Source organism: Dermacentor silvarum, chromosome 2 (genome assembly GCF_013339745.2).
Source record: "Dermacentor silvarum isolate Dsil-2018 chromosome 2, BIME_Dsil_1.4, whole genome shotgun sequence".
Taxonomy (NCBI): Eukaryota; Metazoa; Arthropoda; class Arachnida; order Ixodida; family Ixodidae; genus Dermacentor; species Dermacentor silvarum.
In genome coordinates this window covers 119,709,758-119,781,846 of record NC_051155.1, presented here as the reverse complement: position 1 = coordinate 119,781,846, position 72,089 = coordinate 119,709,758, and the positions used below count along the sequence as shown (strand labels likewise).

The 72,089-nt window shown below is 45.0% G+C and overlaps 1 protein-coding gene across 3 annotated transcripts; it reads right to left on the bottom strand.

Moving 5' to 3' along the window:
- Window positions 1-33,543: 33,543 nt before the first annotated feature.
- On the bottom strand, window positions 33,544-70,699 carry LOC119441704 (AP-1 complex subunit sigma-2). Of its 3 annotated transcripts, none has more exons than XM_037706298.2 (5): window positions 70,572-70,699; window positions 69,704-69,882; window positions 61,206-61,314; window positions 58,060-58,197; window positions 33,544-38,411 (listed from the first exon to the last, which is right to left on the bottom strand). In XM_037706298.2, the coding sequence occupies exons 1-5, from the start codon at window positions 70,572-70,574 to the stop codon at window positions 38,367-38,369; spliced, it is 474 nt and encodes a 157-aa protein (XP_037562226.1). In that variant the 5' UTR covers window positions 70,575-70,699; the 3' UTR covers window positions 33,544-38,366. The 3 variants fall into 3 exon arrangements, with proteins under 3 accessions (XP_037562226.1, XP_037562228.1, XP_037562227.1); XM_037706300.2 differs by lacking the exon at window positions 33,544-38,411 and adding an exon at window positions 40,893-45,420; XM_037706299.2 differs by lacking the exon at window positions 33,544-38,411 and adding an exon at window positions 48,615-52,578.
- Between the last annotated feature and the right edge of the window lie 1,390 nt (window positions 70,700-72,089).

Sequence of the window (72,089 nt, the reverse complement as noted above, 5' to 3'; positions counted from 1 at the left end):
TATTCTTCCCATATGGCGCTATCGCGACCGCCGCATGGCCCGACTACATATCACGATTTCTGCGATCATAGTTTTGTTCTTGCCTAGATCATCTGTTTTTCTGTGCGCAAAGTTTACTGTCTGTGACTGCGCAACATGTTTATCTGTCTTGTTTGACGCATTATATACAGTGACGTTTGCTTAGATACGTAGATTTATTGGAGACTTAGACGTATATTTAAATATCTTGTTGCGAGGTTTTGTGTATACAAGCAATGAACTTTGTTTCCAGCGACTCTTTTTTGCCCTTTAGCGAGCTCTATCTGGCATTTGTATATTCCATTCTATCTTCGCATTTCTAATGTATATTTTGCAGAACTCCTGCTTTTATATGTACTCACTAGAACTTCGGTTCAATTACTCACAATACACGACCGGTAACTGCTGCTCCTGCGGAATTAATTGCAACGAAGGACAGCGTTATTGAGATTTTTCCCTGGCCTTTGCATATGTGCAGAATGTAAACAAGGTTCTTGAATGACAAAGATTCATCAAAATATTTGTCCTCAACTTATTCATTTTATGGCCTTTACGCTTTTCATATCAGCTGCATGCACTGCCTTGCTGGTTTCGAACTGATATAGTTCTAAAGTTCGTGTCATATTTTCTTTACTTCAAATAGACAAAAAGAACGCGGCACCATTAGTATCAGTTATTTCTGCCACAATGTTTGGGACACACGAATATATTCTTTTATGAGAAAATACATAGTTTACTTGACAGTGCGTAGCGTTCAATAATTCGTTTGCAGCATCTAATATACAATGGCATTGGCAATGCAGTTATTATTCATGCATTTGATCCCTCGACAAATTTCTATAAGGAGGAGACCACGCTGCAACCTGAGCCCCCCTCCCCCCCCCCCCTCCCCCTCCCGAACAAAATTTCTGGCTACGCCACTGCCGGCAACGTGGCCTTGTAAATGAAACTTCAAGCTTTCTTGTGGAGCATCGTGTTGTGCTAAGGGAAGCCAAAGTGCTGAAAAATTAACGTTGTTTAAGACGTAGGATGTGACGAGTTCCTCATGAACAGCACATATTATTAATCTTGCAGCAATCTTACGCCGATGGTCGTAGAATACTCATGACCAGACCTCTAAGCTATCCGCCGCAAGTGCGCGCCGGCTGAATCATTTAATGCTAAACCGGTGTGGCCTCGTAACCATACCAAAAAGAGGACGCGCAAGTGTTTGGGAATTCTTCTCGGAGAATTTTAGATGAATTTGGCAATGACAGAGCGGAACAAACGGCCAGGTCAGTCATCATAACGGCTACAGAAATAGAAGTAGGGGGTTTTCGTAGCGCTAGGATCATCGCCAGTAACTCTGCCTGTAATATTGGTGTGAAGTCCGGCATTCTACACGAAAAAAGGCCAATTTAAGGGTGTTAAAAAAATTGTTGCAGTGGCTTAGCTCGGCTATGCCAGGATATACGTAGCGTTAGCAAAGGTTCAGCTGAAGGTCCGAGTCGCATTGGCGCTTTCGCTGAGTTTCACAGTATATTCAGTCGATCGGCGAGCCTTGACGTCATCGACGGCGTTTTGTTGTTGCTGCAGGGGTGGTCGGGCACGTCGCTCAGCCTCCTGGCGACGCCGCTTTGCTAGACGTTCGTCCCTTTGCTCCAGTGTCTCCGCAGCACGTTTAGCCTTCTTCTGTTCATTCCTCCTACGCTCAACCGCTAATTGCCAGGCAACTACTTCGGGATCCGATGAGTCAAGCTTCTCCGTTCTTCTGCGCTGTTGAGCAGCATTTGTGCTCTCCTTCTCCATGGCTATACCACACTGGCAAACGCCAGTCAGAAGCGCAGCGGCTCCAGCGCAGTGTGAGACGGCGACTGCACAGCGAGCGCGCGCCGGCGCCAGTGCGTCTACCACGGCTACGACGTCACTCCTCTGGAATGCGCAGACCGGCGGCGGTGAGTCGCGCGCGGCGGCGGCGGAGTGCGCGAGAGGTGCCGGCTCCGGTGGCTCCGGTGCGCAAGCCGTGTGACATCACTGATCCTTGCGCATGCGCAGCACGGCTCTTGATGTGCCGCGCGAAACGGGCTTGGCTAGGCCAGTGTAGCTAACGCTACAAAAAATAACCACGCCTACCTTTTCTTCACTGACTGAAGCATCTATGGCAACCGCTGTATTTATTTTTATGCTTTCAAGGTGGTGTTCCAACAGACCCTTTAATTATCTAATAGGCATGCAGGAATTTATAATCCTTAGGAAAGATATTAGATTCAACACTTACAGTGCTGCTGCGACCACATATATTAGTTTCAACACCTACACTGCTGCTGTGACCACGTAATCGATACGTTTACTGCGCCCTTCTAGAGTCGTACACTCTTCTTGAGTGCCAAATATACGCCGTAGAAAGAAGATTAACGAATAAAACTAAGAAGATTTGACAAGCGCGCCTTTACAATACTCAATTTATACCCCTGACACACGGGCAGAAGTAAAGTCCTTTGCAGGAAACCCCTTTTGTTATTCCGAAGGACCCTTTGCAGAAAGGAGTTGCACCGATGACACACGGCATCGCACTAACTTCTTTAGGGGGTTCCTCAGATGAACGCCACAAAAAAAAAGCGCGGTTTGTTAAAGCAGCAAGAGAGAAAACATTTACAAAAAAGTTGCGTATGTAGATTACATTTAGTGACTGTACGACCTAAAAATATTTTTAGGACTTTTGATGGCTTATAAATGTGTATATTCGGAATTGAACATGGCGGCGCTATAGCGACGTGGTGCGAGTAGGTGCGAGCGTTTGAGAGTATATATAGCTAGAGTAAATCTTCACTGTTCGACAAATCACATTACCGCTAAAAATAAAAACACTTTCCAAGGTTACAAAAAATACCTACAGGGCCCCGTAGTTTTGTAACAGGTTTTCTTCTATTGATGTATGTGCACTCTGCTTGCGAGAGTACACCTTTCCGCTCGAAAAGTAGTTGCATGATCTTTCCCGCACAGGAACCTTGCGGGAGGGCGATACTCCTTTGTCGTGTGTCACTCTGCTTGAACGCCTTTCCGGTAGATTTACCCTTACCTAAAGGACATTAGAGTGCCCGTGTGTCAGGGGTATTACATGGCTTTGGTCAGCAGTCGCCTTCAGCAAAAAAAAAAGAACATATTCTTAGAGGACTTCTTAGTTATAGGTGGCTAGATCAGTGTTTGTGATAAATGCTGATGTATGTGTGTTGTTGTACAGTTATGTGTAAAGCGAACGCATGCGTGCACTTAACTGTGGACTGAATTTGAAGACAGCTGTGTGTTCGGGCCTACCATCCATGTTCGTATGTGGAGGACTCTTGCACCAATGGATAAGGGCTACGAAGCGTGCAGAACATTGGGATACAGCGGCGCAGACAAATGTTAGATGTCGAGTGAAATCCCCGCTGCGTTACGTTACCTATGCTATGATTTATTCATTGTAATTTTTTTCATTTATTTATTTTACGACGAAGTTGATTATGGAACTAGAAGCACTTGACAACGTTATATGCGTGTTTTCACGGTGCCCTGAAATAACTATCGTTCACCGAGCTTATATTTGAAGAAAGTGGGTAGGGGACTGGGGGCATGCTAGGGCAGATGTGCATGTAAATGTTATTACTATGATACGCTAACAAAGTTACCCCGCTGCCCTGGTAGAACCTGAAGCGACTTGGATTCTTGGAGCGTTCGAGGTAGCCCTCACTAGGAAGCGGCAGCCGCTGGAGACGTTGGCATGAAACTTACTTTACAACACAAGCTGAAATGCACGCATAACAAAACGACAGTACTCAACTAACGTTCGCTCTTTCTTCAAAGCTCACCAACTGCAGGCCGATCAACCTTGACGCGGGCACGCGTGACGCTTGCTTGCTTGCTGCAATGGCCTGAAATGCTCATCCTTGGCGATGGTGGCTTATGAAGCATAGGGCTTGCTTCATGATGAGCCGAAAGTCGTGTAATACTTGTGTCACTGTCATAACTGCACCGTCGTCGCGTGGCGGTGGCTGCTGCTCCATCACTCCGATTAACAATCCTCGAAATCTCGGGCATCCCATCCGAATTCCAGTCGCTTTTCCCGCAAACATGCACGGCGGTTAAGCGCAAGCCCCAACCAGATTGTTTGCAGGATAGCCATTGTAAGCGGCCGAGGTTACTCACGAAACGCTATCGGCGGCTTAAACAGTGCGCTTCTAAGCTTGCAATTACACAAAGTTAATGAAACTCGTCGCGCAATAATTAAATTATGGCGTTTTACGTGCCAAAACCACGATCTGATTATGAGGCACGCCATAGTGGGGAGACTCCAGAATAATTTGGACCACCTGGCGTTCTTTAACGTGTACTTAAATCTTAAATACACGGGTGTTTTTGTATATCGCCCAGATCGAAATACGGCCGCCGTGGCCGGGATTTGATCTCACGACCTCGTGCTTAGTAGTGGTATGTGGTTATTGGGGGGAAATGAAGATATAAGTGCAGTGCCGTAACTGTCTCTCTCTAGGAGGACACCTCAACAGCATTGCACGGGGGAAGGGGAGGAGGGGTATGAAAGAGATGATAGAGAGAAGGGGGTGAGGTAGGAAGACGACGGCCGGCAGCAGGAGAGAGAGAGAAAAAAAAAGGCATGTGATGAAGAGGCGGATGCGAGGCTTAGAGCCGCGCTCTGAGATTTGTGGCACTGCAAAAGTCTAACAGTGCCGAAAGGACCCGTTCGACCAGGGAGCTGTGGGCATCCGGGAAAAGTAGATCCTTGAGTGAGTTGGCCGGGAGACCGTATCGGCGATAGGAGTCCGTGAGCACCGCTCTCTCAACACCGAAAACAGGGCAGTGTAGAAGGAGATGCTCCAGCGTTTCCATGTCGGCACAGTTGGCACACACCCCACTGCCGATTCCCCTGAGTCTATGAGTTCGCGCAGCAGCTCGGTGGCACCCGATGCGCAAACGAAGGAGAAAGGAGCGGTCTGCGCGAGACAGGCCGGTGCGAGGGAGAAGACGGGGGGTCGTACCTGAAGCCACGCGCGCGTCGGGGTGTTGCGCGGAGAGGCTGCTCAGTATCGTCGTCCTGGCCGAGTCGAAGCTCGTGACCAGAGGGGAGAGGGGGAAGCGCTCAGCGTGTGCCTCCTTGGCGAGAGCGTCGGTGTGCTCGTTGCCCTCTAGTCCGATGTGAGCCGGAACCCACTGCAGGATCAGGTCGCAGCCTCGGTGGTCGAGGTGGTGAAGTTTAGGGCTGACTCCTTGAACCAGCGGCCCGCCGACGAAGTCCCTCGCCAGCAAGGAAAGAGCCGCACGAAAGTCGCTGAGTATAGCCGCCGCCACAACGTCAGGCTGCTGCAGGAGCAGGTCGGCTGCGAGGTCGATCACAGCGAGCTCGGCCACCGTTGACGACACGGCAAAGCGAAGGCGACACTGCCGCGTTTCGCCGATGTCCGGTGCCGTGCAGGCTGCAGCGCCGGATCCGTTCCTTGCCACCGAGCCATCGGTGAATACGAGCAGGCGGCCTCCCACCTGTTCGTGCATTAGCACGGCTGTCTCCTGCCGCATGGCGCAAACAGCTGTCTGGCGCTTGGATGAGACACCAGGCACTTTGATGTTGACTTTGAGAAGGCTGGAGGCGTGCGGCAGTTGCGGCAGAGCGACGAGCTGCGGAGACGAGTCGATGAGCAGGGTATACTCGGAGGCCCGCCTGCCCATGCCCGAATTAGGCAACGAGTGGAGGCGGCACACAAGGCGCTGACCCTGCAGCGAGCGCTGCAAGCGTTCAATGTGATGCAGCGCTTGCTTTTTCGCCCGCAGTGACGGCGGCCAGTTGCCAGCTTCAGCGAGAGTCGCTCCCACCTTCGAGGAGCGAGGCAGACCATACAGCATGCGAATGACATTGCGATGCTCCGTGTCTATGGCACTCCAGTTGGCAGCTCTGGCGTTCGTCAGGGGCAGGGCGTAGAGTGCACGTGATGTCGCCACCGAGTTGTACACTCGAAGCGCAAGATGCGGCGTACAACCCCGTCCTCGCGCGAGAAGAGAGCGCGCCGCGCTTGCCACTTTGCGGGACTCCCTGCAGAGATGAGAGACTGCCACGTTGAAGTTGAGGCGGCAGTCGATCTGCAGCCCCAGGTAGCGGACGCTCTTGCGCCACGGGAGAGGGCGGCCCCTCAGGGTTAGCGGCGGGACTTCGAAGCGCGCGCGCGCGGCTCGGGGGTGCACCATCAGCGCCTCTGTTTTCGCAGTAGACAGCTGTAGCCCGATGCTGGCGAGGTACTCGTCCACTGCGTCAACTGCCGTCTGGATCGATGCCCGCACAAGGTAGCCGACTTCCGTGGGACCGCACGCAAAGATAGCGATGTCGTCCGCGTAGATGGCCGAACGGACCTCGTGCGACGTTGTCCTCGGGATGAAGTCGGGGAGCCGCGAAAGGGCCAAATTGAATAAAAAGGGGCTCAACACACTGCCCTGCGGGACACCCGAAAACACGCCGCGAGGATCACTCAACGCCCCGCCGACCCTCACCCGGAGCGTGCGGTCAGTCAGGAAAGACGGATGTACTGCAGGAGCCGGCCGGTGACACCCAGCTCGTGGAGGCACCCGATGATGGTGGCATGAGGGAGACCGTCGAAGGCGCACTGCACGTCGAGCAGGATTAGATAGCCAGCCTCGTGGCGGCTCAACGACTCCTCGAGCGTGGCCACGACCTCAGAGAGCGAGTCAGCTGTTGATCGCAGCCGTCGGAAGCCACTCTGCTCGGGAGCGAAGGTGTCGAGGACCGTGGCAATCCATTCAAGGCGGCGCAGTGCCATGGCTTCCAACGTTTTGCCGGCGACCGACGTCAGCGAGACGGGGCGGTACGAGCCAATGCACCCGGCAGGCTTCCCGCTTTTGAGCAGAAGGACGACGACGGCCTCTCTCCACGAAGCAGGCACGCAGCCCAGGGGCGGATCCAGGTTTTTTCTGAGGGGGGGGTCAGCCTCTGTCAATGATGATGATGATGATGATGATGATAGTAGCCTTTATCATTTACCGAAATTCACCGTTTCTGCTCACGATAAACCCGCGTTTTATACGGCTAGAGCAACACCTGTAGCCCGCCGTTGTGGCTAAGTCAGTTCAGGCGTTGCTCTGCTGAGCACGAGATCGCATCCCGGACGCGGCGGCCGCATTTCGATGTAGGCGAAATGCAAAAATGCCCGTGTGCTTGCGTTGTAGTGCACGTTAAAGAACCCCAGGTGGTCAAAGTTAATCCGAAGTCTTCCACTACGGCGTGCCTCATAATCAGAACTGGTTTTGGCACATAAAACCCCAGAAAGAGGAAGAAGCCCTATAGCGAAGCCAGGTATCGGTTTTTCCGAGCTTATAGGAAAAGGACGTTACCCAATACAGCCATGTGCTTGGCGGCTGTGCCTGATAATACAGGTTGTTCAAAACAAAGCTTTATGGTTTTCTTAAAATTAGGCACTGGGAGGCACGCGAAGACCACCTGTGCAAATAAGTTATATGGCCAGGGGGGCACAAAGTGAGACGATAATTATCGCTGTGAGCAGCCCAATTAACTAAAATTGAACAATTATTTTTTGTCGACTGCAGTAAGTGGGTATGTTTGTATTGAAAACTTAGAGGCAGTCGTGTTTCTACACAGTATTAGTCGGAAGAATTACTCTAGCGTGTTCGTGCTCCGAGATATCCGACTCCAAATTTCTATTGTACTGCGCAGAGTTATCGACTCGACGCGAGAGCGGTTTATGCTTTGCGTTGCTGTGGAAGGGAGAAATGTTGAACATTTTTAGGGCATTGACATCTTGATGGGTGAAGTGTTGTCATGAGATTTGTGCATGACAACACCAAAGTTAAAGCGGCAGTATGAAATATTCGTTAGCATAGCTAAAAAAGGTTTCTGCTGTTATTGGTGCAGCTGTTGCGTTTGATTTCAATAAAACTTACAATACTTGGAAATCAGCAGTCACTTTATTTGCGTAGCCCAAACAAGGACCATGCCCGGTCGTCTAGTCACCATTACGCGCGCGCACTGCCCTCCGGCTTCTCCGCTCGCGCCATTATCTCGGCATGGCAGCTGCCGCCATCTTTACAGGCTGCGCGGTCGCGTGTTACGACAGCGGTTATGGGTTCTTCGATTTTTTTTTTATTTCGCCAGCCGTGAGGGGAAGGGGGGCAGTTATTATTTTTGCCAATGCCTCCGCCGCGTTGTCAGACTAAACGCTGCACCCAACAGCCGCGTAACATCAGGGAGGAGCTTTGCGCCGATCCTCACTTTCTTGCATGCGTAATCATGCGAACGACAAATAAAATTTGGAGTTGGATATCTCGGAGCATAGACATGCTAGAAGAATTCTTCCAAGTGAAACTGTGCAGAAACACGACTGCCTCTAACTTTTGAATACAAACATACACACTTACTGCAGTCAATAAAAAGTTAATTATTCATTTTTAGTTAATTCGGTTGCTGACAGCGATAATTATCTCACTTTGTGTCTTCCTGGCCACAAAACTTATTTGCGCAGGTGGTCTTCACGTGCCTCCCAGTGCCTAATTTTAAGAAAACCATAAAGCTTAATTTTGAACACCCGGTATATCAGCCTGTATTGTTTCTTAAAATAAAATTTGGGATGGTCTGTCGCAGGTTCGTTATCCATGCGTAACCACGGGTCCGTCTTTGAAGTTCTGTTGGGACACCTTGATTTCCTGAAGAAGATTCGTTGTGTTCGGCTGAGACACCTTCGTTTCAACGCGGCAACCACTACGCTGGTTGTTTACGATATGCGAATCACCGCGTATGAAGACTCACGACGCCACCTACAAGAAGAACGATGTGGCGTAGTAGCCGTGAGCGCGAGCCAGCGTCTTCATGTTTTGTTTCCCACGCGACGTCATCCTTTTACACAAGGCGCGCATCTGCTCCCGTTTCTCTAACCACGCAACGCCATCCTAGGCCCGCGCGCTGGCGTTGGCCGCTGAAGTCACGCTCCACCACTTCGCAGCCGCTGCTCCGCGAGAATGCCCACTCAGATAAACGGATTCGGTGGCTTTGAGCCGCCTATGCTTAATGTACGACAATAAAACTGCGAAGTTACAATGAAAAACTTGTAGCGTACGAACGGTACTGTGCTCGTACTGGATATTGTCAACGTGTAACTGTGATCACAATGAGTGCTACAGTTAAAAAAAAGTTGCCTATATGCGTAGTTCTTAGTTTAGCTGTTAGTTGTTATTATTTATATATGAACACTTCAGCGAGAGATCTCTTTCATTAAGCAGGTTGGTCGCGGAACCGATGACAGCAAATGAGGCAACCGATGACACCCCAATGCGGAACTAAGTTGATCAGGCGCGAAGGCGCTCGCGCGGACATCGGCGTGCTTGGCAAAAGTCCGTCCCCTCGTTCATTCGACGCCACCGACGGGACGAGTAAGGCACGGCCGGCGCCAGGAGGTCCAAGGTGTTCATGAGAAAAATTAACTACGGCAACTTCGCGACACCACACCCCTACGGAGTACAACTAAGCTTGTGAGCGAGCTACCTTTACTGTTAGTTTAGCTGTTAGTTATTATTTATATATGAACACTTCATGGCTGATACCACTGGTACTCACGAAAAATAATTTTGAAGAATGATGGTGGCCATATTTATTTTGACAGGGCCATCCCCCTATCAGCGAGGGGGTGATACAGAAATCTGAGGGGGGGTCAGGACATCCGGACATCCCCCCTGGATCCGCGCCTGCAGCCGGTGCGCCAGACGTGGTTGAACTCCTGCAGGAGTGAAGGTAGCTGTGCCGCATCGATGTTCCGAAGGGTCTGGAACGTCAGCCCGTCGGCACCCGGTGCAGAACGCCGCCTCCGAGTGTCCAGCACCATCCGGAGTTCACTCAGCGTGAAGTCTGCCGTGCACAAAGCCTCAATTTCTTCCACGATGGCGCGCGTGGGGAAATAGCGGAAGGGCGCCAAGAGTTCTGCTTTGTTGTGCCGCGGCAGCTCGATAGCGGCGGCGGCGGGGCGCTCTGTGGGGGGCGGTGGTGCGAAAGCAGTGGCGAACTCGTTGGCCAGTTGCTCAGCGCTCCAGCCCCGTGTCACCGCGATGGAGAGTGCGGGGCAGCGGGGGAGCTTCGGCCGGAGCATGGAGCCGAGAATGCGCCACGGGCGGGACTTGTTGCGCGTGTCATCCAGCGACACACATAGACTGCTCCAGCTCTGGTCGCGGCGCTGGTTGGCGTGACGACGGCAAGCCGCATCCAGGCGGTTGTAGAGCGTCCAGTGCTCCGCCCTGTCGCTTTTGATAGCGCGGCGCTCGGCCCGACGACGCACCACACGCAGGTTGAGCAGCTTCAAGTCGGGGGCCGGCGTTCCCGCAGGTACCTCGCAGGACTTCGTGGCTGCAGAGGCGCACCCGATAACGTGGTTCAGGAAATCCGTGTCCGCGGTAGGGGGCGTGGCACAGAGTCTCCTGAAGAGCGACCAGTCGGTGACGCGGTAAGTGCGTGTCACCTTGCGGTCCGCTACGTGGGGGTCAAGCGATATTGGGTAATGGTCCGATCCCTGCGTGTCGGGGTTGCGTCTCCACTCGAAGTGACAGTTCTCGCTCACCAGGGACAGATCGATAGCGCTCTTCTGGACGCCTCGGCGCACGAAAGTGGGGCTCCCGGTGTTAAGGAGCAGAAGGCCAGCAGTAGAGATGGACTCCAGTAGGTACCTGCCACGCGGATCGGTGTGGGCGCTGCCCCACGCCGCGTGGTGGGAATTAAAATCCCCGCACACCACACAGTCACCACCAACACGCGCCGCGAGGCTCACAACGAAGGAGGTATCCCACTGGCGCACTGGCTGCACATACACACTGGCGACACAGGTGTCGGTCCCGCCAACGCGCACAGTAACTGCCACGCACTCGACGGAGCTGGTCAGTATGTCGGTGACGTGGACGGCAGCCTGAGGAAGGCACGCGCGAACATAAACAGACGCCCAACACCATAGCCACTGGTGCGTTGGTGTTGTGTATATTTTTGTCACCTTTGTAACTTGTGCTTGTTTAAAGTGCATGAAATACAAACGCTATGTGTGTTACGGCACCGGTAATGTGTACCTTAGTTGAGACAAACGTGCTCCATTATTTTTGGTGCTTCACAGTCACGAGTGCTCGTGCGGTCGAGTGACATGCATTTTAACAGACGAAGCTCGCGACGGCTTGTGATTACACACCGACAGTATATTCGACAACCATGTTTTGTTTGTTTGCAGCCCTTAAGTTTTCTCTTAAGAATGAAGCGATCAAGTTTGCAAAAGATTAATAAATTGTTCACTCCTCCTCCCAAGATAGCCCTACAACTTGCAGTCGGAGGCACCGAACAAACCACCTCATCAGCAATCTTCCCACCGCTGCCACTGGATGAGAAAAACACGAACATCTGCGTTCGTCCCGGGTCGGCGCCTCACCTAGCATACCCTTACCTCTTCAAGGCGAATGTTTGCACCCGGCATGTAACCGCATGTAACCAAAATAGTGAATATAAGATCGAAGGATTGGACGTCATATTCTCGAGCTCGTGCCCGAGGACGTCCGTCACATTGTTAGCGCCAGCTCAATGCGACATCGGAAATATTTTTCGCGGACAAATCAATGACTGCACTAAGCGGTATTTGTTGGAAACCCACTGGCGCCCTCCGGATAACTACAGTTTTCCATACTCAGCTCACAGGAAAACAGCAAATATGAGAAACGATGCGTAACTCAGTCGCACTTAAACAAGCTAAAGTGGCTTGTCCTCTCCGATTCTCAAATTGGCCTGCAAGTATTGCGTTTTATCTCATAACCGGTACAATGGGAGGCTACCAGAAAAAGTTTCCCCAGAAAGAATTTTTTTACGATCCCACAGTCCATAAACTTTTGCGGTTTTCTGTACCTCCACGCAACATAAAGGGAATCATGATAGCATAGGGACATTGTGCCTACCAGTGACCTGACCGTTTGTAACCCATCATGCATGGCATGGCATGGCAAGAACATTATTTTGGTCCAGAGAAACCAGGGCCCGAGGGCACCGAACAGCCACCGACTTAGCCCCCAGGCTAAGTCGGTGGCTCCGCCCACGTAGGCACCGGTAGGCCAAAGGCTTTCCCGATGTCGTGAGCTCTCCGGACGGCCAGGAGTTGATCTTGGAGGACTTCGCTGGATACGCGTCGACTCCAGTCCTCCTCACTGTTGAGGTCCTAAGCCCTTTGGTTGGGGCACAGCCAAAACATATTTATTTATTTATTTATTTATTTATTTATTTATTTATTTATTTATTTATTTATTTATTTATTTATTTATTTATTTATTTATTTATTTATTTCAGTACCCTCAGGGCCCGAGGGCATCACAGAGGGGAGTGGGTTACATTCGAAGAAGTGGGAAACAAGAAACAGCAGTAAACTTATATAAAACTTAGCATAATTGAGGTTCACGGGGGAAAAAGAAAAAGAAAAAATGTGGTTGATCCCTCTTATATAGGAATCGGTATAGAACACGAAAGTGAAACGTGTCTTCACAGAAGTAGTGTAATGTTTATTGCACATTGATATATAATGTCTATTGGTGTTTTGTGGCTAAAGCGCCCTTAGGCGTTGATGCACCCACGCTGACGCCTGGTGGCACGTCTCCTCCATCACGACTACCAACGTCGATGACCATGAGCAACCGTCGTGCATATGGAAGCTGCACTACGCTGCACACGCTAGCACAACGCGAAAGACGAAGCACGTAACTGACACACTAATACAACGCGCAAGACAAAGCACGTAACTGAATCGTCACCGAGTCAAATCAGCGCGTACAGCGCGTCGTAATTGCAGCCTCCGCGATCAACTTCAGAAACATTTTCAGAGCTAATTGCGGAGGCCACGCTGCGCTGTGCTGAGTACGGTGAACGCCACTACCAACGCCACCTAGGTGGCGTTGGTAGTGCTTCTTGATGCCAGCGTCCCTTCGAATGCTGGCATCGAGGCGTCGTAGTGGTGAGACCACCGAAGCGTTCACTGTCGGTGCGCGTTAGTGTCATAATGCAGTACTTCTCTTTTCTGCTCGTAGGCGGCGGCACCGCCCCGAACAAGAGCGCGGGTACACGGAGGAGTGTTAGATATATAAGGCGCGTCTGTGTAGCTCTCTGCAAAGGCGTTTGTGGCGCAATGGGTTAAACGCTCGGCGATCTATCGTCGCGGACCGAGAGGTCGTGGGTTCGATTCCCAAATTTTGCATGTTTGTGGAAATTTTTCTTCTGGTTTCTTTCTTTGTATTATGTTCTATGACGTATTTCCGTGACGGAAATACGTCAGTGAAGTCTTGGTGGACCCCGGCATAAAACACTTTCGTGTTAAAAAATAAAGTTACATCAATACAATACAGGAGATTAACAATAAATAGCGCACAGCACAAGGAGAGAAAACCAGCTGAACAAACAAAGCATAAATAAATATTTTGCAACAAAGAAATAAAACGAAATACATGACGCTCGAAGCAGTAATATGTGCCTACAAAACAAAGAACGCCCGTTTTAAAAAGATTGGTGTGGTAAAAAAATTGCGAAGAAAAAATTAAAAAGCTGACAATGCTACAATTATGTTTATGATAACAGCAGGTTTGTTAAAGCAGCTTTGAACTGGCGTTATCAGATATTTCGACGACGGATCGGGGAAGGTGATTCCAACTTGCTGACGTACTGGGGATGAATGAATTGAAAAAAATGGTTGGTGTGGCATGACAGAATGCCAACCTTATGACGATGGTCGATGCACGCTGGAACGTAACAGGAGGGGGTTATCAATTTATTCTTAAGAATGGGGTTGTCGTGATATATCATATGGAATAGGCAAAGACGGAATATTTTCCTACGTTGTGATAGCAAAGGTAACGATAAGCTTGTTTTCATAGTAGTGACGTTGGAGTTACGGTGATAATTGGAAAGAATAAAGCGAGCCGCCCAGTTCTGGACAGATTCAAGTTGATAGATGAGCGTCTCTTGACTGGGGTCCCAGACAAATGCAGCATATTCCAGTTTAGTACGAACTAACGATTTGTAAAGAAGTAATTTTACTGAACTAGAAGAAAGATAAAAATTGCGGCGTATGTAGCCCAGCATGCGATTAGCGTTGTTGGTTATATGGTCAACATGCAACTGCCAAGAAAGATTAGAAGAAATAAATACGCCTAGATATTTGTAGCAAGACACAGATTCAAGGTTACTAGTATTGAGAAGATATGAAGGCAGTGTGGTATTACGGCGAGAAACACGCATGTACTTGCATTTGTTAGTGTTTAGTTCCATGTTCCACATGTTAGCCCAGTCGAGAGCGTGGTTGATATCGGACTGAAGAAGACCTACATCCGAGTCACTGTTAATTTCGCGGTATATGACGCAGTCGTCTGCAAAAAGTCGTTGATATAGATGAGAAAAAGCAATGGTCCCAGCACAGAGCCTTGTGGAACGCCCGATTCAACTGCAGAAGTGAAGGATGAAGTGTTATTAGCTGTGACAAATTGTGAACGATCGGTGAGGAAAGAGCGCAGCCATTGAAGAACGTTAGGATCAAGGTTAAGTTTACTTAGTTTCAAAAAGAGCAATTGATAAGAAACCTTGTCAAACGCTTTTGAAAAATCTAGGAATATACAGTCAACAATGGAACCCCTGTCAAAGATAGAATTTAGGTCATGTGTAAACGAGATAAGTTGAGTTTCACAGGAAAATGACTTGCGAAACCCATGCTGGTGATCTGTAAACAAGGCGTTTGACTGTAGGAATGATGCAAGGTGAGAGTAAATGACATGTTCCATAATTTTACATAGAATGCACGCAAGTGAAATGGGTCGATAATTAAGTGGCGAATGGCTATCCCCAGACTTGTGCAAAGGAATCACCCTCGCGACCTTCCAGTCTTCCGGAATGCAGGCTGTCTCAAGAGATTGCTGGAATAGATCAGAAAGTATTATAGCACAGTATACTTTTGAGGTGATTAAAAACTTGGAATTTATATTATCAATGCCACATGATGAAGAAACTTTTAGTTTATCTATTATTTTTTCTATACCAGCAATATCAAAGACAATAGGGTCCATTGGTAAAAAATCATTACTGGGATAGGTAGGGGTTACGGAACACACAGTTTTGGAAAAAGCAGAAACAAATACAGAGTTCAGAACACTTGCGCACTGATCAAGTGGGATTCGTTGATCGCTTGAGTCTTTAAGGGTGATAGCTGAATTATCTATTTTGTTAACTACGCTCCAAAATTGCCTAGGGTTACTAATTAAAAGAGATGGTAATGTAGTATTGAAAAATGAATCCTTGGCGTGCTTAAGAGCGTTTTTGTATTCGGTAGCCACAGCCTCATACGTCGTCCAACTTTCTTGAGTACCGGTTAGTTTTGCAGATCGAAAAATTCGTTTTTTTTTTTCTTATCACAGAGCCTCTTTAACGACTGACTGAACCATGGCGATTGCGAGTTTGTCGAGATGACTCTACGTGGAACGTATTTCTCGATGAGCTATGCAACTTTTTCTTTGAATAAATTCCAGTTAGTATTCACGGAGCGATCATGAAAGTTGGGCAAGTAAACATCTAAAAATGAAGAAAGCTCATGGTTAATAGCATCATAATCAGCGTGTTTATAGTCACGGATATATTTTTTTTTTGTGGTTACTCTGGTGAGGCACGGTGCAGCTCAAAGAAAAATGAAGCAGTAAGTGATCGCTCAGTCCCGGTAAGTACGATATAGGATGGAAAAGATCAGGCGTAGTGGTGAGCACTAAATCCAGGATGTTAGAAGTAGTATACGTAATTCGAGTGGCCTGCATTACAAGCTGCGACAAGTTGAAATCATTGCACAAATTCAGAAATCTGTCGCCTTCACTGGAAAAAGGATGACAATAGGAACGCACATTGGACCATACTATATTATGGAAATTAAAGTCACCTAGTAAAAGAAAAGGGCTATTGGGATACCGCAAAGTAATCATATGAATGACATCATGAAGGTCGTCAGCAAAGGTGGGTGAACAGGACGGCGGACGATAACAAACGCCCAATATCAATTTCTTAGAGCACGTTTGAATTTCAACCAAAACAAGTTCTAAAGCGTTAGTAATATGGATAGCAAAAGACAAAACAGTATCAGCGACTGCTATAAGCATGCCTCCGCCACACCGAGCACCCCTGTCACACCGGTAAATGTTGAAGTGTTTTTTTTTTACAATCGAACAATTCGCAGCTATCAATCTTTGCAGATAACCAGGTTTATGTCGGCGTCAGAAGCATCGATAGCCGAGCAAAGATCGTCACGTTTTGGAAGAATGCTTCGGATATTTGTGAATAACAGTGAAAGTTCGTTAATGACTGGTAACTTTGGTCCACTGCCCTTCGCGCAGTGCTATTCAGTGGCGGCTGGCGCGGAGGCATTGTGCACGGAATCAGAAGAATCAGCCGATGGCACTAAGGTGCTAGAAATTTCACGTACGCAATCATCAGCGGGATTGTAGGTGTAGCACTTCTTATTTATGTACAGCTTGTTGAAACGAAGCTTGAAGGTTAAGCGTTGGCTTTTGCCGAATTCGACCAGTTTCTTCCTAGCCAGACGAGTAGCGGGTGAATAGTCATCACTAACGGAAATATTTTCTTCCTTCAGCTTAGAGTTATTGAGGAGTATTTGCTGTTTCAGTTTGAAAGAAGAGAATTTGACAATAATTGGCCTGCACTTGTTCGAATTATACCCGCCGAGTATGTGTGCTCTCTCGATCAGTATTTCAGAGGGCGACATTTTCAAGCAGGATGAAAGCACATTGGTCAGCTTTTCCTCTGACTGAGCCCAGGACTCTGGCTGGGTGTCGGATAGGCCGTAGAAAAGAAGGTTGTCTCGCCGTTGCATGTCTTCAAGCTCAGCTTGCTTAGAGCGCAGTTGAACGTTTTCACCATTAATTTAATTAATCGTCTGGCGAATGCGCTGTGCCTGCTCTTCGAATTCCTGAAGAGCGACCGTTTTACATTCAACCTCCTTTATTCTTTTGTCATCTCTGTCAGATGTTCCTGAAAATGCGCCTGTGTTTTTTTTTAAGGTCATCAACAGACTTGATTAAATCCATCTGATCCTTTTTCATTTTTTTTTTTTTGTTCGCGTGTTTACAGTTTGTAACATCGCGAACATATAATCAAATTGCTTAGACTGGGAATCAAGCAAAGAGCCCTGCAGTTGGGTTTCGGTTCTCGTGCTAGGCCCATGGTTGAGCTCAACATCCCCGGACAGCATAAGCAGTTGGATTGCAATGTCAAAGCACTCATGGAACACGCAAAACAAAACTCCCGGGCGTGATCCGTGTCTATATGATCAAATAGACACGGAGTGTGTCCACAACTTTTACATTCCGCGGGAAAATCCTGGTCGATTTTGTTAAACACAAAAGGTGTGGGATAAGATTTAGTTTGAATCATTCTTAATGTGACTGCCTGAGCTCGGTCGAGCTTCTGATGGGGGGTGGGGGAAGAAAAAAACTTCCTGCCGTCCCTAAAGTGTGAGGTGATCTCGTGAAAAGTACTAAGTGGGTCTTTGTAGGAGCCGCAGTCATCCCGGAGCAGTTCCTGATCTGATGCGCGGCTTGCGAGATCTCGCACAGCCGAGTGAGCTTGCTCGTTAGGATTGCAGCCATTGGGGCTGACTGAGTGACTAGACTAGGTGTGAGCTATCTAGTTGCTCGTAATTATGAGTATTGATACTGTCTATAAGTAACTTGTGTGCTTCCATTGAGGCGAAGCCGGCTGAGTAGTTCCTTATAGCTGTACGGGAATCGGAGAAAATCGTGGAGCTTCTCCTCATTGTAAGTGCAAGTGCTACGCTTGCTTCTTCGGCGGTATGAATTGAGCTCATTCTTAGTGACGCTGCGCTTATTAATTTACCGTTCTCATCGACCACGGCAATAGCGTAGCGGTTGCCCGATCCATAACTAGTTGCATCGGCAAAAAGAGCGGAACTTTGTTGTTGGTGCAGTTTACCCAGAATGCATTTGGCCCTGGCGTCCCTTCTGCCCTTGTTGTGGACAGGATGAATATTTCTAGGTAAGGGGTCCACAAGTAATTGTGTCTCCACCTCCTTGAGTAGTTTCAACTTAGAGACGTCTCCTCCTCGATGCAGAATTCCGACTTCATCTAGAATTTTGCGTCCTGACTTAGTGTTGGATAGTCCTGCAATTCGTGACATAAAATGCCCCTCAATGAGCTCATCTATAGTGTTATGAAGTCCTACCTTGTCGAGGAGTTCAGTACTCGTTCCATGCGGGAGTCCGAGAGCCCTTTTGAGTCCGGAGCGTATAAGTGTATTTAGCTTAGCCTTCTCTCCTTTCCCCCAGTTCAGAACGTACGTGACATGACTGCATGATGAAGAATGCCTGATATGCTCTGATGAGATTGTCCTTCTTGAGACCTGCATTTCGATTTGAGACCCTGCCCAGGAGCCTTAAAGTACTGTTGGCCTGCCCTGTGAGACGGTTTAGAGCCGTAGCATTACAGCTCCTTGCATCAATGAGAAGACCCAGAATTTCAATTGTGTCTACTTTGGGTATGACCCGTCCTGTGTTGTCTGTGATTTTAATTGGCAGAGTTTCTAAAGGCGCAAGGTTCCTAACACCCTGTCTCCCCTGTCTAAAGAGCAGCAGCTTAGATTTACTAGGTGATAGCCTGAGTCCGGTGCCCTTAAGGAAGGATTCTGTGGTGTCTACGGCTGCCTGTATATTGTCTGCTCTAGTGCAGCGAGTGACCCCCTGGGAACCCACACTGTGATATCGTCAGCGTATATGACGTGCCCCCAGCTCGGGATTTTAGCCAATTCCTCCGAGAGCCTGTGCATGGCAATTGTTAAAGAGGAGTGGAGACAGTACCGAACCTTGTGGTGTGCCGCTGTTGCCTAAGTTGTATGGACCGCCTGTGAACTTGCCGGATACCATTGATTAGTATCCACACAGGTGTGGTTTGGCTCCTTCCTCTCAATGTTATTATTGCAGTGAGCCTGTACCATGGAACATTTCTTCTTAAAATGTTGTAGCTCTAGAATTCCAAAAAAGATTTCTGGAAGCTCACAAAATCGCTTCAATAATACGACACTCAAATAGCGCTGACCTCACAAGCCGGCTTAAATCTGTGCAGAACAAGCCATGGCCAGGTTCATGTTATGACATACTTTATCGAAGCATATCAATGTTGAAGCAAAGACTTAATCTTTCTCATCTTGACACACGACGCAAGATAACTCGTTTGTCGTTCTTTTCACTTGAAGCATTGCAGCAATACAGTTTTAAGCGAAGCTTACAAGTTTCGGCGGCGGTGGTGGTGGTGATGTCACGCTGAAAAGTGGGCCGATCCTGGCGACAGTGCAGAAAGGGTCCAAGCTCAATGGCACATGCCAGGGACAAAAAAGAAAGAGAGAGAGAAAGAGAGAAAGAAAATGAGAGAGAGATGGAAGAAAAAAGAGAGAAAGAAAGAGGGAGGGAGAGAGAGAGAAAGAGAGAGATGGAAAGAGAGATATATAGTGAGAGAAAAAAAAAGAAAATCACCAGCCCTACCCCTGTAGAGAAAATGGGGGTAAGCAAAGGTTGTCGTGTCCTACTCCTTTGCCTTCCCTTTCCTACTACTTTTAGTTCCCTTTCCTTCTACTTTTGTTTCACTTTCGTGCAACTTTTCCTTCCGTTGCATTGTACGTTTCCTTCCCTCGATGTATACACTTAATATTTATTATTAAGTTTGTTTTAGTACCATGACATACCCCCATTTTCTCGACAGGAAAAGGGCTGGTAATTTTTTTTTTTTTTTTTTTTTGCAAATGGGACTATTCTTCCGGCGCATCACAGTTTTGTCATTACGTGGGTGGAATGATTCACCGGAGCGAACAGTTACGCTTACTGAATTTTTTTCTCCTTTAAGATAGAATTGCCGATATATCTCGATCAAGTTGACATTCAGCGACCTTGGTCCCATTTTTTTGCGTGAAATTGGTATTTTTGATAGTAATATATCCTTTGACTATGAGATGGTAATCCTAGTACTCTGCTATATTGATTTGTAAATGCTTCATTTTTATTGTAAATGTTTACTGACACTGACTTACTTGCTACTTTGTAACTTTTATAAATTTTTTGTATCCTCCGATTGTATATTAACCCCCCCCCCCCTTCCTATAAAATGCCCTCTGGGCCTTTAGAGCATTGAGATAAATTTTGCTTAATCCTCTTAGCATGGGCTGGACCTCACATTCCCCTTGCTGATCTCCCTAGGGGCGTCAGCACTATAAGTTTCTGCAACAGGAACGTATGCGATGCCATATTTAAATTTATACGTGAAACAAATATATCTCGTCATAAATGACTAACACTGTTAATAGCATTTCTTCGTAATGTACAATTCCTGTAAGTGTAAAACAAAGTTCAGAAAAGTACACTCCTTACTAATGATTATTAATATACACTATTACCTTCCTTTTAATATCTCCTCTTTTTTAACAAAATATATGTTTCGTTCGTTTTTCCACTACCACCCGATTCATGGCCTATACCTCATTGTCGGTTGAGCCACACCACCAACTCGAAATTGGAGCCGCATAACCTGTGCAGAATACAACTTGTAAATGTCACTTCCAGTCAAAGCCTGTGAGTTATTGTCTCCATGAGTCGAGGAAGTTCTGCTGCTATGTTGAATTGCCCGTGTGGATCAACTTCATGTAACGGTGAATGTTTCGCCGTATCTCCGTCGATAGGACAGCGGGAAGTCGCTTGTCTTATCATATTGTGGATACCAACCTAAAAACCCGCCACGGTGGCTCAGTCAGCTAAGGCGTTGCGCTGCTGAGCACGTGATCGCGGGATCGAATCCCGGCCGCGGCGGCCGCATTTCGATGGAGGCGAAATGCAAAAACCTCAGGTGGTCAAAATTAATCCGGAGACCTCCACTACGGCGTGCCTCATAATCAGCACTGCTTTTGGCACGTAAAACCCCAGAAAGAAAAACCGACCTTAGCGGAATCGCACAATGACTTCTTTCGCTCAGGACCTTTTTGGCGTGTCCACCGGCTTGTGTTCCCATTGACGTGTAATCCGACGTGGCTGGGCGCGCATTGAAATACTATATTGTGGACCTGCGCTGGCACATTTTCCACTGCTGCAATACCGCGAGCTATTTCTCCGTTTCCGTAGGCTGCCCATGCATTCATGATGTTTCCAAGCACCGATTGGCTGTCCACAAGAATGATCCTATATGTCAAGCTTCTGTTGTTTCAGGTAAAGTTTACCGCTTCAAAATGACGTGGAATTCCGATGTCGCCGAAGATCGATGCAACAGTTCGTGCGTTCGCCGTTGACGAAGTTCCGGGACGAACTATGCAGAGGCTGAATATCCCTCCGCACAGGAGCTGTCCGTATATATTTGTAATCTCCCACTGTTTATGGTCTTGTAAACAAATGCCGAAGTACAAGATGCGCCAAGTCAGCTTTCTTGTGCATGCCGCCTATATCAAGAGTAAAATTCAGTGACTGAGATGTCCAAGGTGGCTTTATGACCACAGTTTTAAAACTGGTACCGTTGCTCTGAATGTAATGACAAACGTGATGTATCCTGAAAGCGAGTGCGAGTCCGTCGTAGTAGCTCGCCAGATTGCTGCATACTTACCATCGACTATATAATTAGTACAAAGCAGTTTTAGTATAAATTTGTCGACAGGATGCGACATACGCTTTATATATATATATATATATATATATTATAGCCGTGGCTGCTTCTGAGTTTTTCGTTCTCCTCCTCTTCTATCTCCTCTTTGCCACGTTACAATCCCCCTTTCGCAGACGAAGCCCTCTGGGAGAGTCACTGTTCGTCGGCGGGGTAGTAGCGCTTAAGGCGGGCAACATGAGCCAGCTGGGTTTTCTTGGAACGCCTATCTGTAGACAAAACCCGTGCAACCACGTAAGTAAGGTCGCTCGGGCGATCTAAAACAACGAACGGGCCCACATAATGTGACAAGAGCGTGCTGCACAAGCCACGCTTGCGTTGTGGGGTCCATAGCAGCACTAGGTCACCTTTTTTCAAAATAAATGGCTTGATGGGATCTATCGTACCGATCCTTCGAGCGGTTTTGCGATGCCAATGTAGGGAAGCGGGCTATTCGGCGGACTTCCTCGGCGAGACAAAGTGTCTTGGCGACGGAATCCTCAGCGTCCAGAGAAAACGGCAGAATTGTGTCGAGGAAGATCCGCGGCAATCGAGCGTTAAAGCAGATAGAAAGGGCTGTAATTCGTTGTCCCATGCTTCGCAGTGTTGTAGGCGTATGTTATGAATGGCAACACATCATCCCAGTTCTTGTGGTTAGAGGACACATACATGGATAGCATGTTAGTCAAAGTTCGATTCGTGCGTTCAACAAAACCGTTGGTTTGCGGACGGTACGGCGTTGAGTGACGAAATTCTGTTCCACATAGCCGAAGCAGCTCTTCAACAGCGTCGGCCACGAATTGACGACCGCGATCACTGATGATCACGCGAGGTGGGCCATGGCGTAGGACGACATAATGCAACAAGAAAGCTGCGACGCAAACAGCGGTAGATGACGGCACTGCTGCGGTCTCTGTGTATAGCGTGTAAGGTGGTCTACACAAACGATGATCCATCGATTGTTATCCGATGACCATGGGAATGGGCCCAGGAGGTACACGCCAACTTGCTCAAAAGGTGCGTGAGGGGGAATCAACGGCTGCAGAAGACCTGGTGGGGCGGTTGAAGGTCGTTTCCGCCGTTGGCAATATTGGTCACAACTAGCCACATATTGCTTTGTTGTTTGACGCATGTGAGGCCAGTAAAATCGCTCTTGTTCTTCCCTCCTTCCCAGCCCCTCCACCAAAAACTGTTACGGATGACCGATGTTTATTCACAGGTGAAGACCAGAATGAATGAGAGGTCGCCACGATGTCGCCACAGAAATGTAGCCGTGGCTGCTGCTGAGTTCTTAGTTCTCCTCCTCTTCTAGCTCCTCTTTGCCACGTTACTATATATATATATATATATATATATATATATATATATATATATATATATATGCAACTTGCACAAGCAATTGGGCACCGCGTTTAGCAGCACTGAAGGTTAAGGCACGCCGAAAACCTGGAAGACCCACACACGCATAAATGCACCCACCACAGGTCAATAGTAATCGATGTAGATGCGTGGGCTTCGTTAAGAGCCATGCAGGCGACAGAACAACTCCCATGTGATATTTTTGTAAGTTTTACCGAAGTTTTAAGCCATATTGCAAGGACAACACTGTAAAGGTCAGGAGGAAATGTCGAGCCACCTTTTCTTCCTGCAATTCCTGTTCAATTTTTCTTTACGGGCCTGTTCAGCCTGCTCACGTGCAAAGCTTGCCGCGAGTGTTGCGTAAATGGGAGCACCAGATGTATGTACATTTGATTCAAACTAAACCGCTACATCATCTCTGCTCAAATTTTGCACAGATGTATCATTTTGCATAACGTTTAGCATAAATACTACGTCTAGGGGCCATTACTTACCGGTTCCATAGACATTAAATCCAAAGTGGACGACGCCACATAAACAACTTTTCTATTCAATTGCAACCAACAGAATGGTGGCACCATCTGTCACGGTTAAGGTATTAATGGGTTAGCATAAGGAGGGCCAAAGTGGAAAGAAGTGCATGTGTGGGAAGCCGGTGACGTCACGGTGGTCTGCTCCGAACCACCGTCATGTTGCGCTCCTCGAAGAGGCAGGACATGCGTCGAATGAGCCCCTGAACAACACTTCAAAACCTGGTTAACACGGTTTAAATCATGGATCCGGGACCTCGAACAAGTGCGGCGTAATGCTCACGCATTTCTCTAACGTTTACCGCTTAATAGCCACTGAATTTTTAGGTACCATACATATAGACAAGTCTCTTACAACATTACCTAGAGGGAAAACTGCCGCTGTGTCGCTGTTGAATGCACGGCACACTCTAATGCATGGGAGTACCGGGATGTGGTGGCTTCGAATCGGCATCGCTCACGGAAAGTCAAGACGCATAAATGGCGCGCCTGGATAGCGACGTCACGCAATCGAGATGAGACTGGCGGCGCTCATCACGGCAGCGTAAGGCACTTATGCACGGCGTTGTGAGACGCCTGGTGGCTGCCAGGGTGATGTTCCTTAATTCTGCACAGCAGCAGTTGCCTTACGTGCTGCGTCGCGCCAACATGTCGCATCCACGTACAGTTAGACCACCCTCCGAGAGGTTTAAGCGCAGTGCTAAACCTTATTTGCTATTGCTGTCAACGTTTCGTTCGGGCGAAATAACCAATTGTTTTATCAACATTTTACAGGTGGTGCCCAAGTCGACACCGCAGCGACGGCTCCCTCTCCGTAAAAGAAACTCATCTCGAAGGCTATGCTTTAGCTGACTGCACGCGCCAGAAGTGACTGCGGAGTCGCGAACACGTCGTGGTCGCCATCTTTTAAACATACTTTTAGATAGCTTTATCTGTGCAGCCATGACCACGTTTTAGGCCCAGCCATGTTCTATACAAAGCCTCACACACCTACATCGCGGTGTTCCCAAGATGGTACACCACCGGTATACGTTAGAAACCTCGCATAGACGGTGGCGCCGGATTTCCCTCTAGGTAATATTGTATATAAGAAACTTTTGTCTATACAGTAAAAACGTCGATTCACAGTGGTGAAAAAGAACAAAGAAACTAACCGGTAAATGTTAACGGCAGAGACATTGATAAGGAAAATAGCACAAAACGTAAAGTTCCAGAGGCGAGAACAGCATACTGGATTATAGACGCAATGGAGAAAGCGGCGATGTAAATATAGTATACAGAGTGTCCCAACTATCATGCGCAAAGATTTAAAGAGTGCAAATACCGCATATAGCTGGACAGAACCAACGTAATGTTGTCTGCCGTCGTTTGGAGATACTCGGATTACTTTTTGCATTCCACCTAATTAAATGAACTTCTCAATTATTATAGTTAGATGAAAAGTGTCAATAACAAAATTGTAGAGCGACATGAAAAACTCCCGATACAGCTTTCTGTTGCTCAATACGTGCTACCTAAAAAGTGTTTTTCCGAGCGTGAAAGAAGCCCGCGAATACACGCAAAATTGGCGCGCGACTGGCCGCTCGAGGCACTTTGCGCGTATGCACGAGCTTCTTTCACGTTCGGAAAAACACTTTTTAGGTAGCACGTATTGAGCAACAGAAAGCTGTATCGGGAGTTTTCCATGTTGCTCTACAATTTTCTCATTGACACATTTCATCTAATTATAATATTTAGAGGTAAAAGTGACGAGCGTTACCCCTTTTCAAAGGGCACGCTCATATCCCACTACGGCGGAAACACGTTGGTCGCAGTATCTGGTCGCAGTATCTTGCTGCCTCAATAAAGTTCATTGTCTGTCTGTCTGTATTTTGCTGCCTGTCAGGCCCCGCCATTCACGCCCAATGACATTTCTCATTGACACATTTCATCTAATTATAATGTTTACAGGTAAAAGTGACGAACGTTACCCCTTTTCAAAGGGCACGCTCATATCTATCCCACTACGGCGGAAACACGTTGGTCGCAGTATCTGGTCGCAGTATCTTGCTGCCTCAATAAAGTTCTTTGTCTGTCTGTCTGTATCTTGCTGCCTGTCAGGCCCCGCCATTCACGCCCAATGACATTTCTCATTGACACATTTCATCTAATTATAATGTTTACAGGTAAAAGTGACGAACGTTACCCCTTTTCAAAGGGCACGCTCATATCTATCCCACTACGGCGGAAACACGCTGGTCGCAGTATCTGGTCGCAGTATCTTGCTGCCTCAATAAAGTTCTTTGTCTGTCTGTCTGTATCTTGCTGCCTGTCAGGCCCCGCCATTCACGCCCAATGACATTTCTCATTGACACATTTCATCTAATTATAATGTTTACAGGTAAAAGTGACGAACGTTACCCCTTTTCAAAGGGCACGCTCATATCTATCCCACTACGGCGGAAACACGTTGGTCGCAGTATCTGGTCGCAGTATCTTGCTGCCTCAATAAAGTTCTTTGTCTGTCTGTCTGTATCTTGCTGCCTGTCAGGCCCCGCCATTCACGCCCAATGACATTTCTCATTGACACATTTCATCTAATTATAATGTTTACAGGTAAAAGTGACGAACGTTACCCCTTTTCAAAGGGCACGCTCATATCTATCCCACTACGGCGGAAACACGTTGGTCGCAGTATCTGGTCGCAGTATCTTGCTGCCTCAATAAAGTTCTTTGTCTGTCTGTCTGTATCTTGCTGCCTGTCAGGCCCCGCCATTCACGCCCAATGACATTTCTCATTGACACATTTCATCTAATTATAATGTTTACAGGTAAAGTGACGAACGTTACCCCTTTTCAAAGGGCACGCTCATATCTATCCCACTACGGCGGAAACACGTTGGTCGCAGTATCTGGTCGCAGTATCTTGCTGCCTCAATAAAGTTCTTTGTCTGTCTGTCTGTATCTTGCTGCCTGTCAGGCCCCGCCATTCACGCCCAATGACATTTCTCATTGACACATTTCATTTAATTATAATGTTTACAGGTAAAAGTGACGAACGTTACCCCTTTTCAAAGGGCACGCTCATATCTATCCCACTACTATCTGGTCGCAGTATCTAGTACTGCGACCAGATAATAAAGTTCTTTATCTGTCTGTCTGTATATCTTGCTGCCTGTCATGCCCGGCCATTCACGCCCAATGACACTTACAGGCCCGACCCCTTTCTTTGATGCACCCTTTCTTTTGATGCGTGCAGCAAATTAGAACCACTGGCGGACCGAGAGGCCCAGACATTCCGGATGACAGCAGCGAGCGCGCAGTCCAACACTTGCCCACTGCACGCTCTTGTTTACTTCCCCTTTTTCACCGTATACATACTCGGGTGTTGTTGTTGCCGACATCATCTTCACTTCCCTGCAGTCTTTACTGCTTACCTCTTGTCCTGCTTGTCAATTCGTGCACACAGCCTATGCTGCACCCGTGCACCCAGTGACCCGAGCTGTCTATTCGGACACATCTTCAGTGTGCACGTGCTCAGTGGACCTTATCTATTCGGGCACATCATCAGCAAATTTTTATGTCCGCTGCAGGACGAAGGCCTCGCCCGGCAATCTCCAATTACGCCTGTCTTGCGCTAGCCGATTCCAACTTGCACCTGCAAATTTCTCAATTTCATCACCCCACGTAATTTTCTGCCGTCCTCGAACTGCGCTTCCCTGCCCTTCGCCCAGTGTCATACAACCACTGCCACAAACCCAATAGCACATACACTGTGGCCCAATTAAATTGCCTACTCGGCAAGAAAACACCCAAAAGTGTGTGTGTGTGTGTGTGTGTGTGTGTGTGTGTGTGTGTGTGTGTGTGTGTGTGTGTGTGTGTGTGTGTGTGTGTGTGTGTGTGTGTGTGTGTGTGTGTGTGTGTGTGTGTGTGTGTGTGTGTGTGTGTGTGTGTGTGTGTGTGTGTGTGTGTGTGTGTGTGTTGTGTGTGTGTGTGTGTGTGTGTGTGTGTGTGTGTGTGTGTGTGTGTGGTGTGTGTGTGTGTGTGTGTGTGTGTGTGTGTGTGTGTGTGTGTGTGTGTGTGTGTGTGTGTGTGTGTGTGTGGAGGGGGGGGGGAGCAAATAATTTTTACTTCAAACAATACATTCGCGTTTTTGTGGTTTCTTTTGGCAGTAGTATGTTTTTATTATGCACAATAACGACGCCTCAATGACAAAGGCGTGCATGATACTCACAAATGTTCCAAGTGCACGTAACCTTAGGTGAAAATTGTTCGAAGCAGGGCAGTGCGTGCCGCTGATAGTGGTCTTGCAAAACGCGCATCTTGCTTGCCTCGTTCCCATCATACGAAGAAACAATAGGTGATATTCCAGCGAAGACAGCATGCCGATTATGATTAGCCGCGCTTGGAGCTTCGGGAAAAAAATTCGAGAAAATTGGCTCGAAAAAATTCCGGATCTCGCTGATCGCCCGTATTCGGCAACCACACTAGCGTTACTGCAGCACTCCTTTCTTTTTTTTTGATGAGAGGGCATCGAGTCTCACAACGCGGAGAAAATTTGCCTATGGCGATTGCTCATCCATAGCGTGTGAAAATAGCGCAGAAACTACTATTCCTGTTTTGTCAGCATGTCGAAGTATTCATTTATCCTGAGGTAAATGAGTCCGTTAGTTACCATGTCCAAGACCATAGGTTAAAAATAATCAACCTGTAGTGCAGACTCTGCAGAGTATAGTAAAAGTCGACTGGCGTCACAGAACAACGTAATGCGCGAGAGCGCGCTCCGCGTTACCCTTTAGAGCCTCTCACGCTGCTGGTTAATCGCGGCGGCAGCCATATTGTTCTCACACACGGTATCCAGAGATCACTTCAGATTGTGACGTGCTCACCATATCCGTTGCAGATGCCGCGGAATAGTCTGCCAACAAGCATATTACAGCGAAGCAGTTGAGGGCTCACTCTTCGATGGTCGCGTCCGGCAATAGAAAAAAACAAACTCATTAGCCGTATGCTGTATGTGCGAGCGAAAGCGCGCGAGGGCGAGGGACGCGCGCTTTCACGGAGAGCGAACGCACGGCGGAGAGCAAACGCGACTTATGTGCGAGTAAAAGCGCGCGAGGGCGAGGGACGCGCGCTTTCACGGAGAGCGAACGCACGGCGGAGAGCAAACGAGACTTATGTGCGAGTAAAAGCGCGCGACGGCAAGGGACGTGCGCTTTCACGGGGAGCGAACGCACGGCGGAGAGAAAACGCGACTTCCCAGTGGAAGGGGCGCGGTGGACGAGGAGGACATCGAGGCACCCTAGACCACGGTGTTAGAAATATACTTCTAAACCGTGCCCTAGACCATAGAGTTTCTCACTATAGTGTGAAAATCTATGCCCTAGACCATGCGTGTCCGTGCCCGCTCCCCCACTGCGGCGCATGCGCGCAGCCCTGCCGGCCTCTGCCGCCTAAAGCCCCTCCATCCACGTGCCACCGCCGCTTTTGGTCGGCGTAGAGTGTACTAGACAATGGTATTCTAGTACACTCTAGTCGGTGTAATGTGTATGGAGGGGCTTGTGCCGCCGACTCTCTCTGGGCTCTCGCCCGCCTCTCCACTAACAATGTCGACAACGGCGTTGAGCCGTTCCGTCAGTTAGCCAGCGTTTTGACAGCGGTTGCGTGCGGTCACACGAACGCGCACAAGTGTTGTCGACGGCGGCGGCGTATTGCCCGCGTTCGCACCGAAAGCGCGCAGCGTTGGTGACGTGTTTATGAAGAACGTGCCAACCTTTGCCGTACACCCTATGGCGGTGTACCGTAGCGACCATAAGGCCATGGTCCCTGTGGTCACTAAATAAATGAAAACCGCCGGATCATATATATTTCTCATTCTTTAATAGTTCAAATAACCAATTACACTATCACATCTTAGCAGTCATAATTGGAAATACATAATTCCCACCATATATACAGCTTCGCTGGTCTTCCATCTCCACCCCAGTGGAAGGGCTGACAGCCTTTTTTTTTTTTTTTAATCGCGTTACTACGAATACCAAGGCGGCGCGCTGCGACACTTGCAAAGGCTGTGCTAGAATATGGTACACACTATATCTGCCACAGCTGCATGCGCCTTATCGCGGCCAGTGAAGAAATGCGATGAAATGCTTCTCGGGTTTAGCGCCTGCTTTTGAGGCCTCGAATTCCATTAGGGGCTGGCTCCTGGGCCGGGACTTAGCAGTGCCTGGAGATGTGTTCGCAAAGCCTGCAGTACTCGAACCCGTAGCGACATGCATTAATTGCTGCTGCAGCACTGTGGTGATCATAATTTCAGTTCTTACTTCACAAAAGTGGGGCTACGTAGTATCTAGTACAAGGTCGTGCTGCATTCTGCAAATAAATGTCCCCTAAAGTAAATATTTTTTTTTTTAATTGGAGGACGCTTAAGCTTCGCCTTAAAGAGTGGAACGCGATAGCGTTATCGGTCCCCGTTCGCATCGCATCTTTCTTTATAAGTAGGCTTCACTGCAACACACGTGGGAAAGCCAGCTTACGAAGACACCGATCCCCTTAAGGTCTGCTTCACTTCTAAACACAAATACATTGCTGGGAAGACATTTTTACAGGGGCAATATAAGCCGTCTTGTATCAAAATGCGAAGGCCTATTACGAACGGCCAGCGGGGGCAGCGACCTTCAACCTCCCCTGCTTTCCTGCGACGAATCGCCTCGTGGAGTTGAAAATACGTCTCACAGGAAAGACCAGCGGCGACACCATGCAGTTGCTGGATGCCACTTCGTCGCCGACCTTGACGCTGGGCCCGAGAAACTCTTGGGAAAGTGCGTTCTACGCCGTTTAGTTATGGTCGCTGCTAGCCGCCATAGCTGTTCGACAGACGAAGCAGCTAATTGCTGGGCCATCATAGGAGCCAAGACGCGCCAGACAGGGTCAAGCGTGACACCTCCAGTCTACGAGCGTCCCCCTCCGTTGTGTGCGTTCGAGGCTACTTTTCCAAGTGTGTTCGGGCAATAAAGGCATCGGAGAGATTATGTGTTACCCTCGCCCTCAGGGAGGAACCTTCGGCGATATTTCGATGCTCCGTTTGGAGGAAGGCGTGCCCGCAGGTTTTCCTGGCCTCGCGGACAACATTCTGTGGCAATGAAGGGAAAGCTACATAGGCAAAGCGCGCACGAGCGAGAGCGCTTCTGAAAAGAATCCCGCGTTTTAATCCACGTTGGTTTAGGCTGGGCAAGAGAAAACATAAACAGCTTATTAGCAACAGCTAAATAAGACAGAACACACCACTGAGCGTAAAAGTTTACTTATTTTGCAGCTTTTCCCTTCCGCGTCTGGGCAAACGCGAAACAGTCGCACGTGAAAGCTGCGTCGATTCAGCGTCCGTTGCGAGCAACCAAAAGCACTGTCAAACGCTGCCGGACTACTCGGCGCGGTAACACATGTGCAGCATCCACGCGCCCGTAGCTTTCCCTTCATTGCCACAGAAAGTTGTCCGCGAGTGCTCTCGCTTCTGCTCTGAGCCGACTACATCGATGGTGCTCTCCCAGAACGATGTAGTCAGTTGAGATGCAGTAGCGCTGACATGCTACAACGTACTGCGCTCCGTGCTCCGGCCAGTACGATGATCCCTTGTTCTGTAAATAAGTTTGCCTCTCCCATGTAAATAAACCCCCTGTTTTGTTTACCCTACCTCTCGATCTCGGGCTCTTCACGAACGAAGCAACCCTCGTCAACTCTGCTCGGACGACGGCGTGGGCCCGCTTAGCCTCCTTGTGACGCCCCGGTAACATAGGCCAGCTACCCCTTAGAGACGCACCGGCGGCGTAGGCTAGAGAGCGACTCGAACGCCAGACTCCGAGACGACGACTCCCGAATCCTACAGGCCCTAGGACCTTTTTTATTTGATTAATTGCTTGCTGTTGCCCCGAGGCGCACGCGTCCAAAACGCATTAGACAGACTAAGTCCCAGTTTGACCTGCCGAGGAGGCGAGCGCCTTCTGTACGTATGCTGTTTTTGCAAGTAATCTACCCGGGCGCGCCGCTGTTGTATGGTAGAAATGCTGGAAAAAGGGGTTTGTGTTTCAGTTCCATCTAACAGAATTATGAACATTTCCTGTACATTCAAATTACAATCCGACGCCATCATGTCTGTAGGTTGTGGTTAAGTCACACTTTACGATTTTTCTGGCGGATTTTACTTTGAGAAATTCAATTAGTTCACTAACAACTCTGCGCCAAGCGAAGGGCCTGCGTGGTCGGGGTGGCTCGGGATTATTTTCTCAGCCGCAGACGTCGACACCGGATTTTCTGCGATACGGGGCCCTTAACGCTATAGCATTAAATGTCAACGAGTAATATGTTATTCGTTAGTAAAGTGTATTAGGCAGTTTTAGGTTCTGCGCACCCAAAGTTTGGGAACGCAAAGGAGTTCAAGAACGTAAGCAGGGGTTCGAGTGCGCTATTTCTAAAACTTCCCAATATATTGGCAATTATTACACAAATTGTGATGCCCGCCACTGCTACAAAGCTTGGTGAGCAAAAAATTAGAATTTTATATTTATTCTTACTTGTAATAATACGAGATCAGTCAAAGCTCGCGATGGACAAAGTACAACTTGCCATACATCGTTTTTAAAGTTGATTGATCATGCACATGACATATTGCTTTTAGTTTTAGTACCCCCTATTGGTCGTTTTTAAACGTACTAGCACAGCACATCACTGTTTTATGAATACAGGCGGCCGGGAGCTCCAGTCATTAAAGTCGTAGTGGGGTTTTGGCACGGCATGCGTTGAGAATTGTTTCTATTTCTCTTGATGTGTGGAATAACCACACATAAAATTGCCATCACTTACAATAATTTTTAATTACCGTTATTTGCTAGCCTTTAATGACTCTGGGCGCCTTCCAGTGTTTAGCGACATGTGCATCTTGTATCTTGAGATGCACGATGACTCAACTGATGTATCAAAATTACAGATACTGATACCCGTCTTGACGAGTGTATCAAGGTACAAATACAAGATACACAAAGAGTCTCGTAAGATAGTACCTAATATACATGTATCTTCAATACTGCTCAGCCCTACCTGTGTGATCAATTCAGTCTTTGCTGTTCGTGCTGCCACAAGTAATGGTTCTAAACACCACTATTCAAACTCCATAGAAGTTTGTCCCGAGAACGGGTAGGGCTGCCCAGCACGATACAGTAGATGTCATCGCAATTTGAGTGAAAGAGGAACACAAGGAATAGCATGGCAGACTGGGAATTCTGTAACGGTACGGCGTGCACAATATGCACTACAAAACCGCTGCGCACAGCGACATTAAACATCTTACCACATGCACAGCGGCGCTGAATCTGCGCCGTTTGCCGTACCGGGACGGAGGCCTCCCAGTCTGCTATACCTCTCCATTTGCCACAGGCCTATCATGAGCTGGCATGAAAGCCAGTGCCAGTCCACAGCCTGTGCGCATCGCAGAAATTGCAGAGCGCCACATAGCGTCCTGCGAAAAAAAATGCTGGTGACGTCACATGAAACTTTAGTGATACTAATACAATTGCGGCTTCTTCGGCGACAGGGAGCACAAGGGCACAGCAAAAAAGAAAACAAGGGGGAAAATGAGCAACAAATTGTGATAGGGAAAGGGTATAGTGTTTGGGATGAGGGTGGTAGAAGGCAAACTAAGGCCAGCTAGTTCACAGCCTACGGACTCGGCAGGGACTCTACAGTGAAATAAGCACTAAGAAGCAATCAACCATGTACGTGTCACCCAATCCAAGCAATGTGTGTTCCCTTGTGAACTTGCAGACTAGATTAATTACGCAAGCATGCATGCCTGCAGAACACTCCAGCACCTTGAGGAAAACTAGTGATGATGATAGTCACGCACGTGTTCCGTGCACATGGGACCAGGGTTGCTAACGGCTCTTGAGAGGAAGGTGGCACATTTGTAGGTACACTTTATTCTGCTTCGTTTACAGCACAGCCGTCCTGATAAACATGTAGCAGATGCCAATTTTGATCAATGTCACACAGCGATTCGTTGAAATACATTTAAGAAAAATAACAGGGGCGCACAAGCAACAGATCACCTCTGCTTTCACCACTGAGCAGCAAGTACACTGGCACTCAAACAAAAAGATCATAAGCAGCAGGTATCAACAAAGCACACAAGCAAACCACTCAAGACTTATCGAGGTTGACCTCAATGGACAGACAGCTGAAGTCCTGAAGGAAAGCATGGACGAAGTCCAGTCATGGGATGAAAGGCATGCGACACTGCTGAGCAAACAGTTATGCGATGGGCAAAGAAAAAAAAGCACAGAAACAGGTAGTCAGTCTGCTCACGATTCTTCCCACAGGCAGTGTGTCAACGTGACCTGCACAACTTGCCTTTCAACAGATTATTTACGCCTGCTTTCGGCACTGCACGGAAGTAGTCACTGATCTCCCAGACAATGCACACCAGTATGCTCACTTATCTGGCGGCAGAAAGCTCTATAGCAACAACAAATCAGCTCCCTTTGTTTCTGGAGCAGTGTGCCCATAACTAGCATACAAGTGGCCAGATGGTCAGCATCATGCCTAATTCCAGCAACAAGGAAAAGAAATGAACCCACTTGGTCAGTTACATTTTCCTTTCATCACTAGGGCAGGCCATGCAGTTCACTATATCTCAGTTACAAGCTGGTTTCGACAGAAACGCTCACAGAAGAGCAATTGAAATATTTACTTTGACATCTATGCTTTTTCTCATCCTATACCCAATGCCTTTCAAAGCTAAGCAGGTTAACAAACCTCACATGGTGTAAAACACCGAACATGTTGGCAAGAAAGGACTCGCCATGAGAAGATGCTTGGCATATGCCCTTTGGACAAGCAACACTGCAATGAAAAGGCTTTAACTGGGAAAAACGCCATGCAAGCTTCCACAAAAATGTTAATCAGCACATTATGTGCCTTAAAAATTTAATGATAATCAGTTCCTGGGTTCACAGTAGAACTGACACACCTCGCTATTCAAAGCACACCATTTTCTTTTGTCCAGCATGAATTGCTTTGAATGCCAAACCAGCCATGATACCTGTTTAGGAACATATTACATTTCAGCTGCCCCAGAACATGGCAAACAAAAGTTTGCACATTCCTTCAAATAAACAGTACTCTCCAGTGCCATTATTGCACACTGATAAAAAGTATTAAGTAGTCAAAACAACCTGCAATAGTCGGTTACAACAACGACAGATAATTAACATCAATTGAGGACTGTTCACACACTCACACTAGACATAACTGCAGCTCATTTCTGGTACACTAAACAAAAGCATATGCAAAGGACCACTACACATGCTGTAAAGTGCAAATAAAAAATGCAGCTTTAAGGCAAGTTTACACTATGGCCATAACTATCACATTTTATCTAACCAGTGACATCAGACTCTGTGAGGGTGACTCAAAACTCGTACACATTTCTTGCAACACTGGCAAATGTGCCTTGTTATGACTCTAGTGTGTACACAGCCTAGAACTTGCTCAACAAACAAAAAAAAAGATAAAGCAAAAGCTTGGGGTGTCTCAATTTTCTGATAAGCAACAAAAGGAAATCACTTCTCAAACAATTCATTTGGGCACATTTCGTTATCTGTGAGGACTTGTTCAGCTTTCAACACGGAGAAGAATTTGCTGCCCTTCTACTCTAAAGCAGATGCAACAGAGTCATAATATCTTCAGCCCTGGGGGTCTCAATAATCAATAAAGAAATTCAAAGTTTATTGTGAAGCACACAGAGCCAGTTGCATCTAATAAAGAGTGGCATGTATAAGTAAATTAAACTGCACCCACAGTAAAAGGCGGTTCAGCTCAATAAAAGCTGCTTGTGCAAGCACAAAAAAAAGGAACATGATATAGCGGTGCTATAACAGTGCACTCGCAAATGTACAGAAAGGTGAATGTGCAGTCACCTGTCAAGCATCTGACTTCTTTGCGTGTCATCTGACTTCATTTCAAGACAAGCACAAAACTCAATAAGGAGTCACCCCTATAGCTCTTCGTGCCGAGCTTCATGCCAAGAAACCAGCAACACATCTGATGGCAACGCTACCAAAGAAAGAAGTACTTTTGTTTTGCTCTTAAAATGATGAGATCACAGTTATATGAACCCCATAAAGTAGTACCTAGGGCTTGAAGATATCACAAATGGCAACGCTTCCTCGCCTTTCCCTCAATCAGAAAAAAAAAAAAAAAGCATACCCAACATTTCGGGCTGATTCATGACAAGCAGGAATCTTGTAAAGCTCCTCTCAAACTGACAAAACTCACTATGCAGCACTTTTAAAAAATTCAGCAACCAGTCAAAGGTAACAAGTAAAATGTGCAGGACATCACTGAAGATCAAAAAGAAAAAAGTCAAAGAACACAGCAATTCACAACGTGCACACTTGCACAGACACAACGTAAAAGCCAGAAAATGCACTTCCCTCTCAAATTAACCTACTATTTCATAAAAGTGCTACCCCAGCGTTCAAGAAAAACAAGGAATGCCTCAGTCTGAGCTAATTCAACCTGAAAGATTGCCAAACATGTTTATCTCATGTACACAGATGTCCGGGTAAGCAATAAGGACATGTGAACAATCAACTGTGCTTGCAATCAGTGCTGCATCGTATGGATGTAATACTGTTATCTCAAGTACCAGCGTTAACCCGAGCACCAGACCTGATTGTAGTGCATGCATGCTTCCCCTACTCCGAATTCCAGCAGCTTGTTCAGTGCACTGAACTCCAAAAAAGAGGCAGCCCAGACTATAGCTTCATCAAAACTATTGGTAATACCTAGAAATGAAGAATGCCTTGCTGCAAAGCTAGCATTGGTTCCTTTTATCACCTTTAAGATGCATTGGTCATGGCTTGTTACTTTCGCTGCATGCATTTCTCGCTTGCAGCCGTTCCTGCAGGCCCTGATCTCGTATCACTGTGTTATGTGCCACTAAGATTACAGGCTACTGGCAAGCCCAAATTGGCTGCCTCAGTTCCAAAATAATAACCATGTTCACGAAACAAAAAGCCTTAGAGCTTTAGACATTTGAAAACAACCTTGGAGAGGAGTTGCTCTGACTTGTCATGAATGAAAGAGCAAAAGAGAAGCGAAACCTTTCATGTAAAACATGACTCTCGAACACCGACCTTTGGAGTGTTTGAAAATGACAAGCTACCGTTGAGGTACAACTTGTGGCCTACGACACCTTCACACTAATGCTTTGTAGACACACTTGGATGACTTGGAAGTCGCGTAAGGAAATCCTAAGTGCATGAATGGAACTAGAAATTCATCACAAAATCCCCTGTAACACCCCCAAACCCAGAAAACCACTCTTAAAGCCAGCACTTGAAAGCAACTCAACGCCTTTCTGATTCACAACAATCTCTAATAATCATTTAGGAAGAAACTATGCTTCATTACAAATGGATGGAAATTTGCCTTGGTCATAAGCTTTCTTACACAGAAACTAAGCCTCATAAACCGTCCTAAGAAAACTTTAACACAATGACTCACAAACTAGGTGCGACACTGACACTATCTTCAGGTTCGTTAACAAGTTCCAACAGGGCAAGTACAGCTGCACAACTACGTCCCAACTTGCAGGGAAATTGCCATTCAAAATTTTACATGAACAAAAAAAATTAATGCCACATAAAAAAAGAAAAAAGAAAAAAATCACTTCTAATCTATACAACACCTGACAAACAGTCTGCTCAAACATGTGGCTGCCATTCAAAGTCCATGCAAAGCATGCGATCGTACTTCATCCATGTCTGCACAGAAAGCTATGCTCCAGACAGCAGGCCTCAACTGTCATGCTGTGTGGACCACCCTCAGTCAGTGTACTTATGATGCCATTATGTGGCATCATTAGCGCTAATCAGCTTACACACTGATCTCCAAGTCAATGTTCCATATGTTTTGAGCAGATAATGCCTGGCCTCACAGAATACTCACAACCACACTAAACAAGAACATCTTTGCACCGTCATTAGGGGAACTGTGTATTATGAGCAGCCCCAATCATACGACGTTTTAAAAAAGCTGCCAGAAAAACATTTAGCAATAAACTCGGCCCTAACCAATCAAAGTTACTTCTTTTGAAAACACTCTGATAACATAAAACACAACCTGTAACACACTTACACTGCGCTGTTGGCACAACAAAACAGCTACCTACTACCAAATTAGATAGGTCTCAACATGGCAAAACACTCACATCACTGTGCAATGCCATTTTCCTGCTGTTGTTCACACGGCCGTACATCCACAGCTGTCATTATGCCACAAAATATGGTGACACCTGTGAGAATGGCCGAGCCAGTAAGCACTGCCGACACTGAACATCAAGAGGTTCTTCAGGGCCACAACAGAATACCAAATCTTGAGCAGCAGCAATCGGTATCATAGTATCAACAGCAGATAAGTGATAACCAGACCCACAATCAAACTCAAAAATCCATTAAAAAGAAGGCAGGGGGGAGCAAAAAGTATGTAAAAAAAAATGGATCAAGCCACTGGTGTGCACACCATTGCCGTTCTCCCACCTCACCTCAAAATAAAAAATAAAAGAAATTACTCGCGCAAGACAGCAAGAGAACACAGACTGCTTGGAGTGGAATGCACAACGGTTTCTTTAGGGGGTGGACAGATTAGAGCGTTCTTTGTTAGAAGTTGCCCGTAAGCCCCGGCCGATCGGCGGAAGGCCGGAGCCCCACGGTTGTGCCCTAACCGAGTCCGTGATCCTCAAAAAACCCTTGCGGAGTTTCTTCCTACAGAAGGTCGGGGAGAAAGACAGAAAAAAAAAAAGAGGAGGCCACCGTTAGTTTCCCGGCAACACTCCACATGCCCACAAGGGCACATTCAGGACGACACGAGAAAGAGAGAAAGGAGCAACGATGCAAGGAGGAGGGTAAGGAGGTCGGCCGGAGAAGCACACCCTTAGCAGGGAAAGTGAAAACGACGGACGGTAACACACACAAAGCAAATGTTGTACAACAAACACACATCGCTATACCATGTGGTACAAAAAGATATCCAAAATAGCTGTTCATCAAGCATCAATCGAGGCATTGAGAAGCACCAGAGGCTTGTCAATGCATGGCCAGAATGAACAGGGTCGTCCACTCTTAGTACGAACACGGCGCAGCGTGGCCACGCTCCGCGGAGCGCCAGCGCACAAGGCACGGCCGCGCATCGAAGCTAAGCGACGCAGGCACACGCGGGCTCGGAGGCGGGGCTTCGTGTCGTCTGGTAAAGCGCCGTCTGTTGTCTCCTAAAGCACAGCGCACTCATGCACTTTAGCAGACGACACGAAGCCCCACCTCCAAGCCCCTGTGCGCTTGCGCCACTTAGCTTCGATGCGTGGGTGCGCCGTGTGCGCTGGCGCTCCGCAGTGCGCTACCACGCTGCGCCGTGTTCGTACTTAGAGTGGATGACCCTGAACATGAGAATATGTTGCCGAGGAGAGCTAGATGAGCACGACTTCCTGAAACCAGCACATGCTGCTCATAAGCAAGCTCCACATATGTAAACAAAAATTCATAGTGCAGACAAAAAGAGCAGAAATCAACATTGGCAGCTCTGTTCTTCTTTGTTGGTAACCGCTATGAAAAATAATTTTTGCCAAGTAACCTGTGAAAACCTGGACAAGTATATCTTTCTGAAAAAAAATTGTCAGTGGATCGTGTACAAATTATTTTTGCCTGCACGGCATGGGATTGCTGCACCGCTGCACCTTCATGACGTCATTCGCTGCAACATGTCTACACAATGAATGACCATGTGTCGAAGGAGGCGCGTGTCAAAGGAGGCAGAGGCTTAGCCCAGCTAGACACCTCCCATGCTTCCTGCATCCCTTTTAGTAACTTTCATGCATGCAAAAAATGGCAAGCCACTTTACTAGAGGTGTCTAGGAACTAGAAAGCAATGACAGCTGGGCACTTTTATTTACTAAATGAAATGCAATTTTGATCAGATAACAACTTCAAGGCCTCTCTGGTAAGAACAGGCCACAAGACACAAACGCAACATACCAAGAAGCCCAAAGTAAGCCAAGCTTTTTCACAACTTGGCATTAAACACGAGAAGCTTCAGGTAAATATGACTATCTGTGCCAGCTAAGAGTTTGCAAAACCAAGTACTACCCCTACCCATTTAGCCATATGACAACAAAGAAAGAATGTCCCCACGTAAGTACTAAAATGATTTATGTCAATGTTCGTCCAAGTTTTGGTAGGTACCGCATATCTATCCTGAACAACCTTCAGAAATACAGCTGCAGTTGCTACTTTCTTGCCTTCGAGAGCACAATGAGCAACTACCTCGATATCCACATACAGCTGCTAGTGAAACAGCGAGATAGTGAAGGTGTAGGTGATACAAACATGTCCTGACAACATGGACCTTAATTTCCACAACTGCTTCAGTTCAGCACTGCACACCAGGCGTGTTCCATGCATGTGGAAATAGATCTCACTAAGAAATTACAGTAAAACACCGCCGATACGCTTCAAGTTGTGCTTTCCTATTACCTCAAGTTTGTGAATTTTACCTCCTGAATTTTATCCATCTATCCTAGAACTCCATGTAGTGCAGTGAAAGATGAGTCGCAACAGCTAGTCAGGAATGACAACGAGCTGCATGTCTAAGAGTGAGCAGATCTTTTTCAGTGTGCACAGTTAATCCCTAATCCTTTCACGCAGTTAGCACCACATCAGCAGGAATTAGCAGCATAAAATTAATGAGACTTTACTGTTCTTGTTAGAGATTGGCTAATGCAATCAGCTACTTTTGTGGCACTGCATGGAGTTGGTGAGAGAAAATACAGCATCCCTCCTATCATAACAACCTACAAGTGCTTGCTGCAACTGTAGTTAATAAATGCTGCTGAAAACAGAGTTTGCATTGCTGGATGTAACAAGATACAATAATGAATGCACTGGACTGATTTTCTTTCTCATGTCAATTTATTACAAGGTCATCTCTGAACCTCTGAACTTGACATCCTATGCAGTCAACACAAGAAACAAGTAGTCTGCACTCCGCCACAAAGTACCATCCCCCCCATCACCCTTTCTTTCTTTTCTTCTGTTTTCATGTGTATGTGTGTATTGTAAGCACACACATAATATTTAGTCATGAAAATAAAAACGGAGGCAGTGTGCTTGGCCAGCAAGCAACCAAACGGAATGAACAATGGAGATATGAGCAACGAGATATGAGTGCTACAAGAAACTGGCAGCAGACATGAGTTTTTTCACTACTTCGAGTTTATTAAGCAGAATTCAAAACACTGACAGAACACAATAACTCGGTGCACACAATGTGCACTATTTAGGCATTTAAACTGATCCACTATAACAATGAGCTTTAGAGGGTGCAACAGAAGGATCACTAAGTGCGGTACGCTAAATACCTAAAGTGTATTACAGACACAACATATGCACACCGTACATTACACCTGTATACTATGTTTGCAGACAACAATAACAAACGTCACTGCAGAATACCTTCAAGCCTTAGCAAATATGCCTTGAGCAGCATTCAATGGACACGCCAAAAATCTCAACAAAAATAACTCGCATTGTACTTTGCACTTACATCATAGTTTTTAGACTTTAGCTCCACAGATTGAGAATAATAAACTAGCATTATAAAGAAAATATAACCTGGTCATGCACAGGGCAGAGGTGCATTTCATAGATTAAATAGTACTCATTTTCAATAAATGAAGATATTCAGCGCCAGATCACATTAGCAAAGGCTATAAATGCCAACTCACCAGTAAAGTGCACAATGCACAAATGCTAGAACTACAAAGTGAAGCACTATGTATTAGCTGAGAAGACAAATTGGAATGACAGACTCTTCACGCCACGCGTATAACCGTATAAACGTTTATTAGAATCTTTAAGAATACGCTACGTTCAAAAATGATTACGAGTCAATGACCACGAGCAGGCAATTAGATACATTAGCACCATGCATGATTAAAGAGTGCTTGCTTATAATAAGCACGCGTAACACCACTATTACTCCATGCAAGAAAATTATTTTTATTACGTTACCGTTGATTGTGCTATCTCAAAGTACTGCTTGCTGCAAGCAGCGATTGTGTTCAGCAACATTCTAGAGTAATCTGCACATTTATATAGCACCAGCAAATAATTTTCATGCTTCCCAGAACTGTTCCACTGTTATAATGATTGTCACAAGCACTACATAACAGCTTGCTTTTTTAAACATGACAATGTGTCCGTGACTACCTACAATGAAGCATGAGAAGTGCATTCTGTACACAGTTCCTTGTGCATTATTAACTGCCCCGTGCCTGCGCAACAGTAATTCTATGAAAAAAAAAAAAAAAAAAGAATGCATGGGATCAAGTTATGTGCAGAAAAGCCCACCAACATCTCACCAATGCTATCATTAGTTAACAGTACTAAGAGCATTTACCTACAATTGCTAATGCTGCGAGCAGCCGACCAACTTAACAACACTCCTAGCAGTAACTTCCTCTATGTTTAATGGCGTAAGGTCATGACAAGTTTCATGTTTTGTTCCCATATATAGCCTCGCAATAAATATTACAAGAAATCTGCAAAGCAGAAATACTGTTTTTACACAGAGTTACACGACAAAACATTTTAACACATCAATTTATAATCAAGAAAGTGTGCCATGGTTAAAAAAAGAGAGCCCGGAAAAAGATTGTCACATGTCAAGAAGCACAACATTCAGAACGTACAATGAAAGCCTACTCTCAAGTTCCTGAAAGATTCCACCAAACTATTACACTACCAAGGAAAGATAACAGGCACATAATGACACTAAGCACTTCCATGTACACAGCTCTAACATGAAGCATCTGGTATGCTTAAATGCAAGTGTAACCCATTGAAACAGCCATGTATTTGTCACATATAAATCAAGCATCTTTCAGGTTGACTGCTTCATATGATAAATATTAAGAAAAAACATGTGTCCCATATTTTCAATGTGGGAAAAGTAAGTGCTAACAATGGCAGTTATAAACAATATGGGCATGGGCCAAAGCCTTTAACCAAGAAATTTAGTTGGTTAGTGCAGCATTCACATTGTAATGTTAGAGGCAAACCCAGTACTGGGCCAGAAATTAGAATACTTAGAAGACTGTGAGTAAAAAAAGAAAAAAAAAAGAGCAGACTCATCAACCATTAGACAGTTTCACACAAAAGCAAAATAAAGGTAATTCTCATACTAAAGTTAAGCATAAACCTAGGCACACATTTATAGGGCTTCAAGACTAAAGAATAAGTGAAACACCCACGAAGTACTGCTAAACATAGCTGATATAACTACTACTGCAATCAACACTATGCCCCCCATATACTATTTAAAAGCCGATCTAATTGCATTCACATATTTGCATAAAATTAAATTTGCAGAAGACAATCCACTATGCCTAATCAGATCCAGCAATTTAAAAGTAATATATGAGGAAGAATGTGCTCATTGTCTTTGCACAACTAGTAAAACAAATGTCCAGCGAAAGGATCTTCTCAGCCCATTAGAACTGCACTGACCCTCACAGCTTTTTTTCCCCCATCAACACCTGTTTTAGCAAAGTAAACAACAGCACATCTGCTTCAGAGCAAGTGCATCTGGACAATAAGGTAGACAAATGCAAAATTCTATGACTGATGACAAAAAAAATGCTCTGCCATGTAAACAACACAAATGACTCAAATGGCCAGAATGAAATGCGACAACCTACTACTACGGCTGAGGAACTGCAGAGGGATAATGACAAATTGTAGCCAACTGCATAACTTTTACAAAAATGTGAGAAAGCTAGTGATAAATCATATTTGGTGAGAATCGGTGCCACAGCTTGTACAGCTTATTTCAATAAACTTTGGGCTAGTCGGCCATTGCCTGGCAACGGTTGCATGGTTCTTACTTTTTTTCCAATAGGCTACATACACCCGACCACAAAAGGATCAGCAGAGACGAATGAACACCTTCTGGCAAGATGATAAACATACATATTTGCGCACACAATTCCTTTCATGTTTGCAGCCTCGTGCCTAGTTTCCTGCTCCCGTTGTAAACAGTAGTAGCAATGACATGGCAAGAAAATCATTTGTTCTATTACTGCCATTGCCATATGAGTGTGCATGAGATTACCCTCTTTCCCCTGTTTCTAGCATACAAGCTGCCGACTTGCCAGACTTTCTGTGGTGAAAGGCGTTACAGGCGTTGCGAGATGCATCTCCATTTTAGTGCAATATAGTGCTTAAGATGAAGGTGTGTAAGGCGAAGAAATCTTCAGCATTTCATTTAATATTCAAATCCAATTTCTAGCAAATATTACGAGTTCAATATGACTAACAACTACGCTGTCTCAATCTACCCAGAGATATTAGTTACAACTGCACATCCAGATAGATGTGTACATGCAAATGCTGCCAATAGCAGGAGAGAGTTGCTGGAAGTCACGGCATTCTGTCCAGCACTTGCATGCCCCACAATAGTATTTTGTGGCCGGGTGTAGGCCTAACCATGAGAGCAAAACTAACGGGTATTGAAAAAATGAAATATGAGATTTTAAGGCACACTGTCAGAACTATGCATTAAAGTAATAACTGCATCTCTTCATTCCAAGATGAGCATTTTTACTGAGGGAAAAAAATTTTGTGCATCATCAAAGCCATAAAGGTGTGATAAATCAAAACTTCTTCCCACCTTGACACTTGGCTAGAACAGAACTAAGATTTTTATTTTTCCTTCTCCAATGTCATCACAGCTAAGATTAAGATAACTTTTGGTGATATGTGCTCTCTCTAATTAGAATTCATAAGACTTAATTTTCAAATATTCCTTGAGGGCAACAGAAGCACTGTTATTGATCAACTTTAAGAAACAGGTCTCTGCGATTTTACAGCACTTCTCTTGATTTCTTATTTTCACTGAGCCTGTACTTCAAAAGCTTGTATAAATGCCATGTGCATTGTCCCGAACCAATAAGCCAATAACCTTCTCGCAGAAAAACTTGGTATAAATGCTAAAGCATTCAAAACAAAATTTCAGTGCCAAACAAGGAAGCATCACTTTTATGTAGTATTTGACATTGCCAATATTAAGAACACACAACAATCTTGCATCATCATATGAGAACATATAAATATATAGGATCTGGTATGATCACATCAGACTGTTCAATGTGGAGGTTGAGAGGCGTACTGGCTTTTCAATAAGGATTATGTAGACTATGGATGCACGCTTAACATTCGAGCCTCCCTAAAATGCTAAGAACACAGGTATCAAAAGTGTTACCGAATCCAAACACATGCACACAGGTTAGAAGAATGTAACATGCCTTTTCTGCAGTTCCTCAACCACAGCCGTACTGTCGCACAGTGACACCCAAAATGTCATTTTAATTAAATGAGTTTCTCTAAGGCTAGTTTACGGGCTCGGAGCACTGAAGGTCTTATCTTAGTAATGAACCAAAGTGCTTTGTGCCACCACATCAACTGTTCAATCCTCATCTTCGAGAATTGTGCTCCAGCTTCTCAAACTACGATACAACTTGCTTGTTAGAGGCAAAAATGAGAACTCTGCTCAAGTAGCACAGAAAACAAATGGCGGATGTAAGGATGAGGGGGGGGGGGGGGGGAATCGGTTATTCAGCGTGGGCACAAAAGCAAGCTCCAACTATGCAGGAAAGGAGAATGGGAAGTGCAGGTCAGGCACAAACGTTGGTTAGTCTTGCACGCCAGTCTCAAGCATTTCGTCCTTTAAAAAACGGGTAGGGGAAAAACGAGAAAAGGAAAGAAGAAAACAAAAGAAATGACAAAGCAGGCTTTTTTTGTTTGTTTTTTTGAGCTGTTATGCAAGTCCAAAAAGATTGCCTGCTGCAAGTGCACTACACCAAACAAATGCTAGCAGAAGGGAAAATGTTTCACGATGCACAAAAATGAGTAGAACCTTTGTTCAGAAATAAAAAGCTGCGAATGATAAGTGCTTGATACTAGGTACTTTCTTAGAGGAATGGATTCCCCATAGTCCAACCTCCCAAAGGCAAAGATGATAACTTTTTCTCACTGTTCAGAGGTCTGAAGCTTTCGGGACACAACAGCAAACTTGCAAAAGCAAACACCTGCTGCCCAAGTAACTTTAGCAGGATGCTACAAAAGAGAGCCCACGATGGCTCCTTAGAAGAATAGCTCATAGTTAAAAAAAGAAAATGAAAAGAAAATAAGCTTTCAAGCTTTTTTTTTTTTTAATTAGCGTAACTTGCACTGGAGGCAGCAATGCTAAAGAGACAGTGGAGCTTATGGGCACCTAGCTAGTCCTGGCTTTTGGGCTAGGCTAAGCACTACCAAGTCAACCCCAGCATTTTCCGGAACTTATGATTACTGATCGATTATCGATTGGCTATCGCAAGGTATTGGCCTCGTATTTGGGCTAGGCTAAGCACTACAAGGTCATCCCCAGCCTTTTGCCGGAAGGTATTATTTGTCAATTATCGATTAGCTACTGATTGGCTATCACAAGGTATTGGTCAGGTATTTGGGCTAGGCTAAGCACTACCAAGCGATCCCCAGCATTTTCAGAAATTTACTGATTATTGATCGATTATCGATTAGCTATTAATTGGCTATCGATTGACTATCACAAGGTATTGGCCACGTATTTGGGCTAGGCTAAGCACTACCAAGTCATCCCCAGCATTTTCTGGAATTTTCCATACTAGCTATTGATTGGCTATCGATTGGATTATCGATGACTGACTAAGCTTAAGTAGTCCCAACCATGCTTAATCTAGACTTAGCCAGGCTCAGCTTCACTAGTTCACAGGGGTATGTGCCATTGCGCTTGGACTCTTTTTGCACTACCGTCAGGATCCGCCCACATTTTTGGAATCAGCAGACACATTACGCCCGGCTTAAACAGCTCCGCTGTCAAAACCCAGAGGTGTTTTAGCAAGCACGGATCCCTCGGCTCACAAGTTCTATATATTTAAATAGTTCTCTTTACTATATTCTCTCTCCCTGTCCTTTTACCTAAATATGCTGCATTGATTTTTTTTTTCAGCTTTATCAGAACAATGTTTACCATGAAGTTATGAAGACAAGATGACTTCTAAAGTATATCACTCTTAAGTGCACAAGGCAATATAAGGCAGATTATTCAGCAAGCAGTCCAGCCAAGATGTCTGGCAACGTGTCTTGTAAACATTGTTACTTCTTGAGCGGATCTGCTGGTAGATATAGTCGATTTTAGGCTTTTTTGGCTGAAAAAAATTCACTTTTAGTGGATGGCAGGTTTTTCTTTAAGCATTTAGAATGAAATCCTAATAAGACTATCAGTTGATTCCCTAACATACTCGGTAGATTATAGCAAATACTGTATGTATCTTTTGCAGGATTTCAGAAAGGGACAATAATTTTCAACAATCCTGACAGATTTTATTTCCTCCTATATGAAACATTTCTTGATAGGTACTCAATGAGCTGCCTTAGAGGCAAGAAAATGTTGCAGTATAAAAATGTTCTCGTTTTAAACATGCCTTCTTAGGTATTTGCAGTGTCATGTCATACTAACAGGTAGCTGTATTAATAAAGATGCCTGCTTACTACATTTGGACATATCCATAATTACAACTTATTCCTACAATGCTTTTATCAGACTCAGAAGTATGTCTTGCAGATCTATAGCGGAATCAGAATGTCTAAGAGAAACCCTTTCTAGAAGAACTGAAAATGCTGCTCGTGAAGTCCTTCCTTCCTAATGCCAGGCTTAAATATTATGTTGATGTCACCCATCCCTATTAAAAACTAAAGTTGTGTGACACAGAATCACATCAATGTTCCAAGGTCAGTGATTATGAATGCAATATATATTAAAAAGAAAGTCAAACGTCAAGAACATGATGAAAGCACTTTTATGAATTAAGACCTTTCCCCGGAAAGCTCGCAATATTTGTGGTGCAAAACGATTGTCATCATGGACGAAATTTTCAACAATAGATGCAATGGTCACTTAAATACAGGTACTGTGAACAACAAATGTCGGCCCGTGCCAATGCTGGCCTCACGTGTGTTTTCTTAACTATGGCTATTTTGTTGCTTAGCTGGATACTATACAACACAACATGCAGGGTGGCCCCGACAGGCCAGATGTCATGCACCAAACTTAAAAGAAAAATAAAGTTTTCAGCTTAAACAGTCTTACTCAAGCTGCAACGTCATTAGACCTTAAAAAGTGCAAAATCATTTGCATTACCAAATTTCAGCTTCTAAGAGACCATCCTGCGAGTCTGTCTGAAATTCGCACTACTGTAAAGAAAGCCTGTGCGCTATGTACAACTGTTCACCGGTTTGTCTACATTTGAAGGTTTGCACGATTACAATTTCTCCGTCATTCTCTACCAGAACAGTGTAACCAACATCCACAAAGCACAGCTCTGTTGGGTACAGGGGATAGAAAAAGCACCATGGCAACTGTCGCCTGCAACCAATGCCTATTGCACCCAGTCTTCGGAAAGCTGTGATCTCACGCACAAATGTCAGATCAATCAACTTGATGTGGAAGGTGCATGGCCATATGGCTGAAGAAAGACGCTCAATTATCTAAAAAGCCTTTGTAAGTAATAGGCTTAAGGTGCTATCTGAGAACAAGTCAAAATACACATGGGAAGTTCAGCTCTGTGACTTGCTTTCAAGAGGCAGAACAAATAATCAACAAACCATAATTTAGACGTCTTCCTTCTTTTCTTTTTTTCGTGTTTCTGTTTAGAACAGAATCCAAGAACACCCAAGTTTAACTGCAATTAAAAGCTCGGAATTCATTTGGAAGTATAATGTCAACCATGCTCTAAGAGCAAACACTGACACGTATTGCTTAACCTATATTGCTTCTTCGAAAGACACCTTTCAGAGCCCATGTGTTCATTTCTTTTTTTACCTAAATCTACCATGCTCTTACAATAAATTTGTAACCACAAGTGCTGTATGTGGGCAACTGGTATTCCCTTGGACACAAGCTAATCAGATTATACTCCCCATGACTGTGCAAATAGAGAGCATTCATGATGAAGATAACAATGCCAAGGCTATCCCTCAAGGCTAGCTGATGAAGCCTACATCAGTTTGGTAAAGCTTGCAAAGTGTTGTCGAAACATGTGACCTTAACAGGCTGAAGGCAGGCTTTGTCTATCATAATAATGAGAAGCATACTGTCTCTGCCACTTAATATAGAGCGACATGAATACCTTCATCATTTATAAATATGTGCCTCTCTCAATACATAGTGTAAAAAGAAATAGCATGATGATTTCAATAGCACAGACTGTTGTGAAAGCATTGCAGTGGTAAAGGCAATCTGCCACTACAAGCTATGATGCTGCTGCAACTTTCCCCAGTGAAGCTCATTTTAACTCATACTTTTCAAGAGTTGTCGTTTTGTACTCCTTTCTTTTTTTTTTCTTGTGCCATGCGAGGCTGACAAAAAAGTCGTCCAAGATAAAGGAACAGTAAATTAAGGCTGTAACAAATTCCCTAAAATGGACAATAAAGAAAAAAATGCTATATCTGGTAAATAAAACTCCTCTAACAACAAACAGATCACACCTATTATGAGGGAAGGTGTTATAAGCCAGCAGGCATGCAAGAAAGGAAGACTCTTGCTACACTCCATCTAACCAATTCCGTGCAGTGCACCAAAGGCTAGGGCTCACATCTGTCAATCAGTAACGAGAGCTGGTTGTGTATTCTAGAGAAAGGACGAGGGCTCATTCACTATGTGCTACCAATACTTTCGTGAAGCTTCTATTCAGTCAGCGCATTGTGGAGAGTAATCAGAGACGAACAAAGGAGGAGCCCCCCATTCCTCTAGTTTTCTTTTTCTGGTTGCCCGACACAACCTACACAGCATTCACTGCACAGCACAGACCTGCTAGGATAGTAGTACAGCAAGTCTCACCATGATGTTTTGCACCTTGAATGCATGTGCTTGGGCCCAGTTACCTGGTTAGTGATCAAAAGACTTAGACAAAACTCACTCTAAAAGAAGCGACGACTCCAAACCTGGAAATTTTCAGAAACATTTCTGCTATGCAAACAGCCGAATGTGCAACAATGCTTTGAGCACATTGTCGCACTGACATGCCAACGCTGTAATTTCAGAGCATATCAAGAACATTGGCCTTCAGTTTCTCATCCGCCAATCAAACCTTTTCTGCCAGATGGCATAAATTGGGTCTTGAAAAAAAAAATATTTCACGAATCAAAATAGATTCAGTGTTGCTCCTTGTTGTCCCCTTTAAATGTTCACTAACAGTTCCTACCCAAGCCCACTTCAAAGATTCAAAGCTGAAATTTGTGGCAAGCCAAGTGTCGTGAGCAAGATTCCAATGGTTCACATAAGAATGACTCAATTGCTCATAAACACCGTAGAAGGGTCATCAGTGTGTTAACACAAGCTTTCCATACGATGGCTGCACTGCTAAAGAAGGTTTTAGGCTCAGAATCATCACACAAGGCACATGAGCCCAATAAATGTTAATAAACCTGCAGCTCGGTACAGAACTAACTTTCAGTTTGGCTAGTCAGTATGAAGTTCTAGCTGCTATGTTCGTTACAGACCCTTTTCTTAATTGTACACCTAGCTTGCCCACATGGCAGTTTGGCAAGCTCGTGGCAGCCTAGGCAATTCTCTAAAAAGCATGTGTTCACATCTTTTATGTGTTCTTCTTTCCTTTCTTTTCTTTTATGAGATGGAAAATGTAGATGCAACTCCTATGTTGAACCCATGTGGAGCAGTGCTAGTGTGCACAATTTGCACTTCATCTTTATTTCAACGATTACCAGTGCCATAATTAGTTAGGCAGATGTGAAATGTTGTGATGTGCACTTACAAATTAGAAAAAAGGTCCACACTAGGGTAAGGCAACTTAAGTTGGAGTACTGAGCTCACCGACTCGCCTTAATCGTAGTCAAGTTGGATTTAATGGTGCAAAAGCGACTCAGGCTATGCTGTTCCAGCCACAGTCGCTGAATATAATAGTGATACAGATTGCAACGGCTGGTTCAACACTTCACAGACAAATGCCATCGTGAGTATGTTTACACACGTTCAGACGGTTCTGTTGCCACCGCTACTGCTCACATAGCTCCATGCGCACAACTCTTTCACAAAACTTGATTAGTTCAATTGATTCATGAGGTTGAATGTCCCAAAGGTGCACCGGGGCTATGATAGATGCCATAGTGGGTAGATCGGCTAATTGTTTTAAGTTTTATCACTTGAAAGTAGATTCTGTAGCTGCTAATAAATGTATATTGACTTGAGCCCACACTAGCCTTTGGCTACAGGCTCAACAGTTTTTTGTACAAATTCATGTATGAATAACAAATAAATGAAATGAGATGAAAAAATAGAAACTCCGGATCAATTATGACCGCCTGAGGTTCTTTTTTGTGAACTTAAATCTAAGTACATCAGCATTTCTGCATTTCGCTCTATCAAAATGTGGCCATGATAGTCAGGAATCCTACCTGCCACCTCATGCTCAACAAATGAACATTATAGCACTAAGCCACTGGGGCAGGTGGACGAATGCCATGAAAATTGCTTGTAGGCCCACTACATTGCGCAAATGACAGAGCAACACTAGACTACCAATTCCACTCGTATGATGTGGAATATATGCAACACTTTCACATTAATTACGATAAAAACTCATTGTATTCAGTACATACAGTCACAACAATCTGTGCTATGTTAGGAACAAAGTGCGAGGCTAGGTTGCCTATGTACATGAGGGTTAAACAGCACAAGTGCAAGCAAAGGTAGGTAGCATTGAAAAACGCCAGCGCTAAATTCACTGAAGCACAGAGATTCCAGTACAGATGCACCGCCACCATTCATGCACTGGAGGCCACCACAGCACAATACAAATTAAGCAATCCACCGCATGCAGGAGAACACAATAATCAACAACACCGGGACGAAAAGGCATTGCTTAAATAATGTCCGAAACATTCTGTGAGCAAGCCACTGAAATACAAGCAGGTTTAAATGCTGGAATCAACTTATCTGCAGTAACTGGCAGTACACAGAGTTGATAGCAGTTAAAATGTATTGCAACAATATAGTACAAACGTTTTCAAGAACTTTCAAGGCCCTGATAAAGCATTTCAAGGACTACAGCAACATTAGATTTGACAGCATCAAAAAGAAAAAAACCCCCCTCTCCTTTTCTATTCCTGCACACAAATGAAAAAGTTCTCGAAAAGGGCTTACAGCGCAAGCAACGACCAACAACTACCGCAGTGCTGTTAACTGCATTCGACTGGCTTCCCTTTTGGACTACACCAATTTCATCACCGAAAGGCCAAAGTTTGGTAAGCTTAGCTATAAATGACATTTAGATATTTTTAGTGTTTCTTTTAAAATTTGAAGGGTTTTCAGGGCCTTGAAAATGGCATTTTGATATTGAAGAGCTTTGAAGTCTGCTACCAACCATGAGTGCTGCCAAGGAATGTAACAGATTCTATTGTCTCTCCTCTCTCATACAGTAACGCTTCACTAAACATAAGAAAACAAACTCAAAACAGATCTTTCAGTTTTACTGCTAAGAAAAAACTAACAGTAATGAGTAGACAAGAGTAAATTTGTTCGGCATCGCATCTCTTCCCACTTGTGTTAAATGTCTCACAAAACAATACACAAAAGATGTCATAGTTTGTGAAACAAACACTTTCAAAAATGAAAAGGAAGTCCAGAAGATTGAAGTGAAAAAAAAAATGGTTGTAAAGCAGGTGAGTAGACTGCTTAAGTGTCACTCTCAAGATGAGAAACACCACATCGATGTTGCCACCGTTAAAAGAAAAGACATCAGATTCATATGAGTCCAAACTCTTTGAGGGCGTTCTCAACGGCTTCATCCTTGGGGAGGAGGACAGGAGAAAAACAGCATTAGCAGCTCAGCCTGGCACAACAAACTTGAAAGGGACACTACCGAGGAACATTAATTTAAGCTTCATTAGTAGATGGCGTTTCTGAAATTACAAAACTGCCATCTGTATTGATAGAAGGGGCTCGGTGAGCCAGAAAAGGTGCAAGAACAAAATACGTGTAGCACAGCCACCCTGATGGCCCACCAGCTTGCTGTCACGACAGCATTCGCTCGGGTCTAGTTAATTGTTCCCCAGTAACGACGGACTACACTGCATCTTAGAGAAACCAAACACTCAACTTACCAAATTTCGATAACTTTCTTGACACCAAAATTGCCGAAAGACAAGAAAATACTTTGGAATCCACAATGCCACACAACAATGAGGCTAAGCGCAAGCCTGGCCTTCATTTTCTCCAGTAGTAATCAACCCTTTCTTGCTACATGAGTAAGGGTACAGTTGTACAAAACAATATTTTACTATTCTAATTTAAGCTAGTGTCACTCTTAAGTGTCCCTTAAAGTCAAACGGAGTAAGAGAGTGCAGCATGCTTAGACATTAGAGTCCATTAACACATACTGTCTTCTATGGTGATAAAGTACTAAGAAAGCCAGAAAAGAAAATTTGGGGACCGAGTGCTGAAACTTATACAAACACAAGTGGAAGGCACACAAGACAACATACGGGGCACTGGGATGTGAATTTTGTGATGCCGCTGACACTTCAAAAGGGGTCCTGAAGCACTTTTTATCGAAGTCGAGAAATGCATTTGAAGTTAAACTACACTATTTCAGAAATGCTTGGCAGGAAAAAGTACTTCAACGCGGTTCAGCAGACTCAGTTATCGGCAATCAAAGATCACATTTGATCCCCTTCGCAGTGCTGCCGCTCCTTCTTCAATGCCTCGCACTGCGAAGGCTACGACGAAGCGGGGCATGCCCACAACATCTCGCTTACTGAACATCATGGTGACCCACAGCTCAAATTTGATTTTGGATGCTCACGTAGACGCCACATTTCTAATTATGCCGCCTAAGATGCACCAAATTCGGTTGTCCTCAGCGAGCTGCAGTGTGCTCAGTGAGCAGGCCCATTGCAGCACCCTGCGGTGGCCGCAGTATCAAAGCCATCTACACTACATAGTAGACCGCAGCTACATGCAACTGTCGTGCGTATGCGAAGCGTTTGCATTGTGCGCAACAGAACTTGGGTGAGCGCTGGCGCTCATGTGCTCCAGTCTGGCTGTGCTACACAGTGCGGACCTGCTTTGTCCTGCACCAGCTTGACCGACACATAGTAGCCACATCCAACTTGCACATTTTAAAGGCCTGTCAATAGCTCAATATGAAGCAATGTCTGCCAAGGCATCTAGCCAGGAGCACCCAGAAGTGAGCACGCACTGGAACGCATACGTGTGGTCTGAGCTTAAGTTTTGCGTGGCTCGAGGCTAGTTGAGTGTTCAAAACTAATCGAAATTAGCGAGACCCAATGGCTACAACACCGATATCCAGGGTGGCCTAAGTTTAATTCCTACACGAGCGGCCACCGCCAAGCATGAGGAGACGATTGTCGGCTTCTTTCAGAAGTACATAATTCTTATTGAAATTCGAAAGCAGATTTTCGCTTACCTCAGCCTGCTTATTAAACTGCTTCAATAAATATACGCAGTAACAGTAGGAAGAAGTGGACTGATCCAAACACCCTTCTTGATTGATGTCAGCTATCAGTCAATAGCAACCGTCTATGGGAATCTTGCATGCAGCCAGCAGATTCAAAGCAGGCGAGAAGAAGGGCTCGTTTGAAAAGGGAGTGTTTGAGAAATACATGACTTAGCACTCCACTTGTGAGTTCCACACGCTGTGCACAAATGTGAAATTTGGCTGAAATGTTCAGAGCAGCATATGCTATCCGTGGACTGCGTTTTTTTCACCAAGCCTGAGGGATGGTTCAGGACCCCTTTCAGTGGCCAAGCTGACAGACTGAAGAGGATCCTAATATGCCTCTATTCACGACACTGATACCGCGTGGACATAGCGCAACACATACCACGCCGCTGCAGCGAATGAGGTGCACTCTTTGGAAAGGGGGATGCAGCCCATGCAGTGACAATTTTTGAAATAGGACTTTTTCTTAAACAGTATAGGTCCAGACTTAAAGTTTTGGCCCGAAGTCCACTCATTGGTGCATGCATTCCAGCTGCAGATATAACAATTTCCATTCTTACTCATGTAAGACCTGCACTTTCTTTTTGGAATCTTGGCAAAGGGTGGTTCTCTACATGAGCTGGCATATGGCTACCCGCTAAAACCACAGATGCATGCTATATAATGCAAACACTAGCTAGACACTACACATTAAACATTAGACAACACACATTAAATTCAGGATCACTGTCCAACTTCTGGTGCATTCTCCATCGTTCCTGCTGGAGCTTAGTACCTCCATCAGCACTCCCAAAGATGGTTGTCCTCAGTCCCGTCCATGGTGTTAGACATTTCAACAACAACATTTAGCGACAAGCTCAATTGATGCCAAACACCGTGCAAATAACATACAATCTTTAATGAAACTTCTTTTTCTAATTTTCTACCTCAAAAGGAGTTTGGCTGGTTTTACACAAGGGCAGGTGCTACACAAGAAAATACAGTCCGCTCTTGACTATGCCTTGGAAGTTCAAACCTGCAATTCACACATGTATGTAAACTGTGAAAGCAGCAGAAGGCTTAACCACCACAGCCGCTCTCATAGAAAGAATCAGCCAGTCATGGCATTGGTAGGACGATGCAACCGTTAGATGCAACAGTAAAGCATGTTTCCCTCGACAAGCAAGGCTCCCATGCTAGGCAATGCAGCTGTCATCTTCATCGTTGGTGCAGTTGGTTGTGTCAGCACAGAACAACATGTTTGAACTTTTCAGGCATAGACAAGAACATAATAAAAACTGTTTATCTTAGCCGCTGGAACTCGTGCACCTATGGCACCTACAATGAAGTGGAGAACTCCTGTAACCATCTTGACCAGTGGGTAACTGACAGCTGTGGGCATTTAACCCCCAAATTACTCAGCTAGGTTCTCAACCATGGGGCCACGATACTACAAAATCAAAACTTTCAGTAATGAAGTCTCGAAATGTTAGTGAACTACTTTCAAATTAATTTGGCACGGTAATAATATACTGAAAATTTTGGAAGCACCACTTTTAACAATTTGCAGTCATTCCATTTGTGCTAAGTGCTGCACTATTTCTTAAATCGTACCTGACCAATTTTTCAAACACCCAATATTTTGAAATTTTGAAAACCTCACTCAATTTGTTGCACGTGATCCATGCATGCAATGTCAAAAAGGGTGGCCGTGAGCAATGCTGACACGATTCAGTCTGTTACCTTTACCATCACTTTTTGTTGGCAAGGCAATTTTTCAGCTTTCCAATTGGCTTACAGCTGCTTCAACCAAATCTGTGTTGACTCGACACAAAACAGGCTGCACTGGTTATGCCTAATGATAATGGCTGTGCGGCCATTATGACAATTAACCACTGGGCAGTGCAGTGGTGGGCAGCAAGAACATCGGAGTTTGCCACTGATATGTTTGTACGAGTGACTCGTGGGTGATCGGGCCTAATATTACTTGCACCAGCCAGTCTGACTGCTGTGGATGTGGCATTCAGGTCCGTGGGCATCCAGCCAGCAAATACCACAGGCACACCTACAAAGTTTGTCAGTGCCCATACTGGATGCAATGGGTTATAAATAGGGTTCAGCGTTCTTGCACAAAGAGAGAAAGAAAAGCAAAAGCTGTAGGCCGAATTCTTTTTCAAGAATTCCGTTTTAACTGAAAAGGAACCATTAAACCAAATTTATTATAGAGCTACGACCGCAATCAGCACCCTGCTGCAATGCAAGGAGTCTGGCAAGGTCAAAGTTACACTTCAGCCAACCACCCAAACACACTTTGGCTATCTTTTTTTTTTTTGTTTCTTATATGTTTCCATATGTTCAATGCTGCAACAAAAAAGAGAAGTGGAGAGGGGGTGCAGGCAGAGGGTCGGGAGAGCCCTAGCCTGGGTCCTTCCCGTTTTCGCACTGCAGCCCCTGCAGTGGATGAATTGAGCAAGCGTCCTGATGCTAATGCTGGGCCTATCTATCTCGTCATTTTCTTTTTCTGTATTCTACATTGGAGGTCTGTACACGCATAATGTTACAAATAAATTCTCACTCTCTATGTGCACAAATATTGCATGCACTCTCTTAATTACTGCACAGTCACATCACCGCATGGCCTTGTGCCCTTGCTACAGACTGCTTCTCGAAAACTTTGCTATTCTCTGTATTGGATACAACTACAGTGCTAGAGAGCAGGATGTGGAGTTAGTTATAAAGCGCGTTTCAGTGTCAACAAAATTAGTAATTTAGATATTGACCGAAAAAGAAAAAGAGGAAGAACGGTAAGCCCCACGCAAGTAATTATTCATTGAAATAAGCCGGTGAAAATTCATCTAGAACATATTTACTAATAGAAATACAATTTTTAAATGGAAATTTAAAAAATGAAAAAGTAGGGTAAATTTTAGAAACACTATAAAATTTACAAACGCTGAACCCTAGTTATAAACCTGTGTGTAGACAGAAAGCTCCAAGCTGAATTTGTGCACTACCACCTCAACCGTTTGTGTTGAGGCGGTAGGTGCACACAGTGAAGGTCACCTGTGTGCACCTGCCCTTCACAACAAGTATCAAGTTGCACCACTGGCAAACACGAAATGTCCTTGCAGCCTCCACCATCACCAAATTTCAAGTAGACTGAAGCACAACATTAAATTGTAATGAAAAGAAATTTATTTTCCCCTCTAAAATTTTATTTTCCCACTGCTTATCATTTGACCTTTTTTTTTTTTTTGCAGACTCCCGCACCTTGTGTCCGAAAAACTGGTCAGTGGCTGTAGCACTAAATTAAATTTATTAAATTCTGGGGTTTTATGTGGCAAAACCACAATCTGATTATGAGGAACGCCGTAGTCGAGGACTCCGGATTAATTTTATCACCTGAGGTTCTTTAACGCAGCCCTACATTAAGCACACAAGCATTTTTGCACTTCGCCCCGATCAAAATGTGGCTGCTGCGGCCAGGATCAAACCCTCGACCTCGAGCTCAGCAGCGCAATGTTATAGCCATTAAGCCAACCTGCCATGTCGCGACTGCAGCATGGCCACTCAGTGGGGACAATGTGCACTTTGCAACTTTCAAAGAATGGACAGTCGTGAATAAAAATTCATTGTTCAATTGTTCTTTTAGTGTCCCTAATGCACCCCCAATGTCAAAATGCCACGGAATGCCACGGTCAGTGTACGTTGACGTCCTGGCCACGAGGCTGTGGTTCACTACGCTTCAGGTTTGTCAACCAACCACCCTCCAGATGGCAGAGTGAGGGAAGAAGAAAACAAACGAGAAGAAAGGAAGACATGCTCACCTCCTGAAGTAAATCTTGCGCTGCAATGGCCTTAAGAACGTTCTTCTTGCTCGTCTCCTGCATCTCGCCGCCAACGAGCAGCTCGTCAAGGATGAAGTAGGCCTTCTCAAAGTTGAAGATGATGTCCAACTCGCACACCTGGACATATAAATTGTGTTAGCAAAAAACTAATGACAGTAATTGTACAGTCCACATGTACTCAACCCGCATAAATTTGTTTCAACAGATTTCTTTCAATGATCACTGTAGACAGAGTGCTACTATCTCCTAGCAAACATCTTCCCCTAAACTCTTGATGCACCCTACATGTTCTCTGACTGAACAGACAAAAGCTGTAATGTACAATGTTTTCCAACAACCTTTTCCTCCCAACTGTTTAGGATTGGGTTCGGATTCTGTCGAAACCTGAGCATCATTTACTTGCGCCCATCGTAATCATCTTTCTGTAGTCAAACTGTAGTCCCAGAACATTTGTTTTTGTATACTCACAGCACAGGCCCATTAATTGCTGTGAACTGGCTATCCTATTAATGTTAACCCCTTCCTTATACCCCACCAAAAAGAACACATTCTTGATCTTAATAATCTTTTTTAAGCAGTAGAAAAAGATGATATATCAACTTTTCAAAATGTGCCTACTTGTATCACTTCAGAAATAGGTTCCCAAACAAAGTAAGAAAGAAGTTAGCATTTGATATGCTAGGATATACTATGAGGTGGTATCCAAAAGTTGCCGGACTGGGTGTACAGAACGGTTTATTGTTATCATACATCAGTTTAGGCTTAGTGTCCTTCGAAGTAGTCCATGTGGGACTGAAAGCATCTGTTCCAGCATGTTTGACAGTATTGGAAACCTCTCTTCATATCGTTTTTCGTAATGCTGCCGAGGACCTTCTGCGCTTCTTGATGAATGATGTCTACGGTGTCAAAGCAACACCCTTCTAACTTCATTTTCAGAAACAAGGCAAAGTCACAGAGCACCACATTGGGTGAGTAGGGAAGATGGGGAACAATTGCATGGTGTTCTTCACCAAAAAATCAGTGGTCTTGAGGGAGGTGTGATTGGGCGCGTTGATGCAATGCCAGTTTTCGTTACGTCAAAGTTCAGGTCGTTTCCGGCAGACTTCATTTCACAGGCGTCGGAGAAGGTCACAGTAGAAATCTGTATTAACAGTCTGCCTTTCGGGAACAAATTCCCTGTGTACTACCCCTTTTGCATCAACATAAACAATGAGCACGGTTTTGGTAGTACTCCTCATTTATCTCACATTTTTTGTTTGTTTTTTTGGTCTCGGTGATCTCAGGCTCTTCCAGTGGGAAGATTGCTGCTTCATTTCAGGGTTGTACCTGAAAACCTGCGATTTATCAGCAGTGATAACTCTGTTGATGAAGGTTGCATCTGCACGTGCAGTGGCACAAAGCTCTCTGCACACATCAACGCACCGTTGCTTCTGATCAGCAGTCAAGACTCGGGGGAACGAACTTCGTGGCCATGCGGTGCACTTGCAGGTCTTCAGTGAGAAATGCTTGGCACTGCGCGTAATCAATTCCTACCATTTCACACAGTTCATGAATGGTTTGGCGACAATCCTCTCAAATCAGTTCTGCAATTTTCACAACATTCTCCGGTGTTGTGCTCGTGCGTGGCGATCCCGAATGCTTGCTGTCTTCCACTGAGATTTGATCGCCCCTGAACCGAGAATGCCACTCAAAACACTGACTGCGTCCCATAGCAGCATCACCGTAAGCCTGACGAAGCATTTCCAGAGTTTCCATGTGGTGGATTTACCCAACTTCACATAATATTTTATGCAAACCTGCTGCTCATGTTTTAGAGCGCAACTTTTAGCTGCCCATTTCTGCGTTGAGCGTCAGCCTGCACGAGCCGTTGAGCATGCCGCACGAGACAGACTCCACGGTGGCGACCCACTACGAGATAGCAATACTAGTATGCGCCGTCACCAAGTCGCCAACGGCATCCACCTATACCATATATGGAAACAAAGCACTGGTGTAGTCCTCGCACGCATTGTGCTAGCGCTACTTTGCCTGCGCAACCGACACTAGAGAATGCGCGCCACGCGAGCCACGCATTCCCGTGTTTGTGCTTTCATTCTGAACAATGAGAAATGCAACCAGTGGAATTCAAAACACCTAAAGAGCTGCACTCTAATTTCGCATTAGGGAGTATCGTAATCGCCAGTGAATTTTATGTTCATTTTTCAAAACACAGGTGGTTTCTGACACTTTATCACTCTAGCATGTGCTGCCGGTGAATGAATCTTCCTATCACCTAGCCATTGATAGATACACTTGTGTGACACCCATGCAGCTAGATCTAATGGCACAAGTGCGTACTTTCTTATTTCCCACATAACAACACTCCAGGAACTTTCAGGTAACACCTCATATAAATTTCATTTGTTGCAAAAAAGTCACTTAATCAGAGTAAAAATTACACAAGAGCTAAGGTGACGCAACACAAAAAAAAAAATGTTCTTGCTGCCCCCACCTAAAACAAAACGTAGATCCCCCCCCTCTGTGCGGAAATTTCACATAGTGGCAACCAATCCGCGTGATGCTGCCACATATAAGATAAGCCTCGCAGCCAGCTGAAGGCCAGTAGCAATGCAAGTATTTTTCTGTTGCGGGGGCAAAGAGCATGATTTTCCATTTTCGAGTGGTGTGCAGATAAGCATAGGCATCACTGGGCACTCCATGGTGGCAGGAGGGAGGCAATAGGGAGGGAGGCAAGACATAGTTCTGAGGGGTTCAGCCAGTCCCCCCCCCCCCCCCTTCCCCGCCCCCCCAACTTGGATCCCTTTAGTACTACCTCCGGTAAGGCCCCTCTTTAGCTACTCAGAACAAGCCATACCGCCTACCAACTAACCAAATGGGCCATAAAAGGGGTTAAAAGCTGACCTAGTATGGTTCATAGCAACAGAACTTACTTGCATGTGGCTTAGCAAGTTATTTGCCACAGAGAGTTCGATGCAGCATGACAGGAGCACAGGAGTTGTTTCAATAATTAAGAAATTCCAGTCATGAGGTATACATTGACAAGCTTCCATGATACTGGTCCAACAATCAAAATAACTATACCCAACAACCAAAAACCATGCCCTGTACCAGCAGAAGGCACTTACACTTCCAAAATACTTGTCCAGCAGCTCTACATATCGGTGAATTACTTCAAGAGTCAGCAGCTCGTTGTCCACCTGTTCCACAGCACAACAGAAATACAGACTGGCATACCTGGATGGAAAAGACAGGCACCACAAGGTGAGAAACAACAAGCAGTTGGGGGTGCCATTATATCTGTAACACACTGGAATAAGTCATTGCACGGTACACATAAAGTGAGTCATTGGAAAAGCTGCAAACCTAATAACCATACTCTACAGATCATGTGAACTGGTGAAAGCATGAGCGCTGCAGCTGAGAAAGAAAACTCTCATGAGGGAGAGCCATAACGCTCTACCAGAACACATCATACAATACTTACTGCCCTGCTCAGAACATCATGGTTCTCCTGGATCTTCCAACACTCCCCCCCCCGCCCCCACCCAGCTTTCTTGGGTGTCCCCCTACTCGAGATCAAATCAAATTAGTATGTGCTTTAATGTCTCAAAGCAACACACAGACTATGACAGACACTATACTATAGTGGGGTGCTCCAAATTAATTTTGCTCATCTGGAGTTCCTTAACATACACCTAAATCTAAGTAAGTAAATGTTTTTGCTTTGTGTCACCTTCGGATTATGGCCGCCACAGCTGGGAATCAAACCCGTAACCTCACGCTCAACAGCAATACACCATAGCCACTACGTGCCACCATAGCAGGTAGCGCTTAGTGTCCACTTGTAACACTCAGTTGAGATGAGAAATACCTTCAAGTTGGGGCTCACTTGTGCATGTGGAACTGAATAGGTGCCTGGCCAGCATTTATTTATTTATTCAGTACCCACAGGCGCCAAAAGGCATTACAGTGGGGAGGAAAGGTTTACAAACAGTTAGAAACGTTCGCAAAAGATTTTTTCTACACGTGCTAGGCAAGAAAGAAAAGAACAACAGAAGTTCAGCAAAGATTACAGCAGTTCCAAAAGACATCAGGCTTTACAACTAAAACCCTACAACTAAAAGGACAAAGAAACAGGAAAGTCGAGTCACTCCTACAGGGTAAAAAATACATCATTTGACAAGACCTTGACAACACCGGCAGGCAATCTATTCCATCCTTGTATAGTTTTTGAAAAAAAAAAAATGATTTCGTAAGCATTTCTGTCTTGCACGGAACTTCTCATACCTTTAGCTCATGGTCCATGCGTTGTGACTGGTAATGAGGCGGCATTATATACTTGTTCCTTTGTATACAAACTGTACTGCGGTATATGGAATGAAAAAGCTTCAGACGCGGCTTTCTGCGTCGTACTTTTAAGGTATCCCATTTAAATTCTTCCTTAGCATTCGTAGCACTGAAATTAACTTAGTGTTGACCCGACACGTACCGCACACCTAGATTCTGTGCCCTCTCAAGGTTATCAATCGGAGGGTCCCGCACTAGGCAGGCATACTCGAGGACGGACCTTAAATACGTTTTGTGCAGCAGCTATTGTGCAGACTGGCTGAAAGCTCTGGAGTTCCAAGGAAGAAAACCTAGCATTTTCCCTGCCTTAGCGGTTACATAGTTAACCTGTTTCTGCCATGATAATTCTGGGGTGTACTAAACACCTAGGTAATTAAACTGTGTTACTTTAGCCATTACATTGTTATTCAAGGTGTAAGATAAATTTAAAGAGTTCTTCTTTCGAGTGAATGTCATGCTGACTGTTTTGGTTAGGTTTAGCTGCGTGCGCCACTTAGTGCACCATTCACTAATTAGACTGAGGTCTTGCTGAATTAGGCTGGCATCATACAGGCTGCTAGTCATTCTATATAGCACACAGTCATCCGCAAACAGCCTTAGCTGTGATTTAGACCTTTGCCAATATCATTTATAGACAATAAAAACAGTAAAGGCCCCAGGACGGAGCACCGAGGTACACCGGATGTAACTTCTTGCAGGCGCAACTGAACCCCGTTTACAACCACTAACGCAGGGTAGATATTTTTTAACCCTTGAGACAACCTGTGGGTGAATTTCATATTTAAGCACTTTTTCTATGAGCAATGAATGGGGTACCGTGTCGAAAGCCTTTCTGAAATCGAGGAAGATACATTCAACTGAAAGTCATTTACCCAAAGCACTAGCAATATCGTTTGTGAATTCTAACAACTGCGTAACACAAGAAAACCCCTTACGAAATACGTGTTGACAGGACATAATTGCAGAATTAGTATTCAAATGAGCTACAATGCTCGTGAATAGAATATGCTCTAGTATTTTACATGCAATGGAGGTCAGTGATATTGGAGGACCGTTTGAAACATTGCTTCTAGGGCCCGATTTATAAACAGGGACCACAATACCTGTTTTCCAGCCATCAGGAAGGGAGGCTTCGAGCAGCGACTTGACAAAAATTTATTTAAGTACTTCGATATTAATCCAGCGTATGATTTCAACAGGAAGTTGGGTAAGTCATCAGGACCACAGGCTTTGCAAGAGTCGAGCCCTCGAAGCAACGATTCGATGCCGCACAAGTCGATTACATCATCATTCATGTCACATGTTTCAAGCAGCGCTGGTTCGCCCGCAGAAAGCATTGTTGCAGGAGTGACAAACAGAACAGAAGTAGGCGTTGAAGCATTCTGCTTTCTCAGCGTCATCATCAAGTGTGACGTCGCCAGACACGAGAGGGGGAATATTTACTACATCCTTGCCGTTCTTTCTCACGTGTCTCCAAAACTCTTTTGGTTCATCTTTTAATTGTGACTGAATAGTTTCCAAATAACTGTCTTTAGCAATGCATGTTGCTTCTTTAACTTCGCAAGTTATTTCTTTTAGTTTTTCCTCTGTTTCCCTTAATGGTGTACTGCAAAAGGCGCAATAAATTATCTGCCTTTCTTGTACGAGCTGGCGCAAGCTGGAAAAGCATGCAAATTAAGTTAATACCAAACGTGGAAAATTATGTTCACTTTCTCTCTCTCTCAGGCTTGCCCAAGAGCCCATCCATATGAAACTCTTGTTACACATCAAGCTGGCACCATAAGCATCTAATTATAAGACCCTCAACTACACGTGGCACAAGGCAGCCTTCAAAATTATTGTTTCACACCAAGTGAGTATGACAGGAGAAGACAGACTGCAACTCAAAAGCTAACACATCAGCAGCGAGATACGACCTCACGGCATGGAGTGCTTTCCGCCTCAAGTTCATTTTCGAAAAAATGCACAAAAGTTCCCAATCTTTCTATACTGTACCACGCTATTGCACATAATGTTCAGATTCAGAAAATATGTGCTGTGCATATCTTTTCACATTCACGCAAAATGTTAAAGAATAAAGCCTGATTTCAAGACGAGGTTTCACCTCTAAGCAACAAAAAAATAATATTATCTGAGCATATTCTAAGTAAATGAATACTAAATAATAAATGTGAACACCCAAGCTCAGTTGCATTTTCTGCAATGAGCTGAAGTGCAAAATTTAGTTTCGCCAAAAAAAAAAAAAAACTGCATCTTGGACAAGTAAGGCACTTCTTTGGCAATATTGGTACAATGTCATAGGACAACTACAGCTCCTGCCTCGGTGCTAAGAGCTAATGAGACACCACATGGAGGCTTGTTCTTTCATAGTTTTCTTTACTGCTAAACAGTTAACCATACAGCATGTTTTTTCATGTGTCAGCATAGCGAGAGAGGGGAGAGATCAGCCTGAGTGATGTGAATCTAGCCAGCTACTCTGTGCTGGGAAAGGGGTTTGAAATAATAACAGAGATAGGGTAGGAAGATGAAGGTAGTATGGTGAAGATGATAAAGATAGCTACTGCCTATTATGTCATGATGACACATGAAGGAAGAACCACCCTATTGAAGAAACTCTAAACTGGCTTCGACCCCATGCAGTCAACACGCGAGAACCCAGATGATGAGAGGCTTGAAGCAATAAAAATGTTTTTCCGCGGCCTCAAACATGCCCTTTGCAAGAAAGTTATCCACGCCCTAGCACGGATTCAAAACAAAGCGTATGCCTATTCGCGTTGTGCAAACACGCAAGCAGAAGTGTAAAGGAAGTAAGTGATCATTTGGTTTTCAATTTCCGGAACAGCACTTAGGCCTCCAATCATAATTCATTTAGGAGAAACATGCTCAGAGAAGCTAGAAGATTAGATTGCACACAAGCTGTGTGTCATATGGTGTTTAACATACGTATATAGTTTATTTATATATGAGTGTGCCTACATCAGAAAGCATATCATGATTTGGACTTGCTTACTGGGGCAATGTAGCACTTAAATTATTATGACACATTTTTAAACTACTTATATAGAACCACAACAAACATCCATACACATCATTACAAATCTACAGGCGCTTTTCAATGACTAGATTTCTCAGTAGGAACAAGATGGCGCTTCAGGCATGCCCAACCTAAAGCCCCTTGATAATTTGAAAGTAGCGAGACTCTCCTCCCCCCGGCCGCTTTCCTCCTCGATTCTTCTCGCACGCTGCACATGGCAATGTCTGGCTCCCACGGACAGGCCGCAGCATAATTTTGGGCCAGTTGCGCATCCCAATGGTGTAGAAAATTTTGAAAAATGGTGCTAACAGCATCGAGAATGCTGAAGGTAACGTTTATGAGGAGGTTGATTTCTTCTTAAAGCTGTATGAATGGGGCATACTGATGTGAAAGAAGCTTTAATACCTATACTCCAGACATTTTTTCTGATACATGATAAGATGCTTTACTTTGTGCATCTGATCTAGTATTGCTTGTGGCACATCTATGTGTTTGGCTTTTTAAAGAAAAGCATTATATGACTCATGAAACAGAAAATCGGGCGTCGTCGACGTTGGCATGACCACGATGGTCCAAAAAGTCAAGTGAGCCAATCGAGGCATTTGATGACATCTATTAAGGCAAAGTTAATTAGGGCAGAGTGAGTTGAGGCAGAGTGAATTAAGGTGAAGTTAATTAAGGCAGGTTAAATTAGAGAGTCCATTACGGCACTTGAACCTACAACCTTTGCTGTTAGTTAAAATGAAGTTAACTAAAGCACAGTTAATTAAGATATAGTTAATTAAGGTACTCGAACCCACGACTTGGTAGGAGGCAAACCCACGACCTTTGGTGTTAAGGTGAAGTTCAATTAAGACGACTGAAAGAGCATAGGCATCGCGCAGTAGTCACAATGCTTTCGCATTAATCCATGTAGGGATAACTAAGTGCCCTTTGCATGTTTTTTTTTCTTGCCTGTGCACCACAGGTATCACATTCAGCGTGCCTTCATATAATGAATTAATCATGAGTGCATCGTCCGTCCATGGGTTTGTTTAATTTTTTCAGGGCCTGCATTCATTGTATCAAAGTGACTGACGCACACATCGAAGTAAGGTGGAAAGAAAGCTACTCAAGCCGCTATTTCGATTTTCAGTAAAACAGTCAATGGATCCTAACAATCACAAAAAGTGCGATCGAGAGGCTTCATCTTCACACATAATTGTTCACAGCCGAAAGCAGAACCTATAGTGCTGCATTTCCGACTGAGTAACAGTTGGAAAAGCACAAGCAAAACGCAAGATCCTCGAATTTCCAATGGTAACGGCAGGCAGACCTATCATCATGCTGAAAAACAGGTGAAAAGCCGGTTCCTGTGGAGGGGACGTGCAAGGGCCGAGGAGGTTGCGCGGCGGGGGCAGAGCTAACAGAGTAGCGGTAGTTTAAAATTATGAAGGGACTTTAGCCCAACCATTTTGTGCCGCAAGATCAGCTGCGGTGCCTCAGCGGTGGCTTGATTCCCAGTGGCAATGGCCACGTTCCAGTCAGGGCGAAATGCAAAAATGCTCCTGTGCCTAGATTTAGGTGCATGTTAAAGAACACCAAGTAGCCAAAATGAACCCATAGATACCACTACATTGGATCTCTCAACAGTCTCATAGCCTGTAGGTTCATTTCAGACTTTAAATTCTAGAATTTTTTTATGGATGCAACTTTCTGCCTAGAACCTAAGTACACTGTGCTATCATTTGTGCACCGACCCCCAGTACGACCACTGTTCAAAAGATTTGTCTTTTCGGTTAATCCTCTATAACTGGGAGCTGGTTTGCCGGTAGAATGTGCTCAATCATATATCCATAGACAACTGAAACACAGGTGTAGAATAATGATGTTAATGCAACGCAAGGAGTTGCAGCACAGAGAACACTACTAATTCAAATCCTTGGTACGGACCTAAATGGGATCACCATACGTAAATGTGCTCAGTGTACCATATTTGCACGATTCTAATACGCACCCTTTTTCTATAAAAGGTTGCAGTTGTAACTAATTCTACTAAAAATCAAAAACAAAACCGATTCTTACTGAAATGAACAGTTCAATGCAAGGTAACTAGCCACACTGCTATCGAATGAGGTCGTCTGAAGAAAGCGATGCTCGCAGACATCACAAGGTGGGTTCAAGGTCCTCCCACAGACAATGGTTGCGTGAGCCTTCAAGAAGTGTGGCATTTCTAATGCATTAAATAGAACTGAAGATGACTTTCTGTGGTTGACAGACAGCGAGAAGAGACAGCGATAGACAAAACAATCGTCGGACTCCAATTGCGACTAGCCGCTAAGGTTCAGCCGTGTGCATGTATATGTGCCATTGTATGTTCTGCAAGATTGTTTCAACATGGTAACTTTCGACTCGGGTTTTATTACTTGATGTGCTCGGTAGAATCGGCGCCAAGTTATTTTTGTGAATATTTGGTCGGTAATATGACTGCGCGTTGCAATTGTTGGCGCGATAGAATCGTGCAAATACGGTAATCTGCTAATCCGCAGTATGTAGATAGAGTAAGGCTGCTTTCTGGTTAGTCGAATGGCATCAAGGGCATCCTCATACGGATATTTGTATGTGATCAGCTCGGAGTGTTTTGCGATGACAATGGAGAAGCATCTCTGGGCCGTCCAGCAGGCCCGCAGAGCAGCTGACAGGCTTGGCCTGACAGTCCCAGCGTGGCAGTTGCCCTAACGTCGCTAACGTGAGCCTACCTCAATAAAGTTTTTAACTAACCAATGGAGAACTAACAAAAAAAAGATGTATTCCTCTAATGACATTTTGCTAACTGTGACAGTAGCTTCTGTCCTGTTGTGTGTTCTCCATAGTTGTTTCTTCATGCCTCAACCAAGGAAAAAAATGTGCAACCACCCCTTAGAGAACCCCACATCTCCCTCAAACGGTCACCATATTTGTGTTTTGCCGCACCTGCCAACAATGCGGATGCGAACCCGTTCTGCAAGGCACGTCAGTCCTTTTCCATCACCGAGATAGGCCAACTAGAGAGGTTGTTCAGGCTTTATACATAAAAAAGATGGTTCTACACGTGCCAGCCAGCCCTCGATAAACCTTCACACAAGTGAAATAGCATATCTTGATAAGTCGCTTCTTTGCTGCAAATCCAACAATGAGTGCCCCCATGTTAAAGGCCCGAGTCAGAGCTCATTTCAATGAGTCTTAGGCTTTTGGAGCTCTTCTTTATTTTTACTTTGGGGGGGAGGTCCGGAGCGCGCTTGCGCATAGATATACTTTGCCTTTGATGTCCGTGTCGACTGATAAATAGGCGTGTTCCGAAAATAAACCTTAGTTTGAAGTAGCACTCCTCTGGTCTGCCCCCCCCCCCCCCCTTTCCTGTCTTCGTTTTTTCCGCTTTAAGTCACGTATGAATTCTTACAAACTCGCTCAAATTTCAGTTCTTGTAGACTTCAAAGTGATTAAAGAAAATAAAATGAGTAAAGGCCCTCATTTATTTAAGGCTCGGAGAGTATGCACTATCATGTCTTGAAATACTGCTTCCATCACTGCCTTCTAGTATACACAACGTTATGAGGGTGTTCGCACCATATGGACAAGTCATAACGAACTTGAAAAGATTAATATCTGACATTAGGATGCCCTCTGAAGCTTTCGCCAAAGCTTTGTGTCATTCCCTCAGTCACTGTCAACGATAGACGCTGAAACAGCAGCCTGCTGCACCATACTGGTGTCATGTGCTGCCATCATACACAAAGGCAATGGGGGTAGGCTGGTGCGAGCAATGAAAGCACCACGGCGTGATTAAACCTGGCGGCACCCAGAGGGGTGCAGTCAAAGGTGTAATTTAATTCATTTAATTGAGCAGTCTTAATTGATTAGTAAAGTCAGATAATTTTTAGCATTGGGGTCTGTTTAAATGAAGCTCAGGGATTTCATGGTGTGTGGCAATGCAGCATTATTTTTTTCGTTAGCGATAAATCACAAACGTGAGCTACACTAAGCCGGGTCTGTAAACTTCACTCATGTCATGAAGTCTGCAGGTTTCTACAACACTAACCTTCACGCCAGCTTTCCAGGAATTTAAGGAATGCCCTTATTCCTAAGGAGATTTCACCTTATGTACGGTATAACTTTGCATATGCCCGTACGCGTGATATACAAGAGCTGTGCATCACGCAGCATGATCAATGTCTAGTGAACACAACCCACATGAACAACAGTCGCCATGGAAGCCGAGCATACCGTTTGTAGACGACTTTGAGGTCCTTCCATTCGAGGAAGGAGCACATCTTTGGCTTCCGGGCAAGAATGGTCGTGACTAGTTCACGAGTGATCTTCTTCTTCAACTTGTCTGGATGAGCCATGTACCACTTCTGAAGCCGCAGCTTGCCCTGACGGCTGAACAGCAGCATAAATTGCATCTGCAAAGAAAAGATGGGGTCATCAACGAGAACGGCGCCGGTACCCCCAATCGCGTTGGACAAGGCACGCAACACGCCCGCCGGTGATGACAGTATCACAGCGCGAGTCGATATCAAAGTAGACGACGAAGACCGCCGAAGAAAAGTCAGGAACGAAATAAAACTTTTAAACTGGGCCAGATGGCACGGAGTCACGCATTTGCAGACAATGTCGAGCGTAACGCCGAAGGAAACAACACAAGCGCTTGGCGACAAAGCTGGCTTTTTTGAAGAAATCAATTGGTCACTACTCAATAATGGCAATATGCCCATCTCCCCCAGTCGGTGTCTCACTGTACCGCACATTTCATTCTGCACGAGACTGTTAACGTTGGACGCACCGAGACGCCACTCGTAAGCGTTTGGGTTACTTTAGTTTTCCTTGCTCGTATAATGCTTCAAAACGCCCACTTAATGAAGCCGCGGGATTGTTCGCCCCAGCGTACTTAACGCAGAATGCGCAAAGCGTGGACACCGCACTTCAGTAGTTATTCGTTCTATACGATCAAGACTATTGCAGCGGAAGCATCTGCAGGGATGCAGACCATCGTAAACCACGGCTTAATGCTATGTTAGCTCATGAAATAGGCTGAGCAATAACGCAGCCAGACCATCATGACAAAAAGCTTATTTATGGAGGCCGCACTTACCATCTCGAGACCGATTTTAGAAATACTTTCACCGTAATATAGTATAACAACATTTACAAAACACGCCCTCGAACGACCGGTTCAGCAGCGCCTAGAAACAGCGCCCGGTAGTCAAGCGGCCATTTGCATTAGCTTAGAATTCTGGGATGCATGTTAACCAATGTTGCCAAGCTTGATGGCAGTTGAAAGAGGCATCACGACCACTAAATCCTATGCTATAAAAACAAGTTTTTACCGTATTTAAAGCTACAATAATTTACCTGCAAATATTAAGGCTCTTTACAACCTTCCTTTTACATAAAAAAGCCCATATTCTAATTTTTGGTTTCGGTTTCAAGCAGGTTTTTCGTGCATTTTCGAGAATGCTGTGTTTCACAAATTACCCGGTCTTCCGCATGAAAAATGCGACAATTTGAAACAAGTTTACAGCGTTCCTTATCACACAGAAAAACGTTTCTCTTGAAGCTACCCTAAGACTGCAATGCAGCACTCCACAACTCAAGATATCTTGAAAACGACGGCATATGAAGGAATAATAATAATAATAATAATAATAATAATAATAATAATAATAATAATAATAATAATAATAATAATATAATAATAATAATAATAATAATTTATTGCACAAAGGAGTACAGAGTACAAGAAACGGGCCTTGCTTGAGGGATTAGCCCGGCAAAATCAGCGAACGAGCGTGCAATATTTACTTTAGCATCGATCGCATATAACAAGATAATGCAGGACGACTAACAGTTAGGACGCTTAACACGCACAAGGAGCAAATCACGGAGCAAGAATCAACAAACACCAAGAAGATAAAAAGTACATATATTTTATAAATGCTAAAGCAACCGTGCTACAGTGAACAAATCATGTTTTCAATGCATTTTTTGGTGTAATGGAGAATGCCTAATTTGGCAAATCCTTCAGAATTTTCGGCACATAAACACAACGTCTAGCTTCAGCATATCTCGTTGAGGATCGCGGAACTACAAAGCGAACACTACTACTAAGGCTTCAGGGGGCTGTGTAACATAATTTAACATCACTGAACCAAAAATGCCGTAGCACCACAGTTTGCACAGAGTCCAGAAGCATGACAGCCCAAGCGCTGAGAAGATGTTACGATTTGTGATTGACGAAGTGTTGTAGGCTATGTTTTTTTTTATATATATATATATTTTTTAACAAAGAATCAACACGATTTTGCCATAGGCGCGGGTGGGGCAAAACGCAAAAACAGTAATCCCATATCGAAGATCGAGTGCTTTAGCTAGACCAAGGCATGCGCAATAGCTTTTTTTTTTTTTAACTTGAAACAGGACGATAGATTTAATGTGAAAGAATAATCACGAATCGTTTCTAAGCTTATCGCAAATATGTGATAGTTGACTACGCCACGCCATGTCGCTGTCGAAGAATACTCTTTAAGCAGCGAGGGGTAGGTAGACTGGCTCTGGGAGCACACGGAAATACACCAAATCAGGGGGTACAGGGTGACATGGGATGGACGTC

Coding starts and splice junctions, on each gene's coding strand:
- LOC119441704 (XM_037706298.2), bottom strand. Junction 58,198..61,205: donor TGGACAAGTATTTTGGAAGT/GTAAGTGCCTTC, acceptor TTATATGTCCAG/GTGTGCGAGTTGGACATCAT. Junction 38,412..58,059: donor CGCAAGATTTACTTCAGGAG/GTGAGCATGTCT, acceptor GACCTTCTGTAG/GAAGAAACTCCGCAAGGGTT.